General features: G+C 34.3%; 2 protein-coding genes across 3 annotated transcripts; both read right to left on the bottom strand.

Moving 5' to 3' along the window:
* Window positions 1-39,353: 39,353 nt before the first annotated feature.
* LOC141671441 (putative L-ascorbate peroxidase 6) lies at window positions 39,354-46,202 on the bottom strand. Of its 2 annotated transcripts, XR_012555137.1 has the most exons (11): window positions 45,963-46,202; window positions 45,719-45,839; window positions 45,202-45,317; window positions 44,861-44,931; window positions 44,616-44,658; window positions 44,425-44,521; window positions 44,115-44,198; window positions 43,527-43,648; window positions 43,332-43,446; window positions 40,971-41,031; window positions 39,508-39,584 (listed from the first exon to the last, which is right to left on the bottom strand). XR_012555137.1 is itself a non-coding variant. In XM_074477692.1 (10 exons), exons 1-10 carry the CDS (start codon window positions 46,105-46,107, stop codon window positions 39,479-39,481), a joined length of 966 nt encoding a protein of 321 aa, XP_074333793.1. In that variant the 5' UTR covers window positions 46,108-46,197; the 3' UTR covers window positions 39,354-39,478. The 2 variants fall into 2 exon arrangements, 1 of the variants encoding a protein (XP_074333793.1); XM_074477692.1 differs by lacking the exon at window positions 43,332-43,446 and having other exon boundaries at window positions 39,354-39,584; window positions 45,963-46,197.
* Window positions 46,203-48,345: 2,143 nt separating this feature from the next.
* Window positions 48,346-58,959, bottom strand: LOC141672854 (UDP-N-acetylglucosamine transporter UGNT1-like). The gene is made up of 10 exons (XM_074479544.1): window positions 58,737-58,959; window positions 57,930-58,006; window positions 56,364-56,525; window positions 56,144-56,277; window positions 54,425-54,555; window positions 54,263-54,307; window positions 54,044-54,141; window positions 50,626-50,733; window positions 48,875-48,931; window positions 48,346-48,785 (listed from the first exon to the last, which is right to left on the bottom strand). The coding sequence occupies exons 1-10, from the start codon at window positions 58,864-58,866 to the stop codon at window positions 48,711-48,713; spliced, it is 1,017 nt and encodes a 338-aa protein (XP_074335645.1). The 5' UTR covers window positions 58,867-58,959; the 3' UTR covers window positions 48,346-48,710.
* Window positions 58,960-72,089: the final 13,130 nt, after the last annotated feature.

Below are 72,089 nucleotides of genomic sequence, written 5' to 3'. Positions count from 1 at the left end.
GTTATTTGACATGATCAATAAAGATAGATGCAGTTTCACTTTTTGTGTGCAAAAAATATGCCCATGTGTATCTGGTAAACTCATCTACTATGACCATATCATATTTCTTCTTTACAATAGACATGACATTCACTGGACTAGATAGATCAACATGTAGTAGGTGATAAGGCTCTAGAATTGAAGATTCAGTCTTGCTCTTGAATGAAGATTTTCTTTGTTTTGTCTTTCGACATGAATCAAAAAGGCCATCAGGAGCAAATACTGATTTTGGCAGTCCTCTCACAAGATATTTCTTGACTAGTTCATTTATATTGTTAAAATTTAAATGAGAGAGTTTCTTGTGCCAATCCCAGATTTCTTCAATTGATGCTCTGCTTAACAGACAGATTGCAGAACCATCAAAACTTGTTGAAAGCTTGGCTTCATAAATGTTACCATGCCTGTATCCCTTTAGAACAACTTTGCCTATAGATATACTTACAACTTCATAGTGTTCTTCAAAGAAATCCACATGATAACCTGGGTCACAGATTTGACTGACACTCAGCAGATTGTGTTTAAGTCCTGAGACTAGAGCTAGTTTTTCAATAATGACATTCCCAAGATTGATATTACCATATCCCAGAGTTTTTCCCATGTTGCCATCTCCATAAGACACTCCTGGGCCAGCTTTCTCCACAAAGTCTGATAGCAGGGCTTTATATCCAGTCATATGTCCTGAACATCCACTGTCTAGAACTAGGATGTTTTTCCTGTTGCCCTGCAATCACAAAGACCACTAATGATTAGTTTTAAGGACCCAGACTTGCTTAGATCCGTTGGCATTATTAAGTTTGTTAGCATTTGCAGCGGATTTAATAAGGCCAAAGGATCCAAGCAAGTCTGGGTCCAGACTTTCCTGCTTTGCCTTTAGATTTTCTGAATCCCTTCTTATCAGAACTTCCACTTTTCCTGGAAAACTTCTTTCCCCTTCTGAATTTCCTGTAGGCTATCTTTGTGATACCTTTCACCATAAGAGCACACAATCTCATCATCTCTTCATCAGCATCCATCTCAGATAGACTTTCAGTTTCTGAATCCTCATCATTATCAGAACTTGATGAATCTGAATCAGACTTTGTGATGAGAGCCTTTCCTTTCCCTTTCTTATAGACAGCCACTTTAGGGGATTCCTCCTCAGCCTTAAGAGCAACTGTCCTTGACTTTCTCCCATGTCTCTTGCTTCTTTGATCCATCTCAAGTTCATGAGTTTTGAGCATACCATAAATTTCATCAAGAGTAGTTTCATCAAGAGCATAATTGTCTCTTATAGTAGTTGCCTTCAAATCCCAACTTTCAGGAAGAGCTAAAAGGAATTTAAAATTAGAATCTTCAAGATCATATTCCTTATCCACCAGTGACAGATCATTCAAGAGTTTGACAAATCTGTCATATAAACCAGTTAATGACTCATCAGGTTTTGGGTCAAAGTGCTCATACTCTTGAGTGAGTATAGTCCTCCTATTCTTCTTAATTGCATCAGTTCCCCGGTATCTTGTCTCCAAGGCATCCCATATCTCCTTTGCAGTCTTGCAGTTAATTGCCCTGTTTGACATGACATTATCAATGGCACTATGTAGCAAATGCCTTACCTTTGCATCCTTTGCAATAGATGAGATATCTTCAGCTGTATACTCACTTTTCTCCTTTGGTAAATTCTTTGTTGGCTGATCTGCAACTACAACAGAGAGCTTGGTTGGCTTATGTGGTCCTTCATTAATTCTGTCAAGGTATTCTGGATCTGTAGCTTCCATAAACATAGCCATCCTCACTTTCCATATGGGATACTCAGAAGGTCTCAGCATGAGAACCCTAATAGTCTCATATCGACTGTGGATTTGAGTCTTTGGAGTTTCTTCAGTTTAGGTGGGCTTGGTTGGAGTTTGTTCTTCTTCAGACATGATTGTTTTGGATCTTTACTGTATATGTGTTAACAAATAGGTTCTGATACCACTTGATAGGTCACACACACTGTAGAAGGTGGTTCAATACAGTGTATAGTACAATCAAAACGAATTAAGAACAAAAGTATGTAACAAAGAATAATCTTATTAATAAAACAATATTGCAATGGAACCGTTCTATCTCAGTGATGAATAAATATCATGAGATCTGCTAGGGTTACAATGAATAATATTCTAGATAATGATAACACTTCTAGTGTAAACCCTATGTTGTGTTTATATACCACACAGTTACAAGATAATCTCTAATTGATATCGAATATGATTTTATATCCTAACATATATCAATTAGTTATCTTTTCCTCCAAGTCTTCTATTCTTCATAGAATTCTTCTCTATGCATATCTCTTCTTGTTTTAGTCTTGATCTTCTTTCCCTTCAATCAGCCACCTTCCTTATATGAAAGTCTTCTTAAGTCATGATATTATCTTTTGATGAATATCTTCTGATATCTTAAGTTCTGACTTCAGTATAAGTACTGATTTCCAGTTAAGTCCTGATTTGTCCTGTTAGTCAAGATCTGAAAACTAAACACAAATCACCATTAGACATGACATCACAAATATATCTAACAAATAATTAATAAAATAATTAAATCTGATTTTTAGAAAATATTTCAGAATTATCTATAATATAAATCAATTAATTAAATAATTAATTAATCAATTTATAAAATAAATAAAACTGATTTTATAAATAAAATAAAATAAAAGCAAAATAATTTTCCAAAAACAGTTGTCAGAAAATGATTTTGATTCGGGTAAACGGGTCATCAAGAACCCAGAATCCGGTGACATTCCGGTCACCGGCAAATTTTCCGGCCAGTTTAATTCAGGACAACACATGGACGATTTGGACTGTTTTTGATTTGGTTTCTATTCCACATGAACACAACAACCTCATGCTGCCATCACCAACAACACACGGTCCCTGAGTCGTGTTTTCCGGCCAAAACTCAAAGAAACTCCGGCGAACTTCTGCAGATTCCGACGAAGTCAATTTCAGGCCAAACTATGAACCATTTGTGCTCGTTTTTACATGGAATCGATTGTAATTTAAGTTCTAAACATTAATCAACTAACAACACAACTTAATAACCTCTAGAACGGAATTTCGATCATAACCGACCTAAAATCCGGCCAAATTCTGATCTGCTTAAATCGTATACCAAAAATTATGTTCAATAGCTTAAAATAAAGCTCATAACACAGACAATCAAACCCCCATACTCAATCGTATCTCAGCTTCTTCAAAAATAAAAAACGATCAAACAAAAAATTTCATTAGCCCTAGATATCGAACTATTAATTCTAGCAATCGTCAGTAAAATTAATTAGCAGAAATCCATCACAAATCATCAGATAAAACTATATGCAACATCAATTTCAACAAATAACCCCAGAATCAAAAAGTACCAAATCGGGTATAAACCCTAGAAATTAAAATTGAAAAAAAACACATCAAAACATGATTTTGGTATCAGAAATCGAAAGAACAGATTGAGAGGATCAATTTGGGTAGTCACATCGATCGATTTGATGCTCAGACACGCTCAAAATCAACGATTGATTCTTGACCCGAAATCCGATCCGACCCTGTTCTTCAGAGATTTCCAGAATTTTACAGAATTTTTTTGTGATTAATTAATTATAATTAAATAATTATTAGACTATTTATAGTAGTAAAATTAATACTCCTAATTAAAATTAAGACCCTAATTCTACATCTTTTAAAATTAATAGGCCCCTAATTTTATAATTTTTGAGTATTAAAATTTAATTTATAAATAATTTATATAAACAATATATATGCCAAAATTTCCCAAAAATTGTGAATAATGCAACAATACAAAGAAATGGTATAAATGAAAGTCCTATAATTTTATAAAAATAAAAATGTGATTTTTGTGGGGTTTCTAACACCCAATGGGGCCTGAAAAAGTCATTTTTCGCGAAACGAGAAAATTTGTAAAATACCTAGATGTTTAGAATAATGCGATGGTATAAGCCGTTTGATGAAAAATAAAGTCCATTATTTTATTTGAAATATCAGCTATAAAATTATGATTCGGGTCGTATAACTTTTGATATGAAAGCTATAAATGCAAAATAAAATATCTGAAAAATATCCTGAAAATACCTGGACGACACAGAATGCACGTAACACAAGGAATTAGGGTTTTACAGCTAATTACACATAAATAACACATTAATACACATAATTTATTATAAATATGATATAATACATATATAATTTGCCAGACGTTACATTCTTTTCCCCTTAATAGGATTTTGTCCTCAGAATCTCGCTAAGAAAATAAATGAGGATATTTCTCTAACATCTCACTCTCAAGTTCCCAGGTTGATTCTTCAACCATAGGGTTTCTCCACAAAACTTGCACTAAAGATACAGACTTATTCCTCAACACTTTCTCTTGCCGATCTAAAATTCTTACCGGCTGTTCTACAAAAGACAAATCAGGTTGGATATCTACCGGTTTATATTCTATTACATGCCTAGAATCAGGATTATATCGCTTAAGCATCGACACGTGAAACACATTGTGAATATGTTGCATATGAGGCGGTAAGGCTAACTCGTAAGCAACTTTTCCCACTTTCTTCAGGATTTCAAATGGTCCGACGTATCGTGGCTTCAATTTGCCCTTGTTGCCAAATCTGGTCAATCCTTTCCATGGCGATATTTTGAGTAACACGTGATCTCCCTCTTGGTAGTCCATATCCTTCCTAGCTTGATCTGCATATTTACGTTGTCTATTCTGTGCTGCATCTAGTCATTTTCGAATGAGTTCTATCTTTTTTTTAGTCTGTTGAATTAATTCGGGACCCAAAATCTTGCGTTCTCCAACTTCATCCCAATACACTGGTGATCTGCATTTTCTTCCATATAAAGCTTCGTAAGGAGGCATTCCAATACTTGTATGATAGTTGTTGTTGTAAGAAAATTCACTAAAGGTAGATGCTCATCCCAACTGCCCTCGAAATCAATCACACAAACTCATAACATGTCTTCGATTGTCTGAATAGTTCTTTCACTTTGCCCATCAGTTTGCGGATGATAAGCGGTACTCATATTTAATTTGGTTCTAAGACATTCTTGAAATTGTCTCCAAAATCTTAAATTAAATCGGGGATCTCGATCAGACACTATAGATATTGGAACTCCATGTCGCATCACAATTTCCTTGAGATATAAGTGCACTAGCTTGTAGAGTGAAAATCTTTCATTAATCGGTAGAAAATGTGCCGACTTCGTTAGTCTGTCAATGATTACCCATATCGCATCATGATTTGCTTTAGTCCTTGGAACCCCTACCACAAAATCCATCGCTAGATGTTCCCATTTCCACTCTAGAATATCCAATGGTTACAGTAATCCACTGGGACATTGATGTTCCACTTTAACTCGTTGCCATGTATAGCATTTACTTACCCATTCTGCTATTTCCTTCTTCATATTTGGCCATTAAAAGTTTTCCTTCAGATAACGGTACATTTTCGTACTTCCCGGATGAATGGAATATTTTGAACTGTGTGCATCTCACAATATTTCTTCCTTTAGCTCGGCCACATTAGGATCCAGACTCTTGATGCAAAGCGTATAATTCCTTCATTATCCTTCTGGGTTGTGATTTCTTCTCCCGTTAAGTTGTCATCTTGACCCATCACTTCTTCTTAACATCGTCGAATCTTTTCTAATAACTCTGGTTGAAAAGTCATTGCGTGGATAGCTTCAGTAGATTCATTGGGAACACGAATCTCGATTTCTAACTTATCAAATTCCTTGGCTAATTCTTCACATGACGTTAACAGATTCAATCTTTCTTTCCGGCTTAGTGCATCTACCACAAAATTCGCTTTCCCTGGATGATAATTGATCATAACATCGTAATCTTTAATCAATTCCTCTCATCGGTGTTGTCTCATGTTAAGTTCCTTCTGCGTAAAGATGTACTTCAAACTTTTATGATCCGTGTAGATTTTGCATTTCTCACCGTAGAGATAGTGTCTCCAAAGTTTCAATGTAAATACGATCGCTGCTAATTCCTGATCATGCGTAGGATACTTCTATTCATGAGGTTTTAGCTGTCTCGAAGCATATACAATGACGTTACCATGTTGCATTAGTACACATCCTAATCCGCGGTATGAAGCGTCGCTGTAAATGACAAAATCTCCATGCTCGTCTAGTAATAAAAGTACCGGTACGGTTACTAACCGATTCTTCAGTTCTTGGAAACTTTCTTCATATTTGTCACTCCATACGAACTTTTCACTTTTTCGAGTTAACTTGGTCAGTGGCGTTGCTATTTTCGCAAAATATTTGACAAATCTTCTATAATATCTTGCCAATCCCAAGAAACTTCGAACTTCGGTTTGTGTTTTCGGTCTTTCCCAGTTCAACACAGCTTCATTCTTTATCGGGTCAACTTGAATGCCTTCTCTACTGATGATATGCCCTAGAAACTGTACTTCCTTCAACCAGAGTTCACATTTTGAGAACTTCGCGTACAATTGTTCATTCCTTAGAATTTCCAAAGCAATCCTCAAGTGTTCAGCATGTTCTTTTTCAGTCTTCGGGTAAATCAAGATGTTATCAATAAATACAATCACGAATTTATCCAAATACCTCTTGAATACCATGTTCATCAGATCCATGAATGCTGCTAGCACGTTAGTCAACCCGAATGCCATTACAAGAAACTCATAATGTTCGTATCTAGTACGGAATGCAGTCTTGGGGATATCTTCTGCTTTAATCTTCAATTGATGATAGCCCGATCTCAAATCTATCTTCGAAAACCATGCGGCTACTTTTAGCTGATCGAACAAATCGTCGATTCTCGGTAAGAGATATTTATTCTTGATATTTTGCTTATTCAATTCCCGATAATCAATGCATAGTCGCATGCTGCCGTCTTTCTTCTTTATGAACAATATCGGTGCACCCCATAGGGATACACTGGGTCTTATGATGTCTCGGTCTAGAAGATCTTGCAATTGCGTTGATAATTCTTTCATCTCGACTGGTGCCATTCGATACGGAGCTTTCGAAATTGGTTCTGTACTTGACGCTAAATCAATTATAAATTCAATTTCTCGATCTGGCGGTAACCCTAGAAGCTCGTCTGAAAAGACATCAGGAAATTCACATACAACTGAAATATCTTCTATTTTGGGACTTCCTTTCTCGGTATCTAACACGTAGGCTATATACATTTCACATCCCTGTCAAAGCAAGCGTTTGGTCTGCATTATTGTCAGAAATTTCTTTCGCTATTTTTCGCATTTAAATATTACCGTTGCATTTTTCGCAGTTTGTAATTTTACTTTCTTATTGGCGCAATCGATCTGAGCATTATGACAAGCTAACCAATAAATTCCTAAAATAACGTTAAACTCTCATAGCTTAAAAGGAATCAAATATACGGAGAAATGATGTCCGGCTATTTCAATTACCTGCTGGCTGGAGGCTTGGAAACGATTACCTGTTTTCTGGATACCTTGTCCTATCCTCTTAAAATTCAAATTTGTCCGGGCTTGAAATCCCGGCTTCCTGCTGGAGCGACTTTGAAACTTTCCTGTCCTCTTTCCTTTTGGGATCTTTCGCTTTCTCCCTCAATAATTAGGGCTTTCTGGACTAAAACGGTATAAGTCGTTAATTCAAAAACTGCAACTTTTCCACGGATCCACGATCATAATCCTTCTTGAAATCTTTGGACTCGTTTTTCTTCAGTATCAACTTGTTCTGGGATAAACCTAGCCAACTCAGCAAATTTGGCCTCATACTCTGTCACGAACATATTTCCCTACTTCAACTCCAAAAACTTGATCTGCATTTGATTCTTCACATAGCGAGAAAAATGTTTCTTTAAGAACAATTCTTTAAACCTATCACAGGCATTAACGTCTTCACCTTCTAAAGTCTTCTTAGATTTCCGCCAATAGTTCGCTTCTCCTTTCAACAAGTAACTAGCAAAATCAGTCTTCTGGTCTTCACCTACCTTCACGAGTGCAAATGCTTTCTCTATTTCTTTCAACCAAGTGGTAGCCTTAATATGATCCGTTGTTCCCTTAAATTCTGGAGGTTTAACCGACTGAAACTGCTTGAAAGTAACAATGGGTATAGCTGGTAGTATCTGGGGTTCAAGACGTGGTGGCTGTTGTAACATTTATTGTTGAATCTGCTGTTGCTGTTGTTGCATCTGTTGTTGCATCATTACCATCTGTTGTTGCATCAGATGGAACATATGGGTCATGGTATCATTGGTTTGTTCTTCGGAGTTGCTGTTAGAGGTCTCGGTTTTAGTCTTTCTCTTTGGTGCCATTTTCTGATAATAAAACAAGTGATGTCTTTTTAACAGTTTATTAAACAGTTGACAGTAAAAATAGAAAATCTAAACCGTTAAATGAAATGATCGTTCTTCTCTCTTTCTCTTCTTTTCTCTCTTTTTTTTTCTTTTCTCTCACTTTTTTTTCTTTTTTTTTCTTTTTTTTCTTTCATAGCTTGAGACAGGAGTTCGTTTCCAAGGGGCTGATCTCCCCTTTCTAAAAAAGGAATGGAGAGGTTTCTATAAAATTTAAAGTACGAAAAGCTGTAAAACAGTAAAGTAAAGGTAAATGTTGTAAAACTGTAAAGACTGGTATTTAAATAAAGAAAATTTGAAAAAGTTCATTTTATATATAACACCAGCCTCAGGTGTGGATGCTTGGTACAAAAAGTCTCGCTCAAAACTGTCCTGGCTGCTGCTACTACAAGTCAAGTTACTACTACACACATACACTACTCACTATACCATACTAGGTTGCATCTATATACATCAGTCATCTACACTACGTTAGTCCCCTATAGTCAAAACCTCAGAATCCCGGTGGTATACGCCTCAACTCGTCTCGAAGTACCTAAACCAATGTCCGTGCTAGACGGAAAATCCTGTAAAACTCTGCAAACGAAGGCGGCCCGTCATGTGTCAAAGCATCTAACTCCCATGTAACACTCATCAGGGTCGATTGTAACCTCTGTCTCATCATATAATCTGGTTGTAGCGCGACTTTTGGTCCTCGGTCTCTCTGATCAAACAAGTGCATAATCTCTCTACACTGAGCTCTCCAGTACTCAGCGTCCTATCTCATAACACTGTAGTCATAATACGGTACCATGTGTGGCTGTGCAACATGTCCTAATGACTCCTGTGACTGAATCCTCTGCATCCCTGCAACACCCTGTTGTGGGGCTCCCAACTGTAACTCTACCTCATGCTCACCCATACCCTCTACTGGAACCATCTGGAATATCTCTGGCTCTAGAGCATGTACCGGAATAGGAGGCAACAATGGTGATAGTGGAAGCTCTGGCTCAATCCTTGGCATAAACTGATGCTCTACTGGAAGTGGAGGTGGAAGCATCGGCTCAAAGAACTTTAACGGATCAAACATCTCTATAGGATCATGAACTATCCCTAGCACTGGTGGTACTGGCTCCTGAGGCAATGGTGGAGGAGGTGGAAGAGGTGGAAACATATACTCAGACACTGGTGGAACAACTGGTGCAACTGGTCCTGTAACTGTCCTTTCAGATAAACCTGAATAACCTGACGACGCCATCTGATAATATACCAAAAAAAGAAGAAAGGTCACTGAATAATCCTAAAACTTATACTTTCACATTCTAATCTGATCTAAATCCTAACGCTACTCTTCCTAGTTGACTATTCCTATCCTATGTGATCTCCCTATCTTATCCTAACCCTAGTGTTATTTTCAGGGACCAAACCTACAGCTCTGATGCCAAACCTGTAACGCCCTCCAGACCCGGAGTATAAGTCTGGGGGTTACTAGCTAATCACCAAACCTGTACAATCTGGATAACAATAATAATGAAATATATCTAGACCCCTTTAACACTAACCAGGATCTTTTTAGGTTGAAGTATGAAAACAAGAACCACTAACTACTTCATTACTAACCAAAATAAAATCTTACAAACTCTCTTTATTACAAACCATTATCTAACCATTTTTAAACTAAGTTCATCTTTTATTCAAACACACACACTATCTATCTACACTCCACCTGCTCGGGCAACTCAAAGCTTTCTTCCTAGATTGGGATCAACACAAAGTCTTTTTAAGTCCCGATATTATCTCCTGATAAATATCTTCTGATATCTTAAGTCCTGATAACTTAAGTTCTGATATCTTAAGTTCTGACTTCAGTATAAGTACTGATTTCTAGTTAAGTCCTGATTCGTCCTATTAGTTAAGATCAAAAAAACTAAACACAAATCATTATTAGACATGACATCACAAATATATCTAACAGGAAGCATCGACTCAAAGAACTCTAACGGATCAAACATCTCTACAGGATCATGAACTATCCATGTCACTGGTGGTACTAGCTCCTGAGGTAATGGTGGAGGAGGTGGAAGAGGTGGAAACATATACTCAGACACTGGTGGAACAACTGGTGCAACTGGTCCCGTAACTGTCCTCTTAGATGAACCTGAATAACCTGACGACGCCATCTGATAATATACTAAAGAAAGAAGAAAGGTCACTGAATAATCCTAAAACTTATACTTTCATATTCTAATCTGATCTAAATCCTAACACTACTCTTCCTAGTTGACTATTCCTATCCTATGTGATCTCCCTATCTTATCCTAACCCTAATGTTCTTATTTTTAGGGACCAAACCTACAGCTCTGATGCCAAACCTGTAACGCCCTCCAGACCCGGGGTATAAGTCTGGGGGTTACTAGCTAATGACCAAACCTGTACAATCTGGATAACAATAAGAATGAAATGTATCTAAACCCCTTTAACACTAACCAGGATCTTTTTAGGTTGAAGTATAAAAACAAGAACCACTAACTACTTCATTACAAACCAACTTTAAAATCTTACAAACTCTCTTTATTACAAACCATTATCTAACCATTTTTAAACTAAGTTCATCTTTTATTCAAACACACACACTATCTATCTACACTCCACCTGCTCGGGCAACTCAAAGCTTTGTTCTTGGATTGGGATCAACACATTTGGTATGAAAGGATCCCTAGGCTTGACCCGCTTCTTTACCACTCGTGTCTTGATGGGTTTCATATTCCTTCTTAACCGAAAACAATAAGGTAAATAACAAAAAAAGGGTGAGCCAAAAATTGTTCAACAAGTCCACAAAATATAAACAGTGTTAAAGCAGTTTAAATGAATCGGTAATCTGGGTACATCTGCAAAGATATAACCCCGCGAGAATAGAAAGAAGGCCACTGCTAGCGAATACAAACGAACCTAAACTGGACACAAGTTCGCATCTATACCCTGCTGATCAGCCAGGATACAATGCAGATCTATATCTCACTATATAGATCCAGTCGGGCACCCATGCTCTACGACCCATCTCAAGGATCCGGTTATATCCCGGTCCTTAGGATTAAGTTAAACTTAATCCCCAAAATATCACTATCCAGTCCATGGAGTAGCAATCAGAACAATCGGTATACTTTAATATATTTTAATAACCAGAATATACCAATGTGTATGCGTAACAATTGGAATATGAATAAGAAATTCAAAGAAAAAAAAGAAATCAATAATCGAAATGAAATATGAACAAGAGAATAACAAGTGTGTATCACTGTATATGAATAAGAATAAAAAGGGTGCAAGCGTGATAAGAATCTTGAAGAAATATCACTATTCTGAAATTAGAATAGGGGGAAAACTTACTTTCTGCGCAACTCACTTCAAGTATGTCACCTTTGTCTATCACCGGCTCAACCTGCCTTGCTGGCCTAGCTTCTGTTTGAGAAATGGACCGATTTAGTCATTTCGTACTTCAGTTGCGTCTCGAATCGGCTTCACGTCATTCCTATTGTCTACCTATGCGCGTATTATTGACTCGTATATTATTTATTAACAATCAAGTCTCGATTAACCACATAATACACATAAGCACATAAGCCACATAATTATTTTTATGGTTAAAATAATTTATAGAATCAAAATTGACTCGCTAATCGCTTAACTAATCATTATCTGACTCGTTTTCTATTTTTCGGAATTTATCGGACTCGTCTTGGCACGCGATTCGGCTTATAATCAAATAAATAATAAGGATCAACTAATTTCTAGAAGAAATTAGGTTTTAATATTATTTTTAATGAAAATAATTCATTTTTCTGAGTCCAAGGGTTTTCGTCTCACTAGAATCGGACTAACGGTCTAATTAATATCAATTAAATACATATAAATTAATTTATTATTCAATATAAATAAATATTACTAATTTTTAAACCCTAAAATAATTTTTGAATAATTATTTAAGAAACATCAGAACTAAAAATGATTTTTCTATAATTTTTAGAATTAAAATAAATTTATTATGATTTATTGAAAATTATTTGATTAATTATCAAAATAATTAATCATTTTAAATAATTAATAAATAAATAATAAATATTTAAGAAAATAATTAAATCTGATTTTCAGAAAATATTTCAGAATTATATATAATATAAATTAATTAATTAATCAATTTATAAAATAAATAAAACTGAATTTATAATTAAAAATAAAATAAAATAAAATAATTTTCCAAAAACAGTTGTCAGAAAATGGTCTCTGACAAAAACAGATCAAAACTGGGTTTTAATCTGGGTTTTGATTCTGGTAAATGGGTCATCAAGAACCCAGAATCCGGTGACATTCCGGTCACCGACAAATTTCCGGCCAGTTCAATCTAGGCCAACACAGGGACGATTTGGACTATTTTTTAGAGGGTTTCCATTCCACATGAACACAGCAACCTCATGCTGCCATCACCAACAACACACGATCCCTGAGTCGTGTTTTCCGGCTAAAACTCAAAGAAACTCCGACGAACTTCTGCAGATTCCGACGAAGTCGATTTCAGGCCAAACTACGAACCATTTGTGCTCGTTTTTACATGGTATTGATTGTAATTTAAGTTCTAAACATTAATCAACTAACAACACAACTTAATAACCCCTAGAACAGGATTCCGGTCATAACCGACCTAAAATCCGGCCAAATTCCGATATGCTTAAATCGTATACCAAAAATTATGTTCTATAGCTTAAAATAAAGCTCAAAACACAGACAATCAAACCCCCATACTCAGTCATATCTCAGCTTCTTCAAAAATAAAAAACGATCAAACAAAAATTTTCATAAACCCTAGATATCGAACTATCAATTCAAGCAATCGTTAGTAAAATTAATTAGCAGAAATCCATCACAAATCATCAGATAAAGCTATATACAACATCAATTTCAACAAATAACCCCAGAATCAAAAAGTACCAAATCGGGTAAAACCCTAGAAATTAAAATTGAAAAATAACACATCAAAACATGATTTTGGTACCAGAAATCGAAAGAACAGGTTGAGAGGATCAATTTGAGTACTCACATCGATCGATTTGATGCTAAAAAACGCTCAAAATCAACGATTGATTCTACACCCGAAATCCGACCCGACCCTGTTCTTTAGAGAATTTCCAGAATTTTGCAGAATTTTTTTGTGATTAATTAATATAATTAAATAATTTTTTGGCTATTTATAGTAGTAAAATTAATACTCCTAATAAAAATTAAGGCCCTAATTCTACATCTTTTAAAATTAATAGTCCCCTACATTTATAATTTTTGAATATTAAAATTTAATTTATAAATAATTTATATATACAATATATGCCAAAATTTCTCAAAAATTGTGAATAATGCAACAATAAAAAGAAATGGTATAAATGAAAGTCCTGCAATGTTATAAAAATAAAAATGTGATTTTTGTGGGGTTTTTAATACCCAATGGGGTCCGGAAAAGTCATTTTTCGCGAAATGAGAAAATTTGTAAAATACCTAGATGTTCAGAATAATGCGATGGTATAAGCCGTTTGATGAAAAATTAAGTCCATTATTTTATTTGAAATATCAGCTATAAAATTATGATTCGGGTCGTATAACTTTTGATATGAAAGCTATAAATGCAATATAAAATATCTGAAAAATATCCTAAAAATACCTGGACAACACAGAATTCACGTAACACATATCAATTAGGGTTTTACAACTAATTAATTATAAATGACACATTAATACACATAATTTATTATAAATATGATATAATACAGACATAATATTCCCAAACTTTACAATATTAGATCAAATGGAGTAAGGGAATAGGGGGTCACCAGCCTCAGCGGCTCCATTTCCATTCACAACCATCATTCGAGTCTTTCCTCTACCTCGGGTGTTCATGAACAACCCCGATCTTCTGTTCAATGAGGAGGCAGACTCAGCCAAATATCTCATCCAGTTTAATACGGAGATGGAAGTCTACCAGGTTCTAGAGCCAACCCGATGCAGGCTCTTCGCTGCGTCACTCCGAGGGAGTGCCCAATATTGGTTTTCTAAATTGGGGCCCGTCAGCGTAAATACGTGGCAGCAGTTGGAAGATATGTTCATTAGACAATTTCAGTCTACCCTCACGACTCGCCGCCAGTGGCCACGCTAGCCAACATCAAGCAAAGAGAGGGAGAACCCCTTACACAATATTTTTGACGATTTAATATCGAAGTTCCCAAAGTTAGGGATGCTAGTGAGGAGACCATCAAGAATTTTCTGATTGTTGGGCTGAAAGATGTGTCAAAATTATGGAAAAGCCTTCAGGCCAGCGAGCCTAGGACCTTAGCAGAGTTTTATGAGCAGGTTGAGCCCTTTAAAAGGGTAGAGAAATTAATGAGGGAGTTGAAGATCAGTGAAAATTATCGGGAGAGGAGAGACAGGTCCTCAAGTCATGAGGAGAGGAGAAAAATTTATCAGCATAGCTAGAGCCCAAAAAAGGCTGCTAGGGGCAATGTGACATCCAAGAAGGCATGAAGGCCTTATACAAGTAAGTGGACGACACACACACACCCTGGTGGCTTTAATTGATCATATATAAGCAACCTACCCTAGAGGTTAACAACAATAGTTTTATTATTGTGAAAATGAGAATGATTAATTAAATTTGAGAGTTTTTTTCAGTATGTAAAAACTACGTGGATTAGGCCAATTTTAATAGATCAATTATGAAACTAAAAATTTCTGACATCTTATAAAATCAAGACTTTGTTCGATATATTAAATACTAAGGACACTGGGTCTAGTTTAGTTAATGGATTATGTCACTGACATTTGACAATGATATAACATAAAAGTAGACGTTAAATCTCAAAATCTAACATTTTTCCACTAAAATCAACTTATATTAACGGTAATACCAAGTTTACTTTGATTAATATTACGATTGTAAGTCTTTACGACTTTAATTATGCATTTCTAATCTTTAAAATTGAGTAAGGTAGTTGTAAGTTAGTAGTGACTTAAGTAATAAAATAGCGAGCAATTTGCACTTCACATCCCCTTAGTTTAAGCTTAATGCACTTCACACCCCCATAATATAATTAATTACATTTTACATCCCTTAATTATGTATCTTTTCACAACTAACATCACTAAACCCTTTTCCGTTAAGTTTGATTGTCAAGCGACGGTTGACCAGAGGTAAATTAGTACTTTTAATATCAAAAATTATGATATCCATTATATCAAATATTTATGATACAATTTAAATATTACATCAAATTAGAAATACATTTTAAACTGTATAATTAAGAAATGATCATTATTTAAAATTTCAGTACATTTTTTTTAATTTATCACTTTCAAATTAAATATTATTATTATATTTTAATTAATTAAAAATCGGATATGTAATTATCATAAATATATATAATATACATTGAAAATATAAATATATTACAAATCAAAGTTTAAATGTTTAAATGGATCAAAGTAATTTTATTACATTTTTAAAAATATATTAAACTATATATATATATAATAATTTTATAATAAAATTACTTATTTACTCCTGGTCAACAGTTAGTTGACAAACTTGACGAGAAAGTGGCCAGAGGGTGTTAGTTGTCACAAGATACATAGATGAGAGATGCAAAATGTATATATAGTTATATTATGGGGGTATGAAGTGCAATAAGGAAAAATCAAGGGGATGTATAGTGCAAATTGTTCTAAAATAGCTCATTGTTCATAGTTTGTTTAACCAAAATTCAAAAAAAATCCTCAACTTTGCATTGAACATATATATTAATTTTCAGTTTACTCTTTGTCAACATACTGGCGGCAATTTTAATCTTTTCATTTTAAATGCACATTGACTACCATGTTTGTGTTCATTCAGTAAATACAAATTACACGATACAAAAAAGAAATTATATAATTTTCTTTTTAGGGCTATATTTGAAACGATATGTACGCTGGTAATGTCTTACATAAAATCATATACATTGATAAATAATCATTTTATATTTGTTATATATGAGACGTTGCATAATACTTATCAATAACAAATAATCAAAAATTGTTATAATTGCATGGTGCACAAAAAAAATCTAGAATATGATTTGTGCCTCGCACGGGTTATTATGTTAGTTATTACTACGTGCAGCAACAAATCATTATTTTTTGGGGGCTTATGGTGGACTTGTTATTTACCCAAGTTAACTGTATTTGGGACATAAGGATTTGTCTTATTTCGGTCTCGGAATCTGGACTTGACCCGATTTTTGAAAAAGACTCGTGAGACCTTGCTTAATGCTTAATACTGTTATTTTCAGTTTTATCTTCTTTCTCATTTCCTTGCTAATTATTTGTTCATCATCCAAAAATACTTTATTTTTGCCACAATAATTATTAACATTTTGGGCACATCCATTTCATCACGACAATCAATAACCTTTTTGATATAAATCTGTGTGTGTAAATATATATTTGATTTTTTTTAAAAAGTTATATATATTGATAAACTAATAAATTATTAATATATCAATAAATTATGAAAGTATTAATTTATCGATTAGTTAATAAGTTTCTCCGATCTCGAGACTATTAATTTATAGAGGTTTACATAATAAAAATATAAGTTGATGACAGGGGTACCAGAAGATGATAAGGTAAAATACAAGAATACTTTAAGTAAAACTATGTACCCCTTAAAAAAGTAAAACACATTAAAAAGTGAAATCACTAATTTAATCACTCATTCACGTGTATAAATCCAAATTAATGTGGTTGAGATACGGATTCATGGGTAAATCAGGAATGATAAATTAGAATAAAACAAGATGAATTTTATATTTAATTCATTATTCTTAATTAAAGTAAAAAATATTTAAAAATAATTCATAGCAATAAATCAGATATGATATGTTGTGCAAGACATGCATGTACAATAACAAGACTAAGTCAATATGACAACCCTAAGTAAGTTGTATGATAATCTATGTTTGCATTGTGTACTGTAATTCTTAAGTCTGTAAAAATGTTCAAGGGCAGACTGGAGTCTTTTTCTGTAAACAGTATCAAGCCTAAGAATTCTATCTGGAAGAAGATCAAGAAGATCATGCCTCAGAAAAATTATGAAGAAACTTGGACTTGAATAAATTTGTTTTGAGAAAAATGTTCTAAGTCAAGATCTCTACAAGTCATAGATTAAGTGTTATAGAGAAGTCATTCGAGAACTCCAGAATAACTTATAGAGAAGTCAGGAAAGCTACTAGAGAACTCAGAGATATCGACAAGCCAAATTAAAGATATGAATATTGGAGATATCGACAAGTCATTTCTTCACTAGAGAACTCTGAGATATCGATAAGTCAAAATATCACTAGAGATCTCTGAGATATCGACAAGTCAAAATATCACTAGAGATCTCTGAGATATCGATAAGTCTATTTGCCACTAGAGAACTCAGAGATATCGATAAGCCAAGTGAAGACATGAAGTTGAGAGATCTCGACGAGCTAAAATCTCTTATAGAGAACTCAGAAACCTCTACAAGTCAAAATAACCATAAAGTAATGAGAGATCTTGATAAGCCATTATAATTATCGAGATGTCAAGTTCTCTATATACCAAACTGGAGATCTCGAGGTAAAACTCAAAGTACAAAGTGCAGACCAGTTCAATATCCAAGATTATCAATCAACAAAAAATCCTATCAGTTGGATTGACAAGTCTACAAAAAGCAGCTTGAAGAGTACAAGATCAAAGGCCAATATTAACTGACAGAGTAAAGTCAAAGGAATGCAAGATTAGCAAAGATACACTAAGCCAAAAATTAAAAGATTTGATTATCCAAAAATAGGGTTTAGTACATGCTAATGCACGCTGTGTAATAACCAGTGTTTACTGTTCTATAAAGTAAACACTGGTTGATTTGTTTTAGTTGTAATAAATAAATCTGAAATTTCTTGTAACTCTCAAGAGAGAAGCTGATTTCTTAACATAACAAGAACCCAGAAATTTGTAGCAAAACACATACTTGATTTTAATATGAAATTAAGTGAAGTTTTGAAAGATAGTGTGTTCCTGTGCATGTAATATTATCTCACTTAAATCACACTATCTTAACAAGTTATATTTTTACATCTGCTTTGTTCACCAAGTTTAAGAAAAACAAAAAGCCACTAAAATTGTCTAAAACATATTCACCCCCCTGTGTTGTATTCATTACCTAACAAGTGGTATCATAGCAAAATCTGAAAGTAAACAGATTAAAGATCTTGGGAGAATGAATACACAAAAACTTAGCAGCATCAAAATCCCCACCTTTGACAGATCTATCTATACACTATGGAAAAAGAAAATGTTGTTGTTTATCAGGATGGCAAATCCACCATATGTTCAGATCCTCAAAAATGGTCCTTTCACTCCCATGGTAAGAGTTGCGGAATCTATAGATGGATACATGGTCATTCCAGCACACTATGCCCCTAAAGATCCTTCAGAATACACTGAGCCTGAAAAAGAAAACTTTCCCTAGATAGTGGCTTGCAGCTGATCTTGATAGAGTCACTTGACAATGTAATGTACAATAACATTGTCAAATGTGACACAGCTAAGCAGATCTGGGATAAAATAGAGATCTTGTGTGAAGGAACATAGGAGGTTAGGTCAAACCAAAGGAGGATTCTGGTTTCCCAATATGAGGGGTTTATGGCTAAACCTAAAGAAGGAATTACTGAACTCTTTCAAAGATTCAATAAATTGATAAATGACTTGCAGCTACATGATAAGTATTATGAAGCTAAGGAGGTTAACCTAAAGTTCTTGCTAGCTCTTTCTGACCATCTTGAACAGAAAATTTCAGCTATTAGAGAAGGAAGAGATTTGAGCAGAATAACTTTGGAAGTTCTATATGGAATCTTGAAAACTTATGAACTTAAAATGATGCTAAGGAAGTCATTGAAAGCACATCATGGACATGTTGTTGATGGTTCAAGTGCTTTAATTTTAAATGAAAGAGAAGAAAGTGAAGATGAGCAAGATGATCAAGTTTCAGTTAGTCAAGCTATAGAACAGAAGAACAAAGGACCTCAGAAGCAAGTTATGTTGGAACTGGAGGAAGATGAATATTACACCTTGGATGAATTAGATGAAATGGATCAGTCCATAACTTACTTGGCTAGAAAATTCTCAAATATTAGAGTCAAGAAGCCAAGGTTTTTCAGAGGCAAGGGACAATCTTCCAACAGTAACAATTGAAAACCAAAAACTCACTTCAATTCAGTTAGCAAAGGCGGCTATAAAACAGGATCTCTGGACAAATTAAAGATAAGGTGCTTCAACTGTGATGAGTTGGGTCACTTTGCTACTGAATGAAGAAAGCCTAAAAAGGTGAAGAAAGACAAGGTCTATCTTGAGTTGGAAGCAAAGTATGAAGCTCTCTTGAAGAAGCAGTCTGGAAAAGTTTATATTGCAGAAGGAAAAAGTTGGGATGATACTGATGTTGATGATGAGAATGAAGAAGTTGGAAACTATGCACTTATGGCTTTTGAGCATGGAGAAGCATCTACTTTAAAATCAAAGGTACCAACTCTAACCACTATTGATTTAAATGTTAGTCAATATAAGGAGACTGTGGAAAAGATGAGTGTGGAGATATTTCATATACAAACTAGTCTAGTGGCAGCTACTGAGGAAGTCAGTAGGCTAACCAAGGCTAATGAGAAGCTTGAGAGTGAAAGACAAAAGATGGATCTACTGCTTGTGGAGCTTGAGTCAGTTAAGCAAGAAAATGATTATCTGAAAAACAAGCTAAGGTGTGCTGCTGAAATTAAAGCTGTGTTGAGAGAAAAGCTGGAAAAGAATGAAGTCAAGTTGAAATCTTTCAGAAATACATCTGAGTTGGTTGGACAATACCATGAGAAAAACAAGCCATATGCTAATATAGCTATTGGTCTTGATTATGATGCCTTCAACATCAAGAAGAAAGATATAGGTGACAAAGGAAAAGCAACAGAAAATGAAGATGTTCCGGCTATGCTGAAAAAGATTGTTTCAACTATGTTCAAGGCATGTGAAGTTAATTTCAGTGAAGAAGAGTTGATTATAAAGCAAGAAATTGCTGATGAAGACAATGATAAGAAAAATGCAGAAACAACTCCAATTTCCAAAGATGAAAAGAAGACCATGGTCAAACAAGATTCCAAGACACCTGTCAAAAAACCAAAAACTGAAGATGCAAGAAAGAAGAAGAAAAATAGAAATGGGAAGATTGGGATAAACAAAAGTAACAATTTTGCTCATGTTGCAGATGCTCCAAGGAAGCAATGTCAAAGATGTGGCTCTGTGAATCATCTAACTCACCTTTATAAAAAGGTAGTTAGCAAGCCAGTAGAAAAAGCATACAAATACAATGAAGCACATGCAAATGATCCCTACTCATTCTGTGACAAGTTTAATTGCATTCCTTGCAACTTGAAAGTGATGAAAAGTTGCCACAAGCTGAGAATAGACCTCAAAAAAACAAAAATTGGGTCTACAACAAAAAGGGGAAATGCACAACAGTCAATGAATTCTATTTTATCTGAAATAACTCATTCTGATCTGCTCACTCTGTTAACAAGAAGAAATTGCCCAACACTGCTTGGGTTGCTAAACACACTTAAACTCATTGTGTGCAGGGCGAAAAGAAGAAAGTTATATGGATCATAGACAGTGGATGCTCAAGACATATGACAGGTGATATGACCCTATTATCACAGTTTGAGTAGAAGGCTGGCCCATTAGTGACCTTTGGAGACAACAACAAAGGCTTCACAATGGGATATGGCAAATTAACCTCTAGAAATATTGTCATTGATGATGTAGCACTAGTAGCTACTCTTGAAGTGAATCTTCTCAGTGTTAGCCAATTTGCAGACAAGTGCTTTAAAGTTTTATTCAACAAAGAAGAATGCACTTTATCAGCAAGAAAACTGGTGAAGTTGCTCTAAAAGGAGCAAGGAAAGGAAGTTTATTTGTTACAAACTTGGACTCAGCAAATAAGGATGAAATTTGTTGCTTCTACACCAAGGCATTTGTACTAAAGCAAGCTATGGCATAAAAAGGTGTCTCACTTGAATTTCAAGGAAATTAACACTTTGGTCAAAAAGGAGTTAGTAAGAGACATGCCTAATCTGGAGTTTGCTCAAGATGAAGTCTGTGATGCTTGTCAAAAAGGAAAAATGAAAAGATCAAGTCACAAGAGTAAAACTGTGAATTTTATAAGTGCACCTTTGCAGCTTATTCACATGGACTTATTTGGACCAGTTAATGTCCATTCAATTTCAAGAAAAAGGTATGCACTTGTGATGATGGATGACTAATTAAGATTTACATGGGTAGAATTTATACATTCTAAAGATGAGACTCCACACATCATAATTGAGCACATAAAGAAGATTGAGAAGCAGACTGAAGATCAGAAATGTGTGAAAGGGTTGAGGAGTGACAATGGAACAGAATTCAGGAATGCAACCTTAACTGAATTCTGCAAAGATAAGGGCATTTTTCAAGGGTTCTCAGCTGCTAGAACACCTTAGCAAAATGGGGTAGTTGAGAGGAAGAATAGAACAGTAGAGGCTTCTAGAACAATGTTGCAAGATGCAAAATTGCCAACTAGTTTTTGGGAAAAAGCTGTGAACACTGCATGCTATACTCAGAACAGATATCTCATTAACAAGAATCTTGGAAAGTCACCTTACTCAATCTTGTCTAAGAGAAAGCCTACTGTGAAACATCTTCATGTGTTTGGAAGCAAGTGTTATGTGCTAAAGGAAAACTCTGAATATGTGGGAAATTTTGACTCTAAAGTTTTTGAGACAATTTTTCTGGGATATTCATTGGAGAGAAATGTATATAAAGTCTATGTGATTGAATATAAGAAAATATGGAAAGTACATATATTACTTTTGATGATGATAAGTGCCCCAACTTGGAATGCCTTGATGAAGATGAAGTTGAAGCCCTTAAGTTTGAAAATCTCAACATTGATAGTGACTCTGATGGTGAAGCTGAAATCAACAAAAATCACAGAATTGTAGAAGAGTTAGATAATCAAGTGAATCATGAGAATGGAAGCTCATTTCAAATACCTAAATTTGACAGTACAAACTCAGGGGGAGAAAGAGGAGAAAATTCTGGAAGTCATGCAAGTAATGAAGAAGAAGCAGAAAGCAGAAGTCAACAAACTCAAACAAGGAAGTGGGATATAAGTCACACTAGAGAAGCAATTATTGGTGATCTAACTGCTTGAGTGAGGACTAGAAGTGCAACTGTAAATGAATGCCTTCATGCATGTTTTCTGTCATAAGTTGAGCCAAAGAAAATTAAAGAAGCGCTTCTTGATCCCGATTGGATATCTACAATGCACGAAGAGCTAAATCAGTTTGAAAGAAAAAAGTTTGGAAAATGGTTCCTGCACCAAAGAACAGAAGTATTATTGGAACAAAATGGGTGTTCATGAACAAGATGGATGAAAATGGAAAATTGTTACCAGAAATAAAGCAAGGTTGGTTGTAAAAGGCTACTCACAGGAGGAAGGAGTTGATTATGATGAAACTTTTCCTCCAGTTGCAAGACTTGAAACAATAAATATTTTCCTAGTATTTGTTGCACATTCAAATTTCAAGGTATATCAAATGGATGTGAAGAGAGCATTCCTTAATGGTGAGTTGGAAGGAGAGGTTTATGTACAACAACCACCTGATTTTGAAGATCCAGAATTTCTAAATTTTGTATACAAGCTACTTAAGGCTCTCTATGGACTCAAATAAGCACCTAGAGCTTGGTATGACACACTATCACAATTTTTAATTAAACATGGATTCACTAGAGGTAAGAAGCATGGTAATGATGTGATCCTAATTCAGATTTATGTGGATGATATCATCTTTGGTTCTACCAATGAAAAGCTTTGTCAAAGATTCTCCAGGCTTATGCAGAGTGAATATGAAATGAGTATGATGGAGGAATTAAGTTACTTTCTTGGACTTCAAGTCATTCAAAGAAGTGATGGAATCTTCATCATCCAAACTAAGTATGTCAAAGACTTATTGAAAAAGTTTGGCATAGTTGATTGTTCACCTGCATCTACACCTATGTCTTCAACAACAAAGTTGGATGAAGATAAAAAGGGCAAAAGTGTAGATATTTCAAGCTATAGAGGGATGATTGGATCATTGTTTTACTTAACTGCAAGTAGACCAGACATCATGTTTGTTACATGTCTGTGTGCAATATTTCAAGCCATTCCAAAAGAATCACATTTGATGGGTGTAAAGAGGATTTTCAGATACTTGAAGGGAACTCCAAACTTTGGATTATGGTATCCTAAGGGAACTGGTTTTGAAGCTGTTGGATATACAGATGCAGATTTTGCTGGATGCAGGGTTGACAGAAAGAGTACTAGTGGAAGTTGTCAGTTTCTTGGACAAAGACTTGTATCCTGGTATAGCAAGAAATAACTATCTGTGGCAACTTCCACAGCTGAAGCTGAATACATAGCTGCTGGAAGTTGTTATGCTCAAGTGCTTTGGATTAGAAATCAGCTAATGGAGAATGGCCTAGTGTTACACAAAATTCCAATTATGTGTGACAATACTAGTGCTATATCTATAGTGGCTAATCCAGTTAATCATTCTAGAACAAAGCACATTGATGTAAGGTACCATTTTATTAGAGAACATGCTACCAATGGTACCATTGAGCTAATTTTTGTTCCAACAGAAAAGCAATTAGCTGACATTTTTACTAAACCTTTGGATAAAGCAACTTTCACTAGACTTGTAGGTGAAATTGGAATGCTTAATTCTTCATCCTAAGGCAAGAACTCAACTAAAGTTTTGCAGCAGATTAATTTCTAGTAAATCAAAATTAATTTAATTTTATTGGAAATTAACTGAAATATAAATTATAAATATTTCAGAAATCTCTGCATATTTTTTTTTCAAAAATGAAGATTCGGCCTGGAATTTTTCAAATTCTAAGAAAACTGTTTAGCTGTTAATTTACATCCTTAATATGTGAAATTAACACAAGGAAGAATCAAAGTGATCAAAGGTGTTTAGAAAACTGAATTCTCGATAAGTCTAACTGACTTATCGACAAGTCATTCTAAGACTTCTCGAGTGAGTTCTCGATAAGTCAATTTACTGACTTCTCGAGTGAATTCTCGATAAGCTTTATTATGATTTATCGATAAGTCATTGTAGAGTTCTCTACAAGTGATAACTTACAGAGTTCTCTACAAGTACAAGTTCTAGACTTATAGATAACTCAAAACTAAAATAATTTAATCCAATAAATTATTTTGGTAAAATACTTTTGGCAAAATTATTCTGATTGCACTTTGATTTATTCAAGTAAGAATTGGAATCAAATTTGGTTCATTTTGGATAAACTGGGTATTTATTTGACATCTCGATAAACTTATTTTTAGTTCTCTACAAGAATAAATAAAATGACTTATCGATATGTTTATCACATTTCAAAATGACTTCTTGATAGACTAATTCCAAGCGTCTATTTTTGAGTTCTCGACAAGTCATCTGCTTTTACTATAAATATCTAGACATCTCGATACATATATACTTACACCTTCGAGAACTCTAAGTGACCTAGCTTTTTCAATCCAAAACCGATTTCTCTCTCGTTTTCAATCCTTTCTCTTTAATTTTTCTTACCCACTAAACTTCATACTCATAACAATGGCAGCAAACAATATTGTACCCTTCATCCCAAAGGAGACTAACTTCCTTGCATTCTTAGATACAAACCAAGCTCCTGAAACTTTTAAAAGATTTGTCAAGTTCTTGTCTGAGACTTACTTTGTAGGGGCTCTTACTGCTAATCCAGTGCTTTACTTGGATGTGTTAGGGGATTTTTGGAATACAGCATTAACAAGGATAATTGTGCATGAGAACCATGATGCATCAATTGTAATAAACTGCACAATCAAGGGCCAACAGGTGGAGATCTTTGGGGATGATGCCAATATGGCATTAGAAATACCTACTGACAAGCTAGTGGAGGCTCCAACTCAAGATGAGCTGTATGAATTCATGGACTTCATCAACTATTCTGAGAAGATCAATCTGTCAAGCATGAACAAGAAGCACCTGAGGAGAGAATGGTCCTTCCTGTTTTATTCAGTGATAAGGGCTTTCACTTGCAGGAAGTCAGGGTTTGACAACATATCTAGTGTTGTCCAGAAGCCGGTCTACTTAATGGCTCACAACAAACAGATCAATGTAGGACACTACATGCACCAGGCTAACAATGCCATTGGAGTCAAGAGGTAAGGAAATTTTTCTTCCTAGATTTATTATGTCTTCTTTGAACTATAAAGTGAATGGCATACATTTGATAAATGGTGAAGATAGATAACAAATAGGCAATTATAAGCAAGTGTCCAAAATCTTATTTGGATCACTTATTACTAAGAATAAGGTTATAGTGGGTCTTAAGTTAACACCCTTCATGATTGAAATATTTAAGACCTACCCTTATCATTTGCCTGACATGAGGCCTAATATAGTTCTACTTAGTGCAACAATGGTTCCTGAGCCTGTGAAAGCACAAACACAGGCACACCCACAGGAATCTACCCATGTTGAGCTTAATTTTTCAAAATTATTAGCAGCTAGGAAACCAACCACTTCATCCTCTCAAAAGGGTGAAGTGAGTAAAAAGAAAAGAAGGGAGATAACCTTTACTGTTATGAATGAGAGTAGTGAGGTACAAATACAACCTGAGTCACTTTTGGTCAGAAAAAAGAAAAAGGCTAAGAAAACTGAGCTGACCACTCAAGCCACCTCTGTATCCTCCCAAAAGAATGCAGTTGTACAAATGGGGCCAAAACAGATTCTAGAGACATCCTCTCAATAAGGTGTTTTCATTGAAAAGAGCATTCTCCCTAATGCTCCATGTACAGAGTCTGCACAGCCAACACTTGAACAAATTCAAGTGTATGTTAGGAGAAATAAGGATGGCACACACAGTGAGAGCACATATATTGAAGCTCCCTTATTTACTCAGGGGGAGCTTCCAGCACTCACTCATGATCAAAATTTACTTATCTCTAAAATTGCTTCTTCCTATACTGAAACACTTGAATCTAATCCTCAAGTGTTGCCCCAATCAAGTGACTTAATTCAAGAAACCTTGCTCACCACCCAAAAACCATAATTAGTTGGTGAGAGGCTACATGTTGGGGGAGGCCTTGATGACACCAACACAAACATGGGAGATTCATCAGTTTTTAGTGAAGACCCCATGGAGATCACAAATGCACCTTCATGTGCAAATTAGTCTTCACAAACTATTAGGTTTGTGGGTAGTACTCCTGAGGGGGAGCTATCTAAATCCTCTCCAATTCAATTGGAGGTTCCTGTTCCAGGAACAACTCCCCTCAAAATCCTGGATGAAATTGCTTTGACAATTGAAGCTGGGAGTACAATTGTCAATGATCCTGTCATAGAGGAGGCAAGAATAGCACATTCAGGTGACAGTGTGGTGCAAGACACACAAGGCTTTGAGACAGTTGTACATGACAGTAACCCAGTCAAATCTCCTCCAATTCAATTAAAGGTTCCCACAACAAGTGTGAAACAATAACTTGTCATAACCACAGTACATACTGTGAGGCAAACTGTGACTTCTGTCACAAGTGGTTCTGATCCAACTCCACAACCCTCAACCTCACAACCTCAACAATCACACCTTCTCTCCAACTAGCTACAAGAAGCTGCACCTCCATCTAATCTTGAAGATTTCAGGGTTGATCAATTGGCTGGACTTGCTCAGATCTCTCAACAACTCTTAACCTCAAATATGTCCAATCAGGATTACCAAGCCATCATGCTCTCATATCATATAGATGTCCAAGAATAACAAGACAAAATTGTTAATGAAGATGAACAGGACGACAATTGTGATGCTTGGCTGAGCAAGGACTACAATCTGGAGATGGAAGGTGTCTTAGCTAAATTCAGGGAAGACTACTTGACTATTTTGGGAAGCAATGCTAAAGCCTTAACCCCTACTGAAGTCTATGATGCCATCAATGAAGTTTCTAAATACCAACTCAAAGCTTTCCATCTCTTTGGAAGAACACTAGAACTCAAGCTGAGTGGTCATGAAGACAAAGTAAGGAAACTGATAAATGAGAAAATGGATGAGATTATACCTTCACAGGTCAAGATCACTTCCAAGTTTAAACAGTTTGCTGATCAAATGGCAAGGATGGATCTGACTACCATGGAAAAAGATGTCAAGAATCTCAGACAGTCTTTCATTGTTCTCCATGAAGTGGTTCAACAACAAATTACAAGTTCAAATGACACAAAGCTAAAGTTGAATCAGCTTCACCAAAGCAGATATGAGCCCTCTGTTTTGCTTATAGATGGTATCAAATAAACCGTGGAAGCAACTTTTGGCTCCTCAACATCTACAAGCTCTCATCCACCTGCCTCTACATCTACCAATCTTCAAATCCAAGCACTTCAAGGTCAAGTCTCCACTCTACAAACTTCAAATGACCAGCTCACAGCTCAAGTGCATGCTCTCACTACACTGGTGCAGAGTCAACAGGCTGACATTCAAGCCTTGGTGGACTCCCACAAGCACCTACAAATACAAAATTCTGTTGCTTTGGGAGCCATCATGGGCAAGCTCAATATACCATTGCCTGCACTTCCTGAAGTTATGAGGCCTGAAATTCCTACTCCCATTCTCATGCCTTCCAACAAGACTAAGGGGGAGATAAAGGCCAGGCTATTAAGATCATCTACTCAAAGTATCCAAGCTGCTGAAAAGAGCAAAACTCAAGAAGTTGATATTGGAATGGAGAGGCTTATTAGAGCAGCTGAGGGACCTAGTATAAGCAGGAAATTTAATGAATTGCTTAAGGTTCTCAGAGCTTCTCTCAATGACAATTTTGTCTCCTATAAGAAAGCTTTGGACTTGACAATAAACTCAATAAGGGTGATCTTACTAACAAGGGATAATTCTCAGGATAGAAGGATTTTGGTCAACATAAATGACTCAGGGGTAGGCAGGTGTATGCAAGTGTCCCTTAACTATCTTATATCTAGAAGGGCATCTGAGCTGGAGATTCTGACAAACAAATTCCAAGAGTGATTCATGAAGACACTCTCTTGCTAAATGAATTGAAGAATACTCAAGTGGCTACTTTTCCAGAAGCTTACCTACAGCCTAGCAAGGGAGTGACATACATCTGTGCTACCACCAAACATTGCAAACACTTCCAAATCCCTAAGCAATGTGTCATGGCCAACAAAAAGCTTATCATGATTTTGGAGACTGATTTGAAAGTAAAGAGAAATAAGACTGTTGAAGATGAAGAAATTATTAAGCTGTTGGGGAGATATCTGAGAAATTCTGAAGCCAACTTTCCTAAATCTGAAATCAATAAGGATAACTTGGATGATGATGAGCAGAAGAAAGATGATCAAAAACCTTCTGGCTCAAATCCAAGTCAATCTTCTAAGGCAGATGGAAGCAAAGATAAGAAGAAGGAGGAGAAGAAAGGAGATGACAAGAGTAGAGATGAAAAGAGGAAGAAAAAGAAGGAAGATTGATCACAACCACAACCACAACAAACACTAAAAATCCAAACAACTCAAGCTCAACCATCGAAGCCAACAAACTCATACACTCAACCTCATTTTACCTCAAAGCCTAAATTCCTATACAAATAAATTGCCAACACCTTTCTAAAAATACCAATCACCTCAAGCCAAACATCTCTCAAGAAAATCATAAACCTACCTTTTGTCAAGCCATCACTCAAAGTTAACTACAAGTCTGTTGGGAGGAAACCTAAGAAAGCCAAGCATACTGAAACAAGTTATTGAAAGGGCCATCTGGAACTGTTTTAAGCAAAGTGATTTTCTACCTCTAAACTGGTGTAACTCAGATGAAGACTATTTTGAACAACTAGTTGAGGAGATAGTCAGAGTTTGGGTTGTAACACTAATAGAAGTAAGAATCTACTATGAAGATGGGTCTTTCACATTTCTTGGCTGCAACTTAATGGACTCTCTCTCTCCCACAAAAATCAAGAGAGTGATAAGTTTACTGAAGGATAAGGATACTGCTACAAGAGCATGAAATCTATTTTGGCTGAACGGTTGATTGTAAGGGGGGAAAGAAGAACAAGGAATGAAGCTGAATATGAGGAGAGAGTAAGGAAGTATGATGAGGAGATTGAATTGTATATTAAAAGATCAGAAGAACTCAAGGCAAAAGGAATGAGCAGAATTTCTAAGGATGGAAAATTTCTAAATGTAAAGGCTGGAAAATTCACAAAATTTAGGATTGATTTGCTGAATGATTATCCAAAGCCAGACACACTCAAACTTGTGGAAGCTCTAGAAGGGACACCAATAATAGAAGAACTTGAAATTCTTGTTTACTTAAAGGATCTTACTAGAGAAGAAACAAAAGTAAAAACAGTCTTTACCTAATGTATAAATGTTGTAATTGTGTTAATTTTTATGTATTAGTCTTATTTTCCATTGCAGCTTGGGGTTAGTCTTGTTAACAGGCATGAATTTATGTTAAGCAAACTTCTCACAAATTGGGGGAGATTGATGTGCAAGACATGCATGTACAATAACTAGACTAAGTCAATATGACAACCCTAAGTAAGTTGTAAGATAATCTATGTTTGCATTATGTACAGTAATTCTTAAGTTTATAAAAATGTTCAAGGGCGGACTAGAGTCTTTTTCAGTAAACAGTATCAAGCCTAAGAATTTTATCTGGAAGAAGATCAAGAAGATCATGCCTCAGAAGAATTATGAAGAAGTTTGAAGTTGAATAAATTTGTTTTGAGAAAAATGTTCTAAGTCAAGATCTCTACAAGTCACATATTAAGTGTTATAGAGAAGTCATTCGAGAACTCCAGAATAACTTATAGAGAAGTCAGGAAAGCTACTAGAGAATTCAGTGATATCGACAAGCCAAATTAAAGATATGAAGATTGGAGATATCGACAAGTCTATGAGATATCGATAAGTCAAAATATCACTAGAGATCTCTGAGATATCGACAAGTCAAAATATCACTAGAGATCTCTTAGATATCGATAAGTCAAAATATCACTAGAGATCTCTGAGATATCGACAAGTCAAAATATCACTAGAGATCTCTGATATAAGTCTATTTGTCGCTAGAGAACTCAGAGATATCGATTAGCCAAGTGAAGACATGAAGATGAGAGATCTCGACAAGCTAAAATCTCTTATAGAGAACTCAGAGACCTCTACAAGTCAAAACAACCATAGAGTAATGAGAGATCTCGATAAGCCATTATACTTATCGAGATGTCAAGTTCTCTATATACCAAACTGGAGATCTCGAGGTAAAACTCAAAGTACAAAGTGCAGACCAGTTCAATATCCAAGATTATCAATCAACAAATAATCCAATCAGTTTTATTAACAAGTCTAAAAAAAGTAGCTTGAAGAGTACAATATCAAATGCCAAGATTAAATGACAGAGTAAAGTCACAGGCGTGCAAGATTAGCAAAGATACACTAAGTCAGAAATAGAAAGATTTGATTATCCAAAAATTGGGTTTAGTACATGCTAATGCATGTTGTGTAATAACCAGTGTTTACTGTTCTATGAAGTAAACACCGGTTGCTTTTTATTAGTTGTAACAAATAGATCTGAAATTTCTTGTAACTCTCAAGAGAGAAGCTGAGTTCTTAACATAACAAGAACCCAGAAATTTGTAGCAAAACATATACTTGATTTTAATATAAAATTAAGTGAAGTTTTGAAATATAGGGTGTTCCTGTGCATGTATTATTACCTCACTTAAATCACACTATCTTTATAAGTTACATTTTTACATCTGCTTTGTTCACCAAGCTTAAGAAAAACAAAAAACCACTAAAATTGCCTAAAACACATTCACTCCCCCTCTGTGTTGTATTCATTACCTAACATGATACCTTGAATATTTTTAAGAAAAAAGGAAAAATTAGATATCTATGTGCGATTTTTGAAAAATAAGGTGATTTTTAGAACATCGTGTTAGAAAATGTGGGTTTTAGCCCCTACATTGTCAGGTCATGTTTGAGCCATACTTTAGTGAAAAAATGTTGTATGTGCACAACAAGTGACGCTTGGAATACGTGCTCATCCGTGAGAGCTTTCCAAGGCACTTTAAATCACTCAAAATGATCAAGAGATGAATGAGATATGAGTATCTAAAGATCATCCCTTAAAAGTGGAAATGTTGCTAAGAAACCTTATATCCCATATTGAAATGGAAAGGGGCTTTCATTGCTTTATATAGTACAACATTCTAGTAGTGTCTAAATGTGTTACAAGAAAGGAACAACCTGAATGGTTCATTGTCCCTAGACAAGAAAGGAAAGTCTGTAGACTAGTGAAGTCACTGTATGGCTTCAAGCAAGCGCCTATGAAATGTCATGAGAAACTTGATGAGGTCGTGTTGGCCAATGGCTTCAAGATCAATGAATGTGCTAGATGTGCCTATTACAAGGATAATGAGAGCAGTTATGTCGAGGACAATGAAAATGGTTATGACATGATTACATTGTATGTAGATGATCTACTTATTGCCGGAAGCAATAATAAAGTGATCAAATCTACAAAGGACATGTTAAAGATAAGATTTGACATGAAAGATATGGGATTAGCAAACGTGATTCTAGGAATCCAGATTTCTTGAACATCAGAGGGACTCGCATTGAGTCTATCTCATTATGTTGACAAGATTCTTGAGAAGTTTCTCAAGGATGACTTTGAGAAATCTAGGACACCTGTGGATATGACTGTGCATCTATCCAAGAACAAAGGTGTAGCGATTTCCCAGTTGGAATACTCGAGGATAATTGGAAGTCTGATGTACCTAATGAGTTTTACAAGACTAGACATTGCATACTCAATTATCAAGTTTAGAAGGTTTACACGTAATCCGGGAGCTGATCACTGGAAAGCGATCATAAGGATACTGAGGTACTAGAGAGGAACTCGAAACCATGGATTACATTATGGAAAATATCCAGCATTATTAGAGGGATATACTAACGCGAACTGGATATCTAGCAAGAAGGCCCTAAAGTCTACGAGTGGCTTTGTGTTTACACTAGCTGGCGCGACAATTTCATGGAAATCCTTAAAGAAAACCGTGATAACTCATTCCACGATGGAAGCTGAGTTTGTGGCACTAGATAAGTGTGCCAAAGAAGCTGAATATCTACGCAATTTTCTAGAGGATAGTTCAAGATGGCCAAAGCCTGTGACTGCAATAGCGATACACTGTGATAGTCAATTTGTTAGTGTGTGTGACCTTGAGACAATACTATTATGTTTATATTATGAAACATTTGGATTATTAATTATGATTCTATGGATTATTCTTTAGTAATTTATTATATCTTTATTTTCTATGATAAAATGTTAGATTAATAAATATCCTTGGAATATGATATGTAAATATATATCTCTAAGTACGTGACTTAGAAATGAGATTATGAGAATAGTATTGATATTCCTAAAGGTCCCTAGTCAAGTATTATTGTTAAGGGACAATAATAAATACGTTGAGACCAGTGTGTTTGTTGACCGATGATCACATCTCATTGATCATAGGTATGGGATACTAAAGTCAAAACACAGGCACATGTATTAGATACATGGTGCTGGATTGACCCGTTGTGAGATACTACATGTTTAAAGTGTCATAATTAATCTCACAGTGATAATGATGTATTGGTCCTTAAACCTGAAATCATTATATTTCTATACGAGAATTAATATACTTTGATACTATTGAAAGTTATCCTTGACCGGGTAATAATAAAAGTAGACATTTGGTATATTATGAATCGTATGAGAAATATGAATGATCTAGATGGGATTTAGCGCTCCTATATTAAAGGAGTGATATTATTGGCCTCTTGATTGAGTAAGACTATAAAATGTATGGCCGTGCTCAAATACTGATCTGTTTAATAGTTTACTCATTGAACAAGGAAAGAAGGATTAAACGTTAACAGAGGATGACAAAATGCATGCCACGAGTTTGATCTATAATATAAGGCTAAAGGGATTATATTACATTGTACATTATTCACGAAAGGTTTAATTGAATCATTAATTATTATTATTACTTGGGGGCAATGATGTATTACTAGATGCCACTCATTGTTTATAATTTTATTATTAGAATATAAAATTATTGCCAATGTAATAATAACCTAAAGGGTCACACACAAAGAACGTTTAAAACATAGTGTTATTTAAATTATGAATTTAAATATTTTATTATTATTAATTCAAATTTAATTATTAAATTAATTAAGTGAGACTTGATTAATTGTATATATATTAGAATTCAAATTTAATAATAATATAAACCCAAAATCAGAATGGATCCTTTTAGAAGCCCATTAAGATTAGAGTTAGGCCCTAATCCTCTCTCCCCTATATATACATTAAGATGTATATTTTTAGGGTTAGATGTTACATCATGTTTTTTGAGAAAAAACCCTAGCAGCTCCACATCTTAGAGAGGCTAGAGAGAGAGAGGGAAAGAGGCAACCAAATCGGCTAGTACCGGCTCCGGTGATCGTTGGACGATCGGATGTTCGTGTGGATACCTTAGAGAGCAGATCTTCGAAAGGAGGGCTGCTGTGTTGGTTCATCGAGATCATAACATCCATTACAATCAGAAGAAAAACTTTATTAAGGTAAACATCTATTCTCCATAATTATCCAGTCATTATACATAGATCCTGCGGTAGGGATTCAAAAGTTTTTGTTTTTCCGTTACATTTTATTGCTTGAATTCCTAACATAATCCGCTATTGGCAGAACATAGAGCATGATGTATAATGGAAAGTCTCGTCACGTATGACGAAAACATAGTTCCATTAGACAATTAATCTTAACCAGAATTATCACTACTGATTATATACCGTCAAAGGATAATATCGCGGATTCTCTAATCAAAGGGTTATCAAGAGAAGTGGTTGTGAAATTATTGAGAGGGATGGGCCTTAAGTCTGTTGCTTAACGGCGTCATGGTAGACACCCAACCAATGCTGATTAAAGATCCCAAGAACTTGGTTCAATGTGCCAACTAAATCATGATGACCTGGGGTTAAACCCAATAGGTAGGATGTGCTTGGTGATAGAAAACATAATTGGATTGAGTAATAATTGTATGGATAGACAATTATTATTATAATTGAGTTGAGTAATAATTGTATGTATTGATAATTGTTATTATAATGGGAATGTGTAATAATTGTATGGGTAGATAATTATTATTATAATCAGATTAGGTATGTCTTGTTGGCTAAGTTTGTGATGGATATATATACATAGTCATGTTATTGTTTTGATGTATGCTTGAGTATTGTTTGACTTAAGTATCGCTTGAGTGAATACCGTTTTGCGAGATTGATTGTATTATTGATAATTATTTGGATTAATAATACAAGTTGTGATATGGGTTTTTCCGCGTCATATATTGTGTGTGTATTTTGCATTATTTGTTTGGTTCTATATTTGTGTGTATTCCCCCTAACAAGTGGTATCAAGAGCCAAGGTTCATGATGGAAAAGGTTGGGGGATTTGAGATTGAATTGTTTAATAGAAGAAATAATTTTACCTTATGGCAAAGCACGGTGAAAAATATGTTATTTCAACGAGGGTTATATGCAACTCTCGGAGTAAAGAAGCCTACTGAAATTGATGATACAAAGTGGGGAGACATGAAGCTACGTGCAGCATCAACGATCCGGTTAGCCCTTGCACCAGAAATCAAGTGTGATGTTATTGAAGAGGACAATCAAAAGAATTTTTGGGAGAAGTTAACGAAGACTTATCACTCAAAGTCTTTGGCCAACAAGCTATTTCTCAAGAAATATTTGTTCGGGTTTAAGAAGGAAAGGGATAAAAAGAAGAATATGTTCTTGACTCGGGATGTTCTCATCACATATGTGGTAGGAGGGAGTGGTTTTTATCCTACAAAAAGTGTGAGGGAAAGATGGTAACTTTACCGAACGGTAAAACGGTAAAGGTTGCTGGCAATAGTGAGGTAACAATGAAACGTCACAATGGCCGTGTTCAGAAGTTAATTCAAGTAAGATATATACCGGAGTTAAATCGAAATCTAATTTTGTTGGGTAAATTAGTTAATTTGGGATATACTATTATTAAGAAGAACAGTATGTTAAAAGTCACTAAAGGAGATTTAGAGATACTCAAAGGTCGAAAAGATAAGATAAATTTTTTTGTACTAGAAGGAGGGGTTATTGTTCGAGGGGAGGTATTGGCGGATCGACGTCGATGGCTTGATGGTGACCGTTAATTCGGTTGTGCATGAAACCGTATTGGGTTGAAGAGGAGGATTGTTGGGGTTAAACCCAATAGGTAGTATGGGTTTGGTGATAGAAAATATAATTGGATTGGGTAATAATTGTATAGGTAGACAATTATTATCATAATTGAGTTGGGTAATAATTGTATGTATTGACAATTATTATTATAATGAGAATGGGTAATAATTGTATGGGTAGACAATTATTATTGTAATTAGATTAGATATGCCTTGTTGGCTAAGTTTGTGATGGATATATATACATAGTCATGTTATTTTTTTATGTATGCTTGAGTATTGTTTGACTTAAGTATCGCTTGAGTGAATACCGTTTGGAGAGATTGATTGTATTATTAATAATTATTTGGATTAATAATACAAGTTGGGACGTGGGTTTTTCCGCGTCATATATTGTGTGTATATTTTGCATTGTTTATTTGGTTCAAAATTTGTTGTATTCCCCCTAACACAAATCACTATGGGGGAAACCCCTGGCATGTTCCTATGATGGAAAACAGTGAGACCCATATGGTACGAGGCTAAACTTTTGAGCTTTTAATGATCTTTTGGAGAATACATGGAGTTCAGGAGTGAACACATGAAATTCAGTTGAGTAAATGTGGGTTACTCTATAAGAAAAAGATCACCTATGTGGGAGAGAAGTGGGGCCGCTTCAAAGGAGAATTGCGAGACATAGTTCTTTAGAAACTCCTGCAGAACCATGACAATATTCCATGGCCAAAATGAACATACTCGTAAGAGCTGAATGAGTCAGAAAAGAGATAGTGATAAGTGTATCATTGTTTACACAAACGGCCGAACAGTTCAAGGACAAGCACGCCTATTGTCTACCAGTAAAGTCGATATGCTTATTCGAGCAAAGATTCAAGGAGCATTCTCTACCTAACGTATACTATATTTGATCGAAGAAACTATCACCAAGTCAAACTTTGTGTCTGTCTGTCTAGTGTGTGCTACTGAAATATCAATCTCATCCATATGTGGGGGATTATTGGAAAATGCGGGTTTTAGCCCCACATTGTCAATTCTTGTTTGAGCCATACTTGAGTGAGTGAATGTTCCGTATGCGCAACAGGTGATATTTGGAATACGTGCTCCTCCGTAGGAGCTTTTCAAGACACTTTGAATCACTCAGAATGACCAAGAGATGAATGAGATATGAGTATCTAAAGATCATCTCTTAAAAGTGCAAATATTGCTAAGAAACCTTATATCCCAAATTAAAATGGAAAAGAGGTTTCCATTGCTTTATATAGCATAACAATCTAGTAGTGTCTAAATATGTTACTAAGGTATTGATCCATCCTCTATGTGTGCGCATGAGGGTGCATATCATAGGATTTCGAGGCTAATTCGAAGCTTGCAAAGGCCGCGTGAGCGATGTGCGGACATGAATGTAGTAAAAAATTGGGTCGTCTAATCACGAACTAGTTTTGCTAATTCTTATTTCCACTGGGATTGGACTTTAAATAATTAATTAATTTTTGATACAGATAATTATAATTGACTTGACAAGATATTAATTCGAGTCAGTTACAGATTAATAATTAGTTAACGTGATTTAATTAATTAGTGGAGTAGTGCACAAGTTTTGTTATCCCTATATATACATCCTTAAGCCGTTGGGTTTTAATCAAATCCTAGCCATTATCTCTCTCCTCTTCTCTCTGATGATAATCTTCTTACTCGGTTCAAACTCGCTGATAGTGACGCTCTACTTCACTGCAACTCGTTTTATCCTGCGAGGCGATTCACTCACACATACGATGAGGGTTAATACACTTTAAGGAGACAGTCACACACTTGACTCAGATTTTTTTATTCCTATCACCTCTCTCTGCTTTCGTTCACTGTTTTATACACAATCTGTTATTCACACACACTAACACGATTGTTATTATTATAACTTGTATTTCACAAATTGTACGACACTTCGCCCTCCTTATGTGGTTCTAATTTCTTTTAGGCCATATTTGTTAACGGTGAATGAGTGACTATGAACTGGATTATTTTTTTCCTTTGTTCAGATCGTTTGATTCAAATATTATGCATCTGAACTTGGATTTCTTCTGAACAAGTGCTGGACGAGTGGGCTTCCAAATTTCCACTAAACCAGTCAAATTATATTTATGTTACTTTGCTTCTTTCAATTCTCATGTAATAATTTTATATTTTGTCATTTTTTTAATACTTACATTCATCTTTTATTAAAAAAAACAATCTTCTTGTCCCCGTAGTTGTATGCAAACACATGTAGGTGGAATCTGTTTTGTGACTAAAAAAGTTTGTAAATTTTTAAATTTCATATTTTATATATAGAAAATAAAATTTTAATTTAAATTACTTATGATTGAAGCAAAAGTAATTAAATGTATAATTATTTGAACTAAAATAAAAAAATAAGTAAACATATTTTGAAGCTTATATATATAGGGTGTCAATCCATGAAGTACTTTCTTATATAGTAATCCGTAGGGAATCATTATTTAAGGAATATAAACACATAATTAATTTTATTTTTCATCATATATAGTTACAAATTTTAATTACCAAATTAATGATGAAATTGCAAAATTTTTTGAAATTTGATGAAATAGTTTAAAATGATTTTGTAGTAGAATCAAAATAAAATCACATTTATCCAAAATTAGTTCACAATGGAATCAAAGTTAAAATCAATTTTTTTCTAATTTCAATTGTTAAACTTTTTATTATATTTAAATATATAATTATTATTCTACATTAGCAATAAATTTGATGAAATCCTATAATAGAATCAAGGATTTTTTACGGTTCTAAATATAAGAGGGTTCTCTCTTGAAAATATATATATATATATATATATATATAAATATTAAAAAAATATTTTTATTTTTAATATGTAGTATTATCTTAAGATTATTAGTGATTGTACTTATTTACATTATAATTTTTACAAAATTATAAAATTTTAACTTATCAAAAAAATATTTCAATTTTATATATTTTAATTTAAATAACTTACAATAAAAAGAATTATTGAACAATATCAACCACTCAACGACAAATAGGTTAATATTATCATTCAGAAATTTAAATAATTTTATCAAAAAAAAATTTCATTACTATTATTACTGATTCAGAAATTTTAACTATCTATAAAGTTTTTTTTCAGATTTAATAAATGAGACCTAGTCAGTTGAATAGAAATTTCAAATTAGCGAGCAGCTAAGAATAATTTCATATTATAAGTTTTTGCAAGTCTTGGAGTTGGACATGTCAACATGGAGACTCATTTAAAAAACAGTCCAGAGACAAACGCATCCCGTCATTAGTTTCTCGATTTGAGTGTTCATGTTGGCTTCATTTTCACAAGTAGATGAGGATGCTACTTTAAGAAAACTCATCTTAAACAGTCCGGAGACAAACTAATTCTGTCATTAGTTCCTCCATTTTCCTTGTCATGTTTTCATTTTCACAGGTAGATGAGGATGCTGCTTTAAGATCCAGCAAGTCAGCGTTTGGTATGTCATAAAAATGTGACACCACATCATATATTATCAACTGGTTATCCTGATTTTGTATCACAACAAAATTTACATGTCTGCCGCTCGTTGACCAGAGCATTGTTTACAAGTACCACAATTATATTGAGTTTCTCCATCTGGCACCTAAGTTTACAAGTTTGATGTAAGCATTCTTGAAGTCATCCTGGAACAAATCCTCATTGTTCGCATAAGTTGTGATCCACCTGTTTGTCATTGTAAAGTACGGCGAATAGAATCCATTAGCAAAGCAAAAGGATTGTTGAGAAGAAAAAAGTTCTTGGACATCATGCGGAATAAGTTTTTGCATCATTTCAGATGAATGCAGAAGAAAAACTATACAAAGTGTGAAGAAAAATAAACACCAGCCAGTATTGTATAAAGCGTTCAATATAAACATATTTCAGAAGCAGCAGATAGCAGGTAGCAGATAGCAACTTCACATGAAAAAATGGAACATCTAAGATTCACTTATTGTTGGAAAATGTGGGTATTGAGCCCCACATTGTCAAGTCATTTTGAGTCGCTCTTAAGTGGGTGACGCTTCGAGTATGTTCTCCTCTGTGAGAGTTTTCCGAGGCACTATGAAACACTCAAAATGGTTAAAGGATGAATGAGATACGATCATACAAAGTTGATCCCTTGAAGGTAAAAATGTAGATGTGAAAACTTGTATCCCATATTGAAATGGAAAAAGGGTTTCCATTGCTTTATATAGCACAACACTTTAGTAGTGTTTAGAAGTGTTAGTAAGGTGTAAGTGTTAGTAAGGTGTTGCACCATCTCCTACACTCCTACATGGCAGGGGTGAATCTAGTGTGGTTCACTCATGAATTGGTTATGTCTTGAGAATTCCAAAAACTCGACACGTGTATATTACGATCTATTGACACTTAAGTTGAGGCCTAAAGTGGACAACAAAACTTACGAAACAAAAATAGTTTTGTCAACTAAATACAAAATTTGCAACACGCATTCATTGAAGCCAAAATCAGCATAAGAAGTTGTAGGATAAAACTAGCACAGACCAGCCAAATAAATAGCAAAACTAGATCTTAAATTCCATATTTGGCTTAGTAAAGGTACATAATACAGATAGATTAGCAAAAACACGATGATACTTGTAGGAGAAAATAAAGGAAGAAATAGGCAAGTTTTTGGCATTCTGTATTTACTATTTGGTATCCCATTTAATAAAATCAATAATAATTAACATTTGGTCACATGGTTTTTCTCTCCCCTTGGCTTTTAAATGTTAAGTAATGCACTGTTTATATCAAATGTTTTTATCTGTTGCCTATGCTAAGTTAGCTGTAGCACAATATTTCTCCAGCAGGGCCTGTTTGAGACGTCCAAGTTGTCTCCCACAGCCATTTCAATATTTTCTACGCCTTTCTTACTTCTGCTTCATAGAAGCTAAGGATAATTTGGCTTACTCAAAAACTGCTGATAATTATTCATCAAGTTTTAGAAGGTACTACTGTTTACATATCTGACATATTGGAGATAAAATGTAGTAACAAATGTATACTTCCATAGTGGTAGTAATACAGTACAGGACTTACTGTTATCAATCTTAGAAAGTATAATACCTTAAGCATTCATCATCTTGGACAAGTGCCCGGTCTGAAGGAAGCCCGATCATACTACCAGCTACATCATGAAGCAGAAAAGGTCAGAATATAACTATGGATCCCTAGGACTTTAAGCACACAACAGAACCTAAATGAAATGAACCATCCAAGAATATAATCTTTGTTCAATATATAACTAAACGCAGATAACTGTAAACTCAAAAATAAAAATATGTGAGAAAATTCCAAAATAGATAGGTTTCCTATTTTTAAAATTAGAAAATGTATACATTTATTAAGTACTCTGTAACATCACCCATCAATTAATTAAGTTTGAATGTCTTAATAAGCACAAACCTACAACTATTTTGAACTAAATTAGCTAGCAACATTTGAATCCGCTTTGTGGTAGGTTGTCAAACAATCTGGTACGAGTTAGCCTCGTGGGCTTAGACTTGGGGTTGCATATGGTATCAAAGCCTGACCCCAGAAGTGTGTCCTTGTGGCATTCGGTATCAATTGGTTGGTGGAGTATGATGCTTTTTTAGCACAAACATACAACTAGTGTGTGTTTTTTGATCGACCAATGGTGGTTTTTTGAACAATTCAGGGCGCGTTAGGCTTGTGCGTTTGGACTCAGGTGTTACTTGGATGACTAACTTCTTCAAATCATGGACCACACTAATCTAATAAACTACCAGTCACTTAAAATGTACAGTCTTCTTATTTATTCCAGAAACTTTGTGATAAACCACTCCAGTGAAGGCCAGTGTGTCCACCATGTCCACTACCTGACTTGCTTAAATATAGGTCATGTTCTTATTTTACATTTCTAATAACTAATAGGTAGGATAGCAGTTATTAGCAGTTAGTACATTAGTATGCTATTTCTTGGTGATTCTCGAATTTAGGAACAGTTAGTCTTTTTCATATGTATTTAAACTCATCGATTATCAATATAATGGCAAGTCTTACTCCTGCAATTTGCAACTCTCTGCAGTTCATTTTCTAATAGCTTTGACTTGGGCCTATCATTGTTCAGAGCTACAATGGCAACCAACAGATAAAGAATTGAAAAATTAAAAGGTCAATTTTAGAAAACTTCAATATGGTTTAAGAAAAATGGGACTGGGGATCATGCAGAAGTTACAATAGTTGAAAACTACCATTAACAAAGTAGTTAATGCAGTGCTCAGCAAAAAGGAGGCAATTTTTGCCCTGTATTGGGCGCTCTTCACATACCAACAATACAAGTGAGGAGGTGAAGGAAAGATCTGAAGGAACCAAGACACTGTTCTCGTCACAATTAGCCAAATTGGAAATTCCAAAATATTCCGGTAATGACTCCACAGTGTGGTTTAGTCGTGTTGAATTATTGTTTTAGCTATTAAGGCACCATAGAGGGCACGTAAGGTGTCATTAGCGCCGTTGCATCTGGAGGGTAAGGCAAATCAATGGTGGCGGTGGTTACAAAGAGCCTATAAGGAAGGACAGGAGGTGACGTGGGAAATTTTTAAAGAAGAGTTACGTGCTCTCTTTTGACCTACTGATTGTGAAGATTTTGGCCTTGTCAAAAATTGTACAAAATGGATCTTTGCGCGAGTATTGAAAAGAGCTTGAATGACTAGGCAATCAATTTAAAAGGTGGACACAGAAAGCATTAGTTGGAATATTCATGGGAGAGTTAGATGTCAGGGTAGCGTTCATAAGTTCAAACTCTAAAGGAGGCCATTGGACTTGCCTGGATGAAAGATGACCGGGTTCATAGTCAATTAAAGGCGATCCGTCAAAACACCGAATCAATGACAGGTATGGCATCTCCGGTGACAAATCATGCATCTTCCATGAAATAACTCGATTGGGATGAGATGCAATGGAGAAGAGCCCAACGACTTTATTTTAACTGTAACGCAAAGTTTAGTGTTGGCGAAAAATGTCATGGATCAAAACTACTGATACTAGAAGGTGAAGAGAAGTTTAAAGAAAAGTCTGAATGTAATCTCGAAAATTCACTCCATGCACTTTAAGGTCAATGATCAATATTTAGAGCTGAACCTTGCGGACAAGGTATCAAGGAAAGGGTGAGGTATTGATAAGCAACTCCAATGAAGAGCTGTATGTCCACCATGTGCACTAACCGACTTGCTTAGATATATGTCTTCTTATTTATTTTCAAATAACTAATAGGTAGGATGTCAGTTATATTCGTGTGCTATTTCTTAGTGATGTGATTATAAAACTTAGGAGCAGATACTCTCTATGATATGTCTATAAATTCATGTATAATCAATATAATGGCAAGTCTTATTTCTACAATTTGCATTAATATGAGGTTCATTCTCACAACCTAAGAAAGTCATTATCTTCAGTTCATAATACCTTGACTCGGACCTATCACTTTTTACTTCCCCTTCAGTCTCTTATTAATACATGGACTTCATTCTCTGGATTTAAGCCAGCAAGTAGGTTTCTAGTAGGTTGAACACCTCGCTGACTTTAAAATTGAGACTTCATTATCAGCAACCAGATAAAGCTTCAATTTTTAATGACTAGAAAAGATAAAACATCAATCACCTGACGTCAACCACGGCTTTTCTAGAAGTATTTTGAAGTATGCATTATCAAACACTGTAGGCTCTCCAAACCCTTTACCCCCAATAGTATGAGCACCAGATAAAGCAACAAGCTGCTGTGTTCTGCCAACAAAATCTTGTTATATATATAGCATAACACACTTTTGATATCATTAAGCTTGCCACAATGTATAAAACAAAACTTTCAGTCTTATGTTTACTGGCTTTTTAAAAACTAGCACAGTGAATATCTCCATCGCTATCAGAATGAACCATAGCCGCACGTGATCAAGTGTACTAATATATAGTACAAGTGATCTAGTAGAACAGTGATAGTACTATATTTTCCTGCCTGACAAGAGTTGTTCTTACATAAACCCTTCACAGTAAACAACATATGAACTTCTTTTTTACACTGTATGCGGAAGGTTAGTGAAAATAAATGTTTTTACAAAGTAAGGTTTCCTCGTAGAGTATGGTTTATATCTAACTCATCAACTTCTTCATCTTGCTAATATTGTTTTTCAGGGGAGTAATTAATTAGACAAGCATAGAAAGGAAGTTTAATTTTGGTTTGCAATATACTTACGAGAAACCTTTCTTTTCAAAGCACTGTTTCAAGGTAGAAGCATCTAATGATTCCGCAGGAAGTTTATCTTCAGGATCAGGAACCCTAATAAAGCATAAACAAAAGTTAAGCTGGGAAAAAAGTTGTAATAGAAGCTACTACTGGAAATCGAACTACACGTACCAACTCTAAGATATCTAATATTTAATTTCACTCCATCAGAAACTACTTGATCAAAAGTTCTTACTTTCCTATGTTCCATAAAATTGCCCACAATGAACTTATTTTTCTTTTGAGAGCAGTTGACATGAGGAAAATAAAATTTGCTTACATTGAATCTATTCTGCCTAACTGAATTGGAATGGAGGGACCTCCACATAATGAAACTGCTTCTGCTCCAGCAACAGCAATCATATCTGCCCATGAGACTATAAGGTAGACAAGACCAAAACAATTAGCTAAGCTGCCATGACTAGCACTACTGTTTAATATATTACAACTTCAAATTTTAAGGCCAAGAACCTTTCTGTATCACGTCTATTTCACTCTTTGCTTTCTGTAGAATCTATATGAGAATGTATCCACCAAGTAGTTAGTCGGATTCAGGCCAGGTAAAAGTTGATCAGTCTGGGTGTATGTTTGAAGATGTACAAATTGAACAAATAAATGAAAGTATCAGATAAGTACAGAATGCATGACAACAAATGAAAGCTATGATATTATATGAAGGGAATAAAGGTAAAGCTTACTTGAAGAACAAAAAGTACCTTCAATGATTTTTTCAGACCTCCATTTTCTGGTCTATCGAGTTCATAAACTATAGACCCATTCATTCCACCTGATATAAAAATTAGAGTAAAACCATGACATAGGAGAAAATGTAAAGACCAATATTTATTAGTAAGTGTTTCATGTTTTATGAGCACAGTGCGGACTATGTCATAAGCGAAATGGTACTAGAACTTTATGACATAGGAAAAGTGGAAAATACAATGATAATTTTAATCCTCTTTCTCCGTAATAGAATTTGAATGGTAGAAATCATTTAGCATTTATATTCATTATAGCCAAACAAAATATTTACAAGAGCATTATTCAAATCAAGTACCTAAACCCGTGTCCGCTTCATAAGTCCCTGCATCATGAAAGACTAGACGTAGTACACCAGGAGCCTTGGCTTTGGTCAAGACCTTCTTTACCTCTCCCTGTATGAGCTGAAATTCACTGGCATCCATGTATTGCACTCAAAGTAAGTATGCTAAAATCTAAAACGATTCAACACGTCCATAATTTGGAAAACAATAATGAGATAACCAGGGCAAAAACAATAGGGTAGTCCTACGGGGGGGGGGGGACACATGGTTCTAGAAAGGTAAAAGTTTAGTCATTAGTCATATAAGTAATTCAACTTTGCGGATTAGAATTCTAAAGAATTTACGCAAATTTTAATAAAATATATACCGAGTCCCTTGGATCAAATTTCAACTCTTAAACTTCTTATAAATTGTCAAAGTAAGGAATTGGAGGAGCTTCAGCCCCATTATAAGAAGGAGTTGGGTTTGTTATATATATGAGGTAGCAAAAGGTAAAGTGACAAGTAAAACGAAACAAAGACAGTAACTGACTCTACATCAGCAGTAGCTGCAAGAGCTGGGATAGATGTCTGAAGAGGAGGAAGTAGCAAAGACAGTGCAGAGGTCAACGCAACTGTCCTCCTCCTCCTCCTCGTCCATTTCGCTTTCACAACTGCACAAAAACATCATTTAAACATAAGGTATAAAAGAAAATCAAGAACAAAGTGAAACACCCTCATTTGGATATTATAATATCTTCATGCAAAATGATAACTTGTCAGCTGACTATGCTTACCTTGATCATGGGATTTTGATACAATTCTAGTGCTAATTTTGATGGTATTACAAGTACTGGGAATTGTGTTGTTCAAGTTGAATGTTGGGAGTAAGGAGTAGGAGGAAGTGACAAGTGAGGAATCGAACAACATCTTCTTCACCATACGATATTTGCAATGTTGATAAGAGGTAACCCAACGGAACTGCCCACTTTTCAACTTTGTATTTCGCACTTCAAATATTCTTGTTTTTTTTAGTTAACGGCGCTTTAGTATCTGTTTGGAAATATGACTCTTTCTATTACTTAAAATCGCATTGCTTTTTTCAAAAACATAATTATATTTTGTGTTTTTATTAATTTTTAAGTATTTTGTTTGAAAAATATTTTTAAAAAAGGATATGTAAATATAAGAATCTCAAAAATTAACCGCCCCCGCCCATCTATGAGGCACAATAAGAAAAATAAGTGTTTTTATAAAAATTGATAACGCGTGATTTTATTGCATTTATTCATGATAGTAATGACCAGTGTTCCAGAAATCGCTAGGCGTGTCAGGACGGTGAGGGTATCTTCGAGAGATTAATCGGCAAGTCGGAGATTAATCGGAACATTAATCGGAAGAATATAAATATTATTTTTAATTTTTATAATTATATAATGATCAACATGTCAAATATTTGTTTGAAAAAAGAAATTAGAATGGTATTAAACAATATCTACACATTTGACATGCGTTATGTACTAATTATTGAGTTTACAATATTAACTATATTTTCATTAACATTTTTAAATTAATTATAATATGTTATTTTTATATTTTAAGTGAGAAAATAAATATACTAGATTACCTGTTACTTCTTACCAATACTTTATATTATAAATTGACATGATATTATGTGAAATTATGAAATTAATGATTTAAAATAAAAAAACGTAAAAAAAATATTTATTTAATTATTTTCCGCCTAGATCGCCTATGACCGATTTTTGACCGCCTAATCCCGATTTTGACCCGATTTTTGGAAAAAACACCTAAATCACCGCCTAGGTCCGAGTCGGGGCGTTTTACCACCGCCTCGCGCCTAGGCGGCCGCCTAAACGGATTTTTAGAACACTGGTGATGACCATTTTGTTGAGTTCCGATATTTTAGACCATTTAATTTCAAATTGTCAGATTAAGGATCATTTTTTCCTTTTTTTAACAAAAGAACTATTTATTTCTGGCAAATAAAACTATTTATTTATAGAGAAAATTGTATCAAAAATAAAACTATTTATTTATAGAGAAAATTGTATCAAAATTACTGGCACAACGTGTTTTCAGTTTAAGAAAATTTATCATTTAATCGAAACGTAAACAAGTTATGCCAAAATAATTAAGCACTAAAATTTTAATGTGGAAGAAAAATATCATAAGATGACAAATCATAAAAATATTGAATATTAAACCAATAACATGTTAATATCTTGGTTATAAAACCCCCAATTAAACGTTTACAGACGCAATTCTCTATAATTCAGAATTTGAAAATGGAAAGAAGAGAAGAGAAAAAATAATTTTAAAATTTTCTTTAATAGATATGCTCTGAGTTTTTGGCGAGAGAATAAAAATGATTATAATTTTCCCCCAAAACTTTTTTCCCAAAAATAGTAAGATTTGAAAGATACTCTCATATTATCTTCTTTTTCTCGGTCACTTTCTCTCATTTTTTACACAAACTCGAAAGCACATAACTAATTTATAACCTATTTATTTTTTTCTGGTATTTCTCTTTCCCTTCTTCTGCCATCTCTTATCTCCTCTCCTGACAAATCTCTAGAGCACAGGAGAACCAATAAAAAATTATTAATTGTTGTGTGTTCTTAATAAAAAAACACAGTTACAAACAACAGTTCGTCTGCGAATTTTAAAAAAAAATCATTAAATCATTTTAAATCTGTTTTAGAATACCATAAATTTCAAATACCCTATTTTAGATGCTCAGTTACTTTCTCTTGATTATAGAACTTTCACGTGATTCTTTTTTCGAGATTCAACTATTGATTTAAAAAATTTTTAAAAAAAAGACATAGTGAGAGTTGAAATGTGAATATACTTTGTCATTTCAAAGCATAATAATCATAAAATCTCTTTTCAAATTCTAGGTTGTCTTGTCATGTTAAATGGTTTCTCACCCAGTATTTTTACATACACGAGCAGCTCAAGCAAAAGGCAACCACAAGAAGTATGTTACAATGTTAAATTACAAGTGTTGAAGGAGAAAACTATTACAGTTCAGTGTCTATTGAGTGTGTTAACAGATCCATATACTGCGGAAACACCATTACATCGGTATCAACAGTAGTTTACTCCCAAATAAACATTTAGACAAGCAATAATTATATTTAGGCACATGTAAAATCATTATAATATTCTGCTTTCTTGCAGTCAATTTTCTATCAAGAATATTCCTTCTACGATGTTAGGATCAGGGCATCTTAATGCCGTCACCACATAACTATTGTGTGGGTAACTGTTTTCACAGACGGTGAACTCATATGTTATCTATCCTGTTGAACTAATTTACTCTTCGAGCAGTATGCTCAACATGTATGGTTCGCCAAAAAATAGGTTTAGATAAAGTACTTCTCACCCTCGTAATGCCACTCTTTAAGGTCGGCACATCTATCAAACTTCCCCAATATCGTATACGATAATATGGGAGTACCGACAGCAACTGATTATCCTTTGACGGGAACAATAATAAACTTTAAAATCCTGATTTGTCACTTGCCTATGAGTTTAAAGTAGGCATACAAACCAGATCCAAGAAAACCGAGAAGCTGTCCAATCACATTCAACTGTAAAGAGAAAAAAGTGCTCATTAGCAATTCAGTGCATAATCACATGACACTATGACATGGAAATAAAAGATTAGACAATCACTCACAATATCAAATGGAAGCCCGCCAAAAAATATCCATCCGAGTGCTATTGTGAAAAAGTCCTGCAAAAGAATTACAATTCGTGAATGTTCCCATAACTTTTATATGTTTGTAATCACAGATCTAGACTCTTGACACTTGTATATAAATATCAGTAACCAATGAGGAAACATGAGTACATTCCGCAAATGTATATTCATTTGTACATCACATATGTTTTTTTTTTCTCATCGTAAATCCGACCAAATATTTTCTTTTTTGATACTAATAACTCAATCCCCCTGACTTCCAGAGTTGAGGAAATTTTGACAATAAGATGGAGAGGGAAAATAAAATTCCATATACAAAAAGTTACTAGAGAGTTAGTTTACAAGGAGAATAACAAAGGAAGAAAACCGAAATCAGTAGCTTAAGTACCTAGGTCCACAGACGAGTAAAAAGTTAATAATCCTCTACCAACCAATGTTTACAATCAAGGATTATGTCTACTAAAGTTATCCTGAATAATATATGCCATCAACACTCAGTTTATACAATTTACCTCCCAAACTTCAAAAATATAAAACCCATTTAACAACTCTGCCTTGGTACTACTCCTGTCCTAGTCACCATAATATTATAGTCTTAAATATGAATAGTGCATTTTTATATTGAAAACCATCTTATGTTAGGCAACCAGGTTGGGCATCTCTGCTAAAGCTCCATGCCTATTAATTTATATTGTCCTTATGAACCAAGACCTTTTATGGGAGTTTGTTTAGGGAAGAAGTCAGAATATATAAGTTGAACAAATTGAAAGAGAATGTAGGAAATTAAATACGAGAATGATAGGGGTATTTTTATTTTAAAAGATAAGTAATACTTATATAAGTCAAACAACCATGAACAGTTATACGACTTTGCAGAAGAAGTTAGAAATATAACAGATGAATTGATAATTGAGAATGACCAAAATTAGATCACAAGAATGATTGGGCAGTTTTCTATTCAAAAGTAGGTAATAATTATATAGCTCAAACAATTAAACTGTGTAGCACAAAATGCAGGACATCTCAGAGACTGGTAGAAATTAGACAAATTATATCTACATAACATCTCAGTACATTTATATATGCTCATAGGATCAGATGTCTCCTCACATAAATCCTATGCATTCTCAGTTAAGTTTAAACTCATATCCGCAGCATTTATAAAAAAGAACAACTAGTGCAGGATATGGTAAAAGATGGAATAAGGGACGATACAATTAATCTCCGTAGAGAACCGATGAAACTTAAACAAATTATGATATTATTTAGTTCAAAATACACATCAATATTTGATAATTTACTTCTTGGAACTAAACAAAAATCATATCTATTTACTCGGAAATGGAAATCTTACTCAGTTAAGAACAAATTTATAATAATTATCTATTTGACAACACTAATATAACCCTAAACTACATAATAAATCACTACCATGTGCGAATACATTTAGAAAAATCCTAAAAGAATACTTCCTCCTCTTTGAACTATAATAGACCAATATAGTAGTACTTTCCTTTTAATGTCCTGACATTTCAGTCTGACAAATGGGTAACATAAGGCGTACACCTGCGAAATTATGTTATTAATATATTTGGTCCACAAACATGTTTACTAGTCAATGTGCAAGTTTATGCCAGTAGTATTCATTATTTCACGACTTAAAAGGTTAGAAACAATTTCATTTACAAAAAAAAAAAAATATGACAAACACCAAAGGAGATGCAAACCTTCAAATTTCCACAGATTGTTTGTGTGACTGCTGAATTAAGGGTTGTATTCAGAAAGATACTGTAATTTAAGAAGAAAGCCAGTATGCACGAGACAAGAATTACAAGCTGCCCAATAAAAAGATGCAGACAAACCAATGTTAGAAGCTACAAAAACTTGGAGTACACTTTGCAAAAAAAGATGTAAAACTGTATTATAAACAAAAGTATGGCACAAGGCACCGAGTAATTAAGTACATTAGCTACGATACAGTAACCTCAAACAGATTGATTAATAGATGCTCAATACTCATCTTCTTAAACATGCATTGCTAAAAAATTATACAGATTGATTAATAGATGCTCAATACTTATCTTCTTAAACATGCATTGCTAAAAAATTATATAATCACTTGCAATTTGTTCATCATAATACAAAGAGGGAACATGATTATATCTAATATCATATACACAAATCACAGCCCATAAATTTGATCACTCATTTCATAAGAGGAAATGAGAAAGAGAAACACAGGAATGTGGCAAGTAGTATTCTCATTAGGATATTTGGGTATTAGGATATGTCAACCTACAGATATCAACTTACTTTTTAATAAGCACTGAATTTATGTTTGTCATTGTCAAAGCATGTTAGGAAAGATAAGAGTTCAGGTTAGAAGATATATATGACGCACGAGACAAGCTTGGCGGATTGAAGTGAAAATATTAGGATGAACACAAGAAAGCTGAAAAGAGGTGCAAGAGGCATAGTTGAACAGGTTAAAAAAGGTTAATAAAATCAAGTTCCGCCAGAACAGATTACAAATAAGCTGAAAATTATGTCAATAATGTTTTTAGAAAAATTTGATGTTATCTATTACTTTCGCAGTGAGGACATAAGATTATTATGTTCAGATATTGGAATTGGGTAAGGTAGCAATATTCTCCAGATTTTATTCCTAAATCACATTCAATATTTTTAAATGTTACAGATATTAAAATTGAGATTCTTCTCTTACTATGGGCTGCGATCCAGATATTTAATCACTTTTGTGAATTGAAATATCTTAGATGATGTGAATTGTGGTTACTTCGTGTATATCATTGCTACATCCATTATTGTTTAAAAATATAAATTCAAACAGGGCCAGGGGTTGAAAAATAAGGAGAGATAGGCTGAATATTAACATTCATTTGTGTTGAGACCATATTTACTGTACTCACTCAAAGCGGCATGCAAATCTGTGAATTTTAAATACACACCCAAAGACATATAAAAGTAATCATCAGAGCGTAACCAATTTCACTAGGAGATTATTACAATCAATGATGCATCTAGCAGCATGAAACTAGTAACCTAACCATATTTAACTGCACACATCAATCTTAAATTTAAAAAATTAAAGTGACGGACGACGTAACCAATTTCACTAAGAGATTTTTACAATCAATGATGCATCTAGCAGCATGAAACTAGTAATTCATAGTTGTTAAGGCGTCGCCTAGGCATAGGCGGTAAAAAACGGGAGGACGTCCGACCCGCCTTCCTTTCTAGTGGGTAGGCGACGCCTAGGGTCGTCTAGGCGGCTAGGCGACCGCCTAATCCGTCCAAATCCGCCTAGGCGGTCTTATTTTGACCTGGGCGGATTTTGACCTAGTCCAGCACATTCTATTTTAGGCCCAGTCCAACCCAGTTTCATATTTAAGTTATAAGATGACTCACTTTCTACAGCCGTCACTACTTAACCCTAATCCCTAATCATACATACATATACACATACATATATGTATATATGTATGTTCTTCTGTTCTTCTTTTCTTTTCTTTTCTTTTCTTCTTCTCTTTTCTTTTCTTTTACTCTATTACAACGTTGATGAAGATAGTGAAGATGATTACGGTAAAATTCCAAGTTCAAGAGAAAGACAGCCTGGAAATAAAAACCTCCCTGACCTCAACGATTTTACCTAGTTTAGCTAAAGTAGTTGCTTGATTTGTAAGCATAAGACTTATTTACTTTTACCTACTCTATAAGATTTCACTTTTAAAATATAATTATTATTACTCTATTTTATTATAACATATAAAATGTATGTAAATATAAAATTTATCCAATTTATATAGTAACCGTATAATCCGCCTAATGATCGTCTACGCGAGCGCCTGACCGTCTAGGCGGTTAGGCGGTAGAGTGTTGTGAAGCCTTGTCTTTACGTCTTAACACGTATGTAGTAACCTAACCATATTTAATTGCTCACTATATCATTGCTACATCAATTATTGTTTAAAAATTTAAATTCAAACAGGGGTTGAAAAATAAGGAGAGATAGGCTGAATATTAACATTCATTTGTGTTGGGACCATATTTACTGTACTCACTCAAAGTGGCATGCAAATCTGTGAATTTTAAATACACACCCAAAGACATATAAAAAGTAATCATCAGAGCGTAACCAATTTCAGTAGGAGATTATTACAATCAATGATGCATCTAGCAGCATGAAACTAGTAACCTAACCATATTTAACTGCACACATCAATTTTAAATTTTAAGAAAAAAAGGGACGGCCGACGTAACCAATTTCACCCAGAGATTTTTACAATCAATGATGCATCTAGCAGCATGAAACTAGTAACCTAACCATAACCAATTTCACCCAGAGATTTTTACAATCAATGATGCATCTAGCAGCATGAAACTAGTAACCTAACCATATTTAATTGCACACATCAATCTTAAATTAAAAAAAAATAAAGTGACGGCCGACGAACGACTCGAGTTTTGTTTATAGTTGCAATCCCAGAAGTAGATTATTAACAATAACTAGTCATATTGACTTGTAAGCTTATGAGCAATTTCTGTCCCTCGTGACCGTGCGGAATATGAGATTTATGTTTCAGATGAAGTTACTTAAGGATACAGAAAAAACACTGGGAACTATCATGAGATCCCCCAGGAAACTATATATCAATTTGAACAATATATTAAGGAAAAAACATGCGAAGATGTCAAATTCAAAGATAGGAACAGCACCTAAGATGCTATAAAGTATAATGAAAGTAGAAACTATTGCCAGAAAGTAGAAAGTGAATAATGAGGCAGAAATTACTTTGTATCATCTGTGAGAGAAGCATTAGAACTCAGTTCAAAGTTCAAACAGCTTCAAAGGAGGCATGAAATTAACATGTATACGAAATGGAAAAAATCAAAAGAACAATACTATATCTGCCCGAGCTTTTAATAGCACAAACCAGTTTAGCTTAAAATTTATAATTGCATAAGCTCTAAATAGAAGGGAGAGGATGAAAAGCACACCCACTTTATCAAAATGACAAAATCTGAAACTTTAGTGGATCCAAATAATATTGTAGAACAGAATCTTTATGCTCAATAAATATTCAGTTAAGAAACTTCTGTAACTAGACTGATTTACCGACTTACCATAAATCCAGGAGACAGAAGATACTGAAAATTCATCGTCTTCTCCAGGTCACCCCGCATAAGTGTCCAAAAGAACAAGAGTGGTGCACACATAATTCCTGCATACAATAAAATGATATCAACTGAACCTTCTTTGAAGATCAGTAAATCACGGCTGGTAGTCTGGCAACTAAAGCCATAATTTCCAGAAAATTATCTGATTTATAGAAATCTGATTACCATTACACCACATAAGACCAAAGCTGTTGAGACCACTTGATTTCCCTAAGAAATATAACATATTAACCAAGAAGAAGTATGACATGAATAACATATAAACTAAGAAGAAGTATCACAAATATTTTTAACCGCTGAAAAGAGACTAATGAAAAAAAGTACTACCAAGTCGGGATATGGTTGCAAGATATATTGCTGTACTGATATTGGACAGCAAAACAACACCATAGCCGTAGGAGTCAAATGACAAGTCCCGAGCTCCCGCAATAAATGCACCAAGCATGATCATTGATACACTGATAAGACCTTAATACATTTCAAGTTAGATGGATGAACTGGAAACAGTCAAACAACGTATGACAATCAAAATAAACAGACAGTGACGGAATTTGGTTTTCCCACATACAACTAGTTATTCTTCGTGACAGAAAGATCTACGTAGCTTACCAATTAAGATGAATACATATATTTATAACACAACAGAGATTGGGAAGTTAAGTTTAACAATCCACACGAGAAAACGCAATAGTAGTGGGAAAGTCCTTTATGGACTTGAGAAAAAAAGACAGTCTGATAGTCACGGCAAAGAAACCAGCATGAATTATAAACAACCTCATTTAATGCACATCAACACTTGCTAAATATACAATCAAATCCTGAATGATATAACATGGATGTATAAGTATGCCTTACACATGATAGTTGCTTGCATTCTTGCTCCTCCCCATTAGTAAATTGAGTAAATAACAGTAATTAAAGATAACAATCAAAACATTATTAGTAAAATAGCCATACTGATGTCATCATTGTACACATAGCACATGTCAACTTCTCATGCAATACTTTCTCGTCTATCTTACCTCTCTCCTCATTAGTGGTGTTGACATCTTATGCTATTGGCTATCACACGTGCCAATTTATTTTCAAGATGATAATGTCATCTTCCACTAACATACCTAATTTCCTCTCCATTTATAACACTACATTAATTAGACCATTAGTTTTTAATGCATTGGTACTTCTAATTAGTATATTATATCAAAAAATTTACAATGACATTTACATTTTATAATTTTCACAAAATATTATAATATTAATTTGGTAATTAGTATTAATTTTTATTTTAATTTTTTCGCAATACTAAAGGAATCTATTTTATCATTCGATTGAAAAATATTTGGGAAATTGTTTATTTTATAACTATATTTGAAATGATGAAACAACCTAACATACAAATTCTCATAAACCATTTTTAGCCAGACTGAATTAAAACCTCCTATAAACCCTTTCTTATTCTAATGTTAAATACTTAAACTGATAAGCAGTTTTAATTAAAATTATGATACACAAATATTTATCCAAATTAAGGAAGATAAGAAAATAAAAATTTACAATTATTAGCTAAGATACTTCAAGTATGTGCAAGTCAGCTTCCTTCCGTTATAATTTTTAATTTTAAAAATATTAATTCGCATAGTATAATTATACTCCTATTTAATTATATCTAGCTAATTTTAGTAATATGAAGCACATCAATAAATAAAGATGGGGCTTTTCTCCTTCCTGATTCCTTAGAAGCTAGATTAAGGTATAGTAATTAATATGAGTGCGAACTTTGAACATAATGGTTACCTTCGTCAAAATTTTGGTAATTAACATATTTCATAAATTTTCATGAATAAAACATTATGATAATTTTAAACAAAAAAAAATCAATTATTACTTTTGCTTGGTATAAACCAGCACAAAGCATGATGAATATCAAATACGCATAACAAACAATAGAGCATCACTTGGCAAATATGCAACACAGACCCGCAAATTTAGAAAAAACTGACACTATAGAAGCATAAAGAATGTGGTAACCGAAAAACACTTATTTACCTTACAAGGATAGAAGAAGTGTACTTCTGTCCCGCAAGAAAATATTCCATCAACATGGTGAATACCACTGTTGTCCTCCTTAAGGTTGTATACATTGGTACATTTACCCCCCGTATAGACTCCATGGATACTATCTTTAAAGTATGAAAATAGTTATAGATTGCTACATTTAAAAGTAGAAGTAATGGAAAAGTTATCGATCAAAATAGTCTCAACCCACCATGTAAAGTAAATAGGAAAGAGCAAGAGGTAGGGTGTGAATCAACGTCTTCACAGGTACCAATTTAGTTGAAGCCTCGGTACCGCTCAACGATTCTCCCACACTAAAAGAAATAAGTTTCCGGCGCCGTAAGACATATAGGAAAGAAGATGAACTTATCATCTGCAGTAAATGGTGCAAGGTCAGATCATGATAAAAAGATATATGAAAGTGTGTATCGTCTATTAAGCTAAACAACGTTATGAAATTAAGGGAGACTTGACTAAATGTTTGATAATTTAGTCTGAAAGTTTTAACTTAATTAGAAATATTTACCTCGATACAAACCATTAATTAGAGAAAGCTCAATCTTTTTATAACAAAGTGGCTCTAATGTGGGCAGTTACAACAGGTACATAAAAGGTCATTGCATAAGAAAGACAAAACAGAAGCATATGCGATTCGAACTGGGGTCTTAAATTTGGCACTGCAAAAGATTGGACCCATACAATATCTACTCTATCCCTTTCTTTCTTTAGTTGATGTCAGATTGAGTCTTCTAAAGTCCTAACAGAACTATGCAACTCCATCAAGTCTGTTGGCTTCAAGGCTTGTATGATATTCACTTCTACCTCTAAGCAATTCATCAAGCCGCTACTTTGGCATAAAGTAAATATTTGTAGTGTAATGATATTCAGATGCTTAGAAATATTAGTTATTAAACTCTTTTACCTATTCAATTTAAAATCAAAAAGAGGGCCTGCATAATTCTGTTCTACCATTCAGATAACAAATATTCAGTTTTTTCAAACAACGCCTATATCATGAAGGTCAACAATGTTAAAACATGACTATAACGGTCGCCACAGTTACTCCTTGGGTGTTGTACCTTAGCAGATCTTCTGTCACCGACCTACAGTATTAAATTTACTAACGACTTGCCTGCTTTGTAAAATATTATGGTACTGATATATAAAGGAAGCTATTAAACATAAAAGTTGAATCCTAGCATCAATGATTCATTATCTGAATATTAATATATAAATCTATCAAATCCGTAGTGCTCCCAACCAGAAAATTCTTAAAACAAGATGCATAATTTTATTACAAAGATTGTACTCTCGAATAGAAAAAAAATCTTACAACAAGATGTATAATTCGAACACAATGGCAGTACTCTCATGCAGAAATTAAAGCTTCTAATTAATAATTTATTGCATTATAAGGATATCATCAGCAAATGTCTAGTGACTACGCCTACATTAAACCCCAAACCACAAAAAATCATGATACCTTATTGCAAAATAATAGAAATTTATAATATCGCAAAAACAACTTAAACTAAAGAATATTTAAATAATTAAGTCACAAGACAACATTCATATGATTATGACGAATATACAGATATCTATCTCCTTTGAGCATACAATGCAAAAATGCACAGAACATACATGCAAAAACTTTCGTAATAGAATAACAATTCGCTTACCAATTGCAATACGAGCTCAAAGAAAGAAATGCGCAGGAATTTATACTAAAATTTAACACAGAGCAAAAGCAAATAATATAATGTTAACAACTTTATACCTGAAATAGCGTGATGACATTTGCACATGGAAAGTTATAAGAAGAAAGAGCTGCTTTGTTGAACAACACCAGCAGCACTGTGATTGTAAGTATGTACAAGAAATAAGAAAAAAATACACAAATTTCATGACTCGACAAAAAACTAGTCCACCCTCCCAAAAAAAAGATTAAGGATTATTAACTGATTGGGAACATACAAAAAAGAACACAAGGTAAAAAGGAAGAGCCTACCCATTATTAGAAGCGTAAACCAAGAGAGAACTGACCTACATCTTAAAGCTATATGAGATTTTACGGGTTGACAAAGATAAAAATGACCATGTCCGTACTACATCACTAAGTGCCCGTTGCCAATACCAAGACTCCAGCAATATTAGAGAAATAAACAAGTTGAGAAGCTAAATGATTCCAGAGGGGGTGACAAATTTCACCAAATCACTATAAACTAAGCTGGTTTTATAAACTACAACAGCTCAGCACTAAAACTTGAAAAGATCAATTCTTAAAACAAAAACCACTTCCCTCTATAGAAATATAATCTTGCATAACTCTACGTTTTCCTACACATGAATAATTCAATTCAAACACGAGAAACAAAACAATAATACACCCGAACAATTTCTCCTCTGGATAAAAAATGCAATTTCGATCACAGAGTAATCAATTTCATAAGAAATTAGTGTGGATCAAACCTATACATACACATTTTAACCTCACTAAATTAACATTATACAAACCCCGAGAATTTTATGAATTTATCGAGATTATGGAAAAAAGGGGGTAATAATTAAAGTAGTAAGAAGATACCAGCACAAGTCATGTAAGAGAGAGCAGCATAAACACCACGTCTAGTCATGGGGGATCGTCTGTCATTGCTTCTAGAAGGATCGGAAACTGGTAATATGGGCACTTTTTCCGATGAATTTAGAGCTTCCATTACTAATTTAATGTATTTTGTTTGTTTTGAGTATTTTAACCCTAAGCAACGACAACAACTATGTTATAGAACAAGGGTTGTTTTGAAGCTGACTTGTTCATATGTTGTTAGTCTTTCTTGTAGCAAGTAAAATTTGGTTAGACTTTACTTCTGGTCAGTGGGTTGGGGCCCGTGGGGGAATTGGGACCGTTTTTTAAGTGGGTTGGGTTAGCCCCATGGAACAGGGTCTATAACTGAAGGCTTGACCATTTTGGTACTTTATATTGGATACTGGACCATGTCCATAACCCTGCCTATACGCAACCAAAATTAAGAAATAATAATATGCAAATTAAATTAATTATTAGGTATTTTATTATTTCAAATCAAAAAATATATATTATTTTGAAAAATGTAAGGTCAGCTTTTGAGGTAAGTTTCCATTGATTTTACTAGTGTTTTTAAAACTGTGTGTGACGTATATATATTCAATTATCAAAATTTGGGCTAAGTGATGATATATTTTGAGTTATATGTGTTGTCGTATACGTGTCCATTGTGCAAGACAAGACTAAGTCAAAATTGACAGCCCCAAGTAAGTTTTATGATAATCTAAGTTTTCATTTTGTATTGTATCACTTAAGTTTGTAAAAGTGTAAATAAATTAGACTAAAGTATTTTCTGTAAATAATCTCAAGTCTCAGAATAAACTCTGAAAGAAGATCATGAAGATCATGTCTCAGAGAAAATGTGAAGAAATTTGAAGTTGAATAAATCTGTTTTGGGAAAAATATTTTAAGTCAAGAAATCTACAAGTCACATATTAAGTTTTATAGAGAAGTCACTCATGAACTTCAGAATGACTTATCGAGAAGTCAAGAAAAGCTTATAGAGAAGTCTCAGAGATATCGACAAGCCAAATTGAAGACATGAAGATTGAAGATATCGACAAGTCATTTCTTTACTAGAGAATTCTGAGATATCGACAAGTCAAAATATCACTAGAGAACTCAAAGATATCGATAAGTTAATTCTACATGCAAAGAAATGGAGACCTCGATAAGTCAAGCTCATTCGAGAACTCAGAGATCTCGATAAGTCAAGATCATACTCGAGAACTCAGAGATCTCGACAAGACAATGTCACATTCGAGAACTCAGAGACTTCGATAAGTCAAAACAACTAGAGTAATAAGAGATCTCGATAAGCCATTATATATATCGAGATATTGAGTTCTCTATATACCAAACTGGAGATCTCGATGTAAAACTCAAGTACAAAATGCAGATCAGTTAAACATCCAAGATTATCAATCAACAAACAAATCAATCACTAATTTGAAAAGTCTACAAAAAGCAGCTTGAAGAGTACAAGATCAAAGATCAAGATTAACTAACAAAGTAGAAGTCACATACATGCACAATTTGTAAAGATACACTAAGCCAGAAATAGAAAGTTTTAGTTAACTTAAAGTAGGGTTTAGTACATGTTATTGCATGCTGTGTAAAACCAGTGTTTACTGTTCTATAAAGTAAATACTGGATGCTTTATTTCAGGTGTAATAAAATAGATCTAGAAAATCTTGTAACTCTCAAGAGAGAAGTCAAGTTCTTAACATACGAAGAACCTAAAAATTTGTAGCAAAACACTAGCTTGATTTTTATATAAAATTAAATGAGTTTTGAAATATTGTGTGCACTGTCTTTAGCTCAGTTAACATAATATTGTTACATTTCTTATCTACTTTGTTCATCTAGTTTAAGAAAATAAAAAAGCCATTAAAATTATCCAAAACACATTCAACACCCCCCCGGTGTTGTATTCATTACCCAACAAGTGGTATCAAAGCAAAATCTTAAAACAAATAGATTAAAAATCTTGGAAGAATGAATACACAGAAGCTTAGCAGTATCAAAATCCCTACCTTTGACAGATCTAACTACACACTATGGAAAAAAGAAATGTTATTGTTCATCAGGATGGCCAATCCTTTACACATTCAGATTCTAAAGAATGGGCCTTTCACCCCCATGATAAGAGTTGAGGAATCTATAGATGGAGACATGGTCATTCCAACACATTACGTTCGTAAAGATCCTTCAGAATATAATGAAACTGAAAAAGAAAAAGTCTCTCTGGATAGTGGCTTGCAGTTGATCTTAATAGAGTCACTTGACAATGTAATGTATAACAACATTGTCAGCTGTGACGCAGCCAAACAGATCTGAGAGAAAATAGAGATCTTATGTGAAGGAACAGAGGAGGTTAGGTCAAACCAAAGGAAGATTCTGGTTTCTCAATATGAGGGATTTATGGCTAAACCAAAAGAAGGAATCACTGAAGTTTTTGAAAGGTTCAATAAATTGATAAATGACTTGCAGCTACATGATAAATATTATGAAGCTGAGGAGGTTAACCTAAAGTTTCTGGTAGCTCTTCTTGACCATCTTGAACAGAAAATATCATCCATTAGAAAAGAAAGAGATTTAAGAAGAATAAGTTTGGAAGTTCTATTTGGAATCTTGAAAACTTATAAACTTAAAATGCTGTAAAGAAAGTCATTGAAAGCACACCATGGTCATGTTGTTGATGGTTCAAGTGCTTTGATTGTGAATGACAAAGAAGAAAGTGAAGATGAGCAAGATGATCAAGTTCCAGTTAATCAAGCTATGGAATAAAAGAACAAAGGACATTAAAAGCAAGTTGTATTGGAGCTGGAGGAAGACGGATATTATATCTTGGATGAGCTAGATGAAATGGATCAATCCATGGCTTACTTGGCTAGGAATTATCCAACATAAGAGTCAAGAAGACAAGGTTTTTTTAAAGGCAAGGGATAATCTTCCAACAACAATAATTGGAAACCAAAAGCTCAGTACAATTCAGCTAGCAAAGGTGGCTACAAAACAGGAACTGTGGACAGATCAAAGATAAGGTGCTTCAACTGTGATGAGTTGGGTCACTTTGCTACTGAATGCAAAAGGCCTAAAAAGGTGAAGAAAGACAAGTATGGAGCTCTCTTGAAGAAGCAGTCTGGAAATGCTTATTTTGCAGAAGGAAAGAGTTGGGATGATACTAATATTGATGATGAGGATGAAGTGGTCGGAAAATATGCACTCATGGCTTTTGAGCATGGAGAAGCATCCACTTCAAAATCAAAGGTACCAACTCTAACCACTATTGATTTAAATGCTAGTCAATATAAGGAGACTGTGGAAAAGATGAGCGTGGAGATATTTCATATACACACTAGTTTGGTAGCAGCTACTGAGGAAGTCAGTAGGTTAACAAAGGCTAATAAGAAGCTTGAGAGTGAGAAGCAAAAGATGGATCTACTGTTTGTGGAGATTGAGTCAGTCAAGAAAGAAAATGAATATTTGAAAAATAAGCTGAAGTGTGCCAATGAGATTGAAACTATGTTAAGAGAAAAGATTGAGAAAAATGAGGTGAAACTGAAATCATTCAGGAATGCATCTGAGTTGGTTGGTCAGTACCATGAGAAGAACAAACCATGAGCTAACATAGCTATTGGTCTTGATTATGATGTTTTGATTAACAACAAGAAAGCTGTAGGTGATAAAGGAAAAGCAATAGAAAATGAAGATGTCCCAGCTATGCTGAGAAAGGTTGGTTCACCTATGTTCAAAACATGTGAAGTAGATTTCAGTGAAGAAGAGTTGATCATAAAGTAAGAATTTGCTGATGAAGACAATGAGAAGAAAAATGCAGAAACAACTCCAAATTTCAAAGCTGAAAAGAAGCCTATGGTATCAAGGAAATAAAAACTTAAGATGCGAGAAAGAAAAAGAAGAATAGAAATGGAAAGATTGGGATAAACAAGAGCAACAATTTTTCCTATGTTGCAGATGCTCCAAGAAAACAATGTCAAAAATGTGACGCTGTTAATCATCTAACTCACCTTTACAAAAAGGTTGTTAGTAAACCAGGAGTAGGAACATGCAAGTACAATGAAGCAAAAACTGAAGATCCCTACTCATACTATGATAAGTTTGATTGCATACCTTGCAATATAAAAGTAATGACAAGTTGCCACAAGCTGATAGTTGATCTTAAGGAAATCAATATCGAATCTTCATCTAAAAGTGACAATTCACATCACTCAATGAACTCTATTCTTTCGAATCATCAAACTCCACCTCCATCAAATCTGTTAACAAGAAGAAAGTACCCAACACTTCTTGGGTTGCTAAACACACTTAAACTCATTGTGTGCAGGGAAAAAAGAAAAAAGTCATATGGATCATAGACAATGGATGCTCAAGACATATGACAGGTGATATGGCCCTGCTATCACAGTTTGAGGATAAAGCTGACCCATTAATGACTTTTGGAGACACCAACAAAGGTTTCACTATGGGATATGGCAAATTAATTTCTGGAAATGTTGTCATTGATGATGTAGCACTGGTAGCTGGTCTTGAAGTAAATCTTCTCAGTGTCATCCAATTTGTAGACAAAGGTTTTAAGGTTTTATTTAACAAAGAAGAATGCACTTTTATCAGCAAGAAACCAGGTGGAGTTGATCTGAAAGGAGCAAGGAAAGGAAGCTTATTTATTGCAGACTTGGACTCAGCAAATGAGGATGAAATTTGTTGCTTCACCAAGGCATCTCTAGAGCAAAGTAAGCTATGGCATAAGAAGCTGTCTCATTTAAATTTCAAGGTAATCAATACTCTAGTCAAAAAGGAGTTAGTGAGAGACATACCTAATTTGGAGTTTGCTCAAGATGAAGTCTGTGATGCTTGTCAAAAAGGAAAAATAAAAAGATCAAGTCAAAAAAGTAAAACTGTGAATTCTATAAGTGCACCTTTGCAACTTATTCACATGGATTTATTTGGACCAGTTAATGTCCAGTCAATATCAAGAAAAAGATATGCACTTATGATGGTGGATGACTACTCAAGATATACATGGGTAGAATTTATGCACTCTAAAGATGAAACTCAACACATCATAATTGAACACATTAAGAAGATTGGGACACAGGCTGAAGATCAGAATTGTGTGAAAAGATTAAGGAGTGATAATGGAACAGAATTCAGGAATGCAACCTTAACTGAATTTTATAAAGACAGGGGCATTGTTCAATAATTCTCAGCTTCTAGAACACCTCAACAAAATGGGGGTAGTTGAGAGAAAGAACGGAACACTAGTAGAGGCTGCTAGAACAATGCTGCAAGATGCAAAGTTGCCAACTAGTTTTTGGGAAGAAGCTGTGAACACTGCATGCTATACTCAAAACATACCTAACTAACAAGAATCTTGGCAAGTCACCCTACTCAATCTTGTCTAAAAAAAGCCTACTATAAAGCATCTTCATGTGTTTGGAAGCAAGTGCTATGTGTTGAAGGACAACTCTGAATATGTGGGAAAATTTGACTCTAAAGTTTTTGAGGCAATTTTTCTGGGATATTTTATTGGAAAGAACTGCATTCAAAGTCTATGTGATTGAATAAAAAGAAGATCATAGAAATCATATATGTTACTTTTGATGATGACAAATGTCCAGGCTTGAAATGCCTTGATGAAAATGAAGCTGAAGCCCTCAACTTTTTTAATCTCAACATTGATATTGATTCTGATGATAAAGCTGAAGTCAACACAAATCACAAAGTTGATGAAGATTCTACCGAACAAGTGAATAACGAGAATGGAAGCTCATCTCATGGACCTGAATTTGATAGCACAAACTTAGGGAAGAAAGAGAGGAAGGTTCTGCAGGTCATGCTAATGGTGAAGAAAATATAGAAAACTTAAGTCAACAAACTCATACCAAAAAATGGGATAGGAGTCACAATGTATATGCAATTATTGGTGATCCCAATGCTAGAGTGAGGACTAGGAGTACAACTGCAAATTAATATCTTCATGCATATTTTCTGTCTCAAGTTGAGCCCAAGAAAACTGAGGAAGCCCTTTTTGATCCAGATTGGATATCTGCAATGCAAGAAGAGCTAAATCAGTTTGAAAGAAACAAAGTTTAGAAATTGGTTCCTGCACCAAAGAACAAAAGTATTATCGGAACAAAGTGGGTATTCAGAAACAAGATGGATGAAAATGGAATTGTCACCAGAAATAAAGCAATGTTGGTTGCAAAAGACTACTCACAGGAAGAGGGAATTAATTATGATGAAACTTTTACTCTAGTTGCAAGACTTGAAGCAATAAGGATTTTTCTTGCATTTGCTGCACATTCAAATTTTAAGGTATATCAAATGGATGTGAAGAGTGCATTCCTTAGTGGTGAGTTGGAAGAAGAAGTTTATGTGCAACAGCCACCTGGCTTTGAAGATCCAGAATTTTAGAATTTTGTATATAAGTTACTCAAGGCTCTCTATGGACTTAAACAAGCACCTAGAGCTTGGTATGACACACTATCAGAATTTTTGATTAAGCATGGATCCACTAGAGGTACTATTGACAAGACACTCTTTTATAAGAAATATGGTGATGATATGATCCTAGTTCAGATCTGTGTGGATGATATTATCTTTGGTTCTACAATGAAAAGCTTTGCCAAAGATTCTCTAAGTTTATGCAGAGTGAATATGAAATGAGTATGATGGGGGAATTAAGTTACTTTCTTGGACTTCAAGTCAGTCAAAAAAGTGATGGAATCTTCATCAGCCAAACTAAGTATGTCAAATATTTATTGAAAAAGTTTGGTATGGTTGATTATTCACCTGCATCTACACCTATGTCTACAGCTACAAAGTTGGATGAAGATAAAAAGGGCAAGAATGTAGATATCTCAAGCTATAGAGGAATGATTGGATCTTTGTTGTACTTAACTACAAGTAGACCAGACATCATGTTTGCAACTTGTGTGTGTGTGCAAGATTTCAAGCCAATCCAAAAGAATCATATTTGATGGTTGTGAAGAGGATTTTCAGATATTTGAAGGGAACTCCAAACTTGCGATTATGGTATCCTAAGTGAACATGTTTTGAAGCTGTTGGATACACAGATACAGATTTTGCTGGATGCAGGGTTGACAAAAAGAGTACTAGCGGAAGTTGTCAGCTTCTTGGACAAAGACTTGTATCCTGGTATAGCAAGAAACAACAATATGTGTCAACTTCCACAGTTGAGGTTGAATACATAGTTGCTGGAAGTTGTTGTGCTCAAGTGCTTTGGATTAGAAATCAGCTAATGGACTATGGCCTAGTGTTACATAAAATTCCAATTATGTGTGACAATAGTAGTGTTATATCTATTGTGGCTAATCTAATTAATCATTCTTGAACAAAGCACATTGATGTAAGGTACCATTTTATTAGAGAACATGCCGCAAATGGTACATTGAGCTCATTTTTGTTCCAACAGAAAAATAATTAGCTGATATTTTTACTAAACCTTTGGATGAAGTAACTTTCACTAGACTTGTAGGTGAAATTGGAATGCTTAATTCTTCATTCTAAGGCAAGAAATCAGCTAATGTTTTGCAGCAGATTACTTTCTAATAAATCAAAATTCATTTGATTAATTGGAAACTAACTGAAATATGAATTATAAATATTTCAGAAATCTCTGTATATTTATTTTTCAAAATTTAAAATTTAGCTTGGAATTTTTTAATTCTAAGAAAACTGTCTAAATGTTGATTTACATTGTCAATATATAAAATTAGCACAAGACATAATCAAAGTGATCAAGAGTTTATAGAGAACTGAGTTCTCGATAAGTCTATTTGACTTATCGAGAAGTCATTTTAAGACTTCTCGAGTGAGTTCTCGACATGTCAATTTTCTGACTTCTTGAGGGACTTCTCGATAAGCTTTATTATGACTTATCGATAAGTCATTGGAGAGTTCTTTATAAGTGATTAACTCACAGAGTTCTCTACAAGTACAATTTTAGACTTATAAATAACTCAGAACTAAAATAATTTAATTCAATAAAATATCTTTGGTAAATTACTCTTGATAAATTTATTCTAATTTTATTTGGATTTATTTAAATAAAAATTGGAAACAAAAGTCCATTTTGGATAAACTGAGTATTTATTTGACATCTCGACAAGTCAGTTTTAGTTCTCTAAAAGAGTAAATTAGAATGACTTCTCGACATGTAATTCTCTTTTCAAAATGACTTCTCGATAAGTAAATTCCAAACGTTTATTTTTGAGTTCTCGATAAGTCATTTGCTTTTACTATAAATACTCAGACATCTCAACATACATATACTTACGCCTTCAAGAACTCTAAGTGACCTAGAATTTTCAATTCTAAACCGATTTCTCTCTCGTTTTGAACTCTTTCTCTTTAATTTTTTGACCCACTAAACTTCATACTCTTCTCAATGGCATCAAACACTATTGTACCCTTTATCCCAAAAGAAACAAACTTTCTTGCATTTCTGGATGCAAATCAAGCTCCTGAAGCTTTCAAGAGCTTTGTGAAGTTCTTGTCTGAGACATACTTTGTGGGGGCTCTTACTGCTAATCCTGTGCTTTACTTGGATGTGTTAGGGGATTTCTGGAATACAGCAATTACAAGAACAGTTGTGCATGAGAACCAGGCTGCATCAATTATGATAAACTGTACAATCAAGGGCTAACATGTGGAGATTTTTTAGAAAGATGTCAACATAGCATTAGGCATTGTAATAACCCCAAAATTTTGAACTTTTTGTAACCCTTATGAATAGTGTTTTTGTTGATTATGCTGAATAAGAAAACTTTTCATGCCACACCTTGTAGAGGTTCTTTTATTGTTATTCTGAGATCTTATTAGTACTCTATATGGTATATAAGTGTATGTAAAGATCGTCAGAATCCAAATTCGAACACTTTGATTTTTCCTGAAAATCCACCAGATACCGAAAGAATTGAGTATAAGGTAATTTAGCAAAACAAAAGGCAAAACAACCAACAAAACAAATCACAAATCACAAAAACACATTTTACTCCACCTTTTCAAGAAGAGCTCTCGGCTTTGTCCATTTCAAAGGAAGAAAAAAACTCAAATCCAAGTTCCAAGCTTTGTTAATTAGTGAGGTAATTATCTAAGGATCCTTGTACATAGATATAGATATCCTATAAGTTTAAGCTTCAAATTCCTTCACAATCTCTTCCTAAAATTTATGGAAGAAGAGAGTGAATAGTGTTTTTCAAGAACTTGAAATTTTAATCTTGTGTTTTTGTTTAGATAAAGCTTTAGTAAGGATTTTCTAAGGTTGTTTCAAGCTCATTAGTTACTCCTACTCTCAAGGAAGGTATAATATCTTAACCTAGCATTATTATTTAATGTTAAGAGCTTATTATGAGTAGTATAGTTCATGAGAGGCATGATTATTAAATGTTTAGAGATTGGTTAGTTTTGTAATGTTTTTGGAGTTGTAAATCTTGATGATTAGTTAATGAACTTAAGTAAGCTCTTAGTTCATGATTGAGAAGTAGTATAAATTAGAAATATTGAGTTGTTGGGGCTGTTGTAGTAAAGAATGGATGAAGTTTAGTTGTAGTGGTAATTGTGGGTTGAATTGTGAATTGATTGGAATGATTTAAATTTGGTAATCGCGTAAACATAGCCGTCGTAATGCCCGATTTACTTTAGACTGCTTTTGTTCTTAACATCAGGACCCGTGAACTCACTGTTAGGTTTTGACCATTGCCATGATTAGATAGTTCATGTTACGAGCTTCATTTTGATATGTGGTTCGCTTGAATCCGATGTACGGTTTAGGAGAAACAACCGTTTTAAGTAACGGCGTTTCGCGACCGAACCCTTACCCCTCGCCTTACTTTAAAAACCTTGGTTAAGGCCCTTAAATGACTAATTGGAGTATAAAACAATTATGTAAAGCGGATTAGGCAGTTGGTAGGGTACTCGCGAAAGAATCTCCTTAAAATCCTTAATGGTTAATTTATTAAAAATGGTGGAGCCGAGGGTACTTGAGCGACTAAAGTGAATCGTTAAGCGCAAAAGCGTACGTTAGGGTCTAATTGGTTAAAGTATAGATTCATAAGCGACTTTGGTTTAATTCCAACTTATATGTTGTTTATAGGTTACCAGACTCGTCCCAAGCCTTTTATCACCCCCAGTCGCTCAGGCAACTTTTCTACCCGTTATACTGCTGTTGTGATGTATATGTATATGCATTATCTTGTGATAGATGCATGATGGTTAATTAGCAAACCTTGCAATATATATTGGAGCATGCTGATATGGGTTATATGCATGTCTGTTTCTTAATCTTGATATCTACCTGTTGAATTCCAATGCTTATAGTTGTATAATACCTATGCTAGAGATAAGCAGTAATTGCGTATACCCTTAGTATAGGGGACCCAAAGGTGAACATTTTCTAAAACTGGGAGTCGATGTTCCCGAGTATATTATATATATTTATAGATATAGTTTTCAAAACTATTAATCGAATAAGGTTTATTCGATAACTTTATTTTTATTAATGAATATTATTTTGAATATTCATTCGAGGACTTATGACTCCGTTTATTTTATTTAATGAATATTATTTTTGAATATTCATTCGAGGACCTATGACTCCGCTTATTTACTAAATAATATTCTTTATTTTATTAAAGAATAATGTTTCGATAATCAAACTTATTTTCGATTATTCAAATAAAGATCATACTTTCGTATAAGTATATCTTTGGTTATTTATTATTCAATTCAAGTATGAGTTTTAAAACTCCTACCTCGATTATTTTTATAAGGATCATCCTTATGGGAATATTATTTAAATAATAATATTCAGATACTTTCTAACATATCGGGACTGATTTATTTTATTAAATCAACGTTACTCTAAATATTCTTTAAAATGTTTTCGAGTTTTCAAAATGATTTTAAAAGTTAGGGCGGATCCCAAAACTTATTTTTATATTTAAGATCCTCCTTTCGAAGGGGATTTGAATACTCGCTCAAAACTTGAGGGATCCGGCTCTGTGGTGTGTTTTATATTCGCAACAAGGTTGCTGTTTTGATAAAAGAGTTTTGATTACTTACCCAACACTCGGGAAGTAAAATTCTTAGAACAAGTTAATCCATTAACAGGCACCGCCTGGAAAATATCGGTGAGTTTTCCTTTCCAACTAGATACGACTTCTTTGTGGAGCTGTATCAACAAGTTTCTACTTGGGGAAAGGGGGAACGAGCTTTATGTTTCAGAGTCATGGATTTCATCTGAACTAGGGGTGGCATAAGTGGTCGAGTGGCGCCGGCCCAGCCTTATTATATTGGCCCAAATGGCCTGGAAGTTCCGCTAAGACGGTCCATTCCTTAGGAGTCCAGTGTTCGGTTGACAAGTAAATCCGACAGGTTCTCCTCTACATGTAGAAAATGGTGGGTTTGCACTACTGCGACTGATCATCGTAAGTGGTCTTCCTGGCGCGACAAACTCCCGTAATGAGTTTATCATCCAGTTGGATATTTCTGCAACACTACCCGGAGTATTTCGATCGAAAGGCTACGAATGGGTGGTTGCCGAAGCATTGACAGGGTCAAACAGTTATAATGGTGTTTCCATCAAATGAAGTATCTCGTAACTTCATTTCCTTTAAAAAATATTTCAAAGATTGAATCTATTCAAGTCTTAACTTGTGGTCTCATCTATGGGACGAACTTTTGAAACTTATTATACTTTGAACAGTGGTAGTTCAAGTAGTTTTCTAAAAATGGTATAAGTATAGTGAAGTAATTGGTAACTTCATCTTCCTTTAAGCTTATATCCAGTAAGTAATTACCTTACACTTGATAAAGGATTCTAGTAAGTTATCCATTTAGATACTTGCATTATTGTTTACACTATATATTATCTTGCGAGCTGTAATGCTCACTCTTGTTTCATTTCTTCATCACACAACAACAGTTAGGAAAGATGGACAGACTCAAGCAGACCCAGCGCAAGCGCGTGGGAAGCGTCTCGCGTCTTCCCGTTGATATCGTAGTTGCTATAGCTGCAGAGGTAGATCTATTTGTAGATCAAGCATTCTACTTTTGGGAATCAATTATGTATAATTATAACTTGTGGCAGATAATGGCAATTAACTGTAAACTTATCAAGTGATCATTTTGGGTTGTAATAACTTTTAAATTGTGGATTCAAGGACTTGTACTTATTTCAATTTCATCTCTGAGACTATAACGTGTTGTGGTGTGTGTTAGTGTGGGGTCACAACATGAGGTTATTTATTATTAATTAAGTTAAGTGATATTGTGGAAAGAAAGACCGTGACGACCCGAATCCCCGACCCCGGATCTGGGGGTGTTACAGGCATACCTACTGATAAGCTGGTGGAGGCTCTAACTCAGGATGAGCTTTATGAATTCATGGACTTCATCAATTATTCTGAGAAGATTAATATGTCAAGCATGAATAAAAAGAACCTGAGGAGAGAATGGTCCTTTCTTTTTGATTCAGTGATAAGGGCTTTCACTTGAAGAAAGTCAGGATTTGACAATATTTTAAGTGTTGTACAGAAGCTGGTCAACTCAATGGCTCACAATAAATAGATAAATGTAGGACACTTCAACTTGGAGGAATTGAGCACCAGGCTAATAATGCCATTAACATCAAGAGGTAAGGAAATATTTCTTCCTAGATTCATTATGTCTCCTTTAAACTATAAAGTAAATGACATACATTTGATAGATGGTGTAGATAGATCATTAATAGGCAATTGTAAGCAAGTGTCCAAAATTCTATTTGGATCACTAGTTACAAAGAACAAGGTAACTGTAAGTCTCAAAATCACTCCATTCATGATGGAGAGGTTTAAGACCTACCCTTACCCCATGCCTGACATAAGGTTAAATGCTCAATCTAGTACAATAATGGCACTTGAACCTGTGGAAGTACAAACACAAGAACACCAACATGGACCTTCCAATATTGAGACAATTTTTTCTCTACATGTAGCTACTAGGAAGCCAACCACTTCATCCTCTCAAAAGGGTGAAGTGAGTAAAAAGAAGAGAAAGCAGACACCTTTACCAATTATAAATGAGAGTGTTGAGGAACAAATACCAACAAAGTCACCCTTGGTCAGAAAACCAAAGAAGGCCAAAAACTTAGAGTTGACCACTCAAGCCACCTCTGCATCCTCTCAAAAGGATGTAGTTGTAAAAAAGGGACAAAATCATATTCTAGAGGCACCCTCTCAAAAGGATGTCTCTATTGAATAGAGCATTCACCCAAATGTACCTTGTATAGAGTCTGCACAACCATCACTTGAACAAATCCAAGTGTATGGA

Source organism: Apium graveolens, chromosome 7 (assembly GCF_009905375.1).
Source record: "Apium graveolens cultivar Ventura chromosome 7, ASM990537v1, whole genome shotgun sequence".
Taxonomy (NCBI): Eukaryota; Viridiplantae; Streptophyta; class Magnoliopsida; order Apiales; family Apiaceae; genus Apium; species Apium graveolens.
The sequence above is the reverse complement of the archived record's forward strand: the minus strand, read 5'-3'. Positions and strand labels throughout refer to the sequence as shown.

What these genes read in the sequence shown, in the direction of transcription:
- LOC141671441 (XM_074477692.1), bottom strand. Translation starts at nt 46,107, where the DNA reads ATGGTGAAGAAGATGTTGTTCGATTCCTCACTTGTCACTTCCTCCTAC. An exon ending in TTTGAAAAGAAAGGTTTCTC is followed by an intron (nt 43,649 to 44,114) that starts GTAAGTATATTG and finishes TTTTGTTGGCAG; the next exon opens with AACACAGCAGCTTGTTGCTT. An exon ending in CAAGATGATGAATGCTTAAG is followed by an intron (nt 39,585 to 40,970) that starts GTATTATACTTT and finishes AATGACAAACAG; the next exon opens with GTGGATCACAACTTATGCGA.
- LOC141672854 (XM_074479544.1), bottom strand. Translation starts at nt 58,866, where the DNA reads ATGGAAGCTCTAAATTCATCGGAAAAAGTGCCCATATTACCAGTTTCC. An exon ending in TGCAACCATATCCCGACTTG is followed by an intron (nt 54,308 to 54,424) that starts GTAGTACTTTTT and finishes TATATTTCTTAG; the next exon opens with GGAAATCAAGTGGTCTCAAC. An exon ending in GCGGGCTTCCATTTGATATT is followed by an intron (nt 48,786 to 48,874) that starts GTGAGTGATTGT and finishes TTCTCTTTACAG; the next exon opens with TTGAATGTGATTGGACAGCT.